Source organism: Rhinolophus ferrumequinum, chromosome 21 (genome assembly GCF_004115265.2).
Source record: "Rhinolophus ferrumequinum isolate MPI-CBG mRhiFer1 chromosome 21, mRhiFer1_v1.p, whole genome shotgun sequence".
Classification (NCBI taxonomy): domain Eukaryota; kingdom Metazoa; phylum Chordata; class Mammalia; order Chiroptera; family Rhinolophidae; genus Rhinolophus; species Rhinolophus ferrumequinum.
In genome coordinates this window covers 24283189-24353490 of record NC_046304.1, presented here as the reverse complement: position 1 = coordinate 24353490, position 70302 = coordinate 24283189, and the positions used below count along the sequence as shown (strand labels likewise).

The 70302-nt window shown below is 51.2% G+C and overlaps 2 protein-coding genes across 2 annotated transcripts; one reads left to right on the top strand and one right to left on the bottom strand.

Moving 5' to 3' along the window:
* Positions 1 to 38863: 38863 nt before the first annotated feature.
* Positions 38864 to 64262, bottom strand: LOC117012932 (uncharacterized). Its single transcript, XM_033089463.1, has 6 exons — positions 64040 to 64262; positions 63281 to 63489; positions 62717 to 63215; positions 54063 to 54169; positions 50648 to 50711; positions 38864 to 39377 (listed from the first exon to the last, which is right to left on the bottom strand). Exons 1-6 carry the CDS (start codon positions 64260 to 64262, stop codon positions 39271 to 39273), a joined length of 1209 nt encoding a protein of 402 aa, XP_032945354.1. The 3' UTR covers positions 38864 to 39270.
* Positions 62922 to 69687, top strand: LHX1 (LIM homeobox 1). Its single transcript, XM_033091395.1, has 6 exons — positions 62922 to 63480; positions 63781 to 64486; positions 66344 to 66570; positions 66667 to 66944; positions 68296 to 68461; positions 68835 to 69687. The coding sequence occupies exons 2-6, from the start codon at positions 64317 to 64319 to the stop codon at positions 69212 to 69214; spliced, it is 1221 nt and encodes a 406-aa protein (XP_032947286.1). The 5' UTR covers positions 62922 to 63480; positions 63781 to 64316; the 3' UTR covers positions 69215 to 69687.
* The last annotated feature ends 615 nt before the right edge of the window (positions 69688 to 70302 follow it).

Genomic DNA, 70302 nt, shown 5'->3' with positions numbered 1-70302 from the left:
GACCTTGGGCAAGTGACTTAACCTCTCTGTGCCTTGTTTTCCATCTGTCAATGGTAGAAAGTCTCTCAGAGGATTGTTGTGAGAAGTAAATAAAGTAATCTTATTTTGTGCCCTGTCGGGTAGGTGCTATTTGTTCTCCATTTTTCAGATGATGAAATTGAGGGTCACAGAGATGAAACCACTTGCCCAAGATCTCATGACCATGTGAGTGGAGGTCTGACAGCATTTTTAGCCACTGTGGCCTGATGTTCTATTCCCCCCCCCTTAAATGGGGCTCCTGGTCGCTGGCTGCCTGATGCTCTAAGGTGCAGTGCTCATACACACTCACACATGTATACACACCCACACACATATATGTTCCGTGTGTTTCTGGTAACTTTGTCCCACCTGACTCAGGCACCTCTTTCCCAAGAAAACTCCTCCATCCTGAAAACGCCTTTCACCCTGATCTCTAGGTCACGAATACTAGTGTGTGCCCCAGGTTGCAGGGGGCAATGTAGCATTTCCATATGGCCTTAAGTCAAATCTGCCTGAGATTGAATTCTGGTGGGCAAGTTGCCTAACCACTCTGAGCTCTCCTTCCCTCCTCTGCAGAATGTGGAGAAGGTATTTGAAAAGACAGCTGCCCTGAGGTGTCTTTCCCCAGACTCCTCTGGGAAGAGGCAGGGTGACGTGGGGTTGGGAGACTTCTCTGGAGCCAGCCAGCCACGTTTGAATGCAGGCTCTTCCCTTGGGAATGCAACTGCGTGCTCTTGGACAAGGAACTTCACCTCTCTGTGCCTCACTTTCCTTATCTACAAAATGGGGGGGATGACCATAGTACCTACCTCAGAGGGGTGTTGTGAGGGTCAACAAATGAGTGAATACCTGCGAGGTGCAGGAAATGACGTAGCACACGGGCGTTCCATGTACCTGGGTCGCCCAGTTACTCCTCCGCAGTGCAGTTGCTGTTATTGTGCTGGATTCATGGCCAGGGGCAGAGGCTTGGCCCTTCCCTGACACGAGGCAGGCACGCGGTGAATGCTTGTTGGCTCGTTGGCCAGGTGAGTGGCCTATGCTGGGGCCTGGCCTGCCACTGTGGACGTGTTGGACAGCGTGCCCAGCCCACGTTCTGAGGCCCTCGGCCTTGCTGGCTCATCGAGGACGGTGCCATTCGCAGTGCTGTAGGCAGCTCCGTCCTAGCCCTAATCTGGGGAGGGATTCTTCCACCCTGCAGCCTTAGGCTGGCTGTTCTGCATTTCCCTCCCCTCTACACAATTCCCACAGCCTCCTCCCGCAGTCTCCCCGCCTCTGACTGCTCCCCTACCCAATTCAGGCCTAATCTCCTGCAAGCAGGGCTCCAGTCCTGGCCTCCACCCGGAGCCTTTCCCCTGACTCCCTGGGGCTGCTCAGTGGAGTGTAAACACCCTCCCTGGCCTGTCAAGGCACTTGCCCATCAGGAGAGGGCCTTCTTAAAGCAGCTACATCCCATTGTACAGAAGAGAAAACAGAGGCCCCAGGAGGGGGAATGGTACCACTTCTCACAGTCCTGAGTGGAGGCAGCCAGGAGAGCCAGGGCTCAGGAATTCAAGAAGGAAGGAAGGAGGGGACACCATCAGTCTGGGCTTAGGACTGAATAAATGTGTTCCATCCCCAGCCAGGAATGTTCCCCAGGTTCTGTTCACCCTCATCCAATCTCAGGCATTAAATGGAGTGGGGGAAGGGAGAACGCATAGCCTGCCCTCCCAGAGCCTGATGCAGCCAGCTGTGGCAAGCAGCAGCTGGATACACACACCAGGATGCATGGTCCCACGCCCTCTGCCAGGGCTGGGCAGTTGGGGAGGGCCTGGGCCCGGGCAAGTGCCAGGGAGGACAATTCCGCAGCTATTGAAGTGGGTGGGGGGGTGGGAAGAAGCATGGGAGGGAGAAGGGAGGCCAGCCCCAGAGCCCCAGGTCTCCTCCAGGAGGCCATCTAGACTCAGGCAACCACATCCTGACTGGTGGGTGACTTTAGGGGATCTGGAGAGGCAGCTCCTATGGGGAGCCTCGTTCCCCCTCTCCATCTGAGGGGAGTGGGCTGTAATGTGGCCGCAGGAGGATGGTAGGTTTGCGCAGGATAGGACAGGTCCCAGGAATGGGTGGGGAAGAAAATATTAAGAACAATCCAGGTTATAATCACAAAAAAACTGGAAACAACAGAAGAACGAACACATACATTGTGACGTGGCCACAGAGTAAATACCATACATGCATTAAAAAAAAAATGCATCAACTAGGGTGATTCTCAATAGATAATGTGTAGTTTAAAAAGGAAAGGAAGTCACAAAAGAATTCATAACGTATGATTCCAGTTATATATAGTTCAATAATATATAAAATTAAATAATATATTATTTAGGAATTATCCATATGTGATAATACTGCAAAGAAAATAAGAACAAAATTAAGGAAATTGGTTACCTCCGGAGAGAAGGGGAAATGTGATATGAGAGGAGCTCACGCAAGCTTTGAATGTTTTGGGGAATATGCTATTCTTAAACTGGAACGTGAGTACAGGGCTACTTGTTTTATTATTATTATTCAAACAGTATATGTCTATTTACATGTCCTTTTGTACAAGTGATATATTTCATTTTTAAAAATAAAAGTTAAAGGTTGAAACTGTGTATAAAAAATATCACAAACATTTAAAAGCAAATGAGAAAGGAAAGAGAAAAGAACCACCCTGGGTGGGCTCCATGCTCTATTCTCTATTCCTAGAGCTCTCTGCTTAAGTCCGTTTGAGAAGTTGAAGGAATCCAGGAAGAGGAGATGTTGTCAAGCGCTTGCTCCTTCACAAACATTTCCTGAGAAAAGGCCTCAGTAAACAGGAACACAGGCCTTGCCTTCATGGAGCTTAGAGTCTAACGGAAGAGACAGACAAAAGGCAAGTTCACAGGCAAATTCCCAGTCCATATTTAAGGGCTAAACAGGTGTGAGCAAAAGCTTACGTGGACAAGTGGGCCCCGAACTTGGGAAGGGTCAGGGAAGGCTTCCTGGAGGAAGCAACACCAAACTGAGACCCGAAAGATAAGGGGGGCTCTCCACGAAAGGAATGGGCCATGGAGGAGTGTTCCTGACAGAGATCCATATGTGCAAAGGCCCAGGGCAGAATGAGGGGGGCATCCCGAGGAACCATTCCTGTGGCCAGGAAGGGTGGAGGGTAAGGCTGGAATGGTGGGCTAGCATGCTGGGCCCGAGCCAGATCCCAGAGGAGTTAAGACGTTTGAACTTCATTTTGAAGGCCTGGGAGGCCCTGGAGGGTTTAAAGAGAGGAGGGACAAGCTCAGGTTTGCATTTGAAGAAGAGCACTCTGCTTGCAAGGAGAGAGCAGACTGGAGGCAGGGAGGCCAGTTAGCAGGCTGATGCAGTCGTCTAGAATAGCAGCCCCGGGGCCCGATCTAAAAGAAGGGTAAGATGCAGAACTGACAGGACCTGGCAATGACTGGCTGGTGGGGGTGAGGGAATAGGAGGTGCCAAGAGGGAGACTCTGGAGTCTGCTTAGCCAAGTCACGGCTCTGGTGGCAGTCACCAAATATGGGACACCAGGGCACAAGCACAACGTTGGTCAGAGAGTAGGAGGTGCCCATTTCTCCTGCTGTCCCTGTCCCGTGTGGTTCTTCCGCACCCAGTGTTCTAGGCATTGGGCTGAAGTTTGAGCTTTCGCTCCCCACACCTCCTCAGCATGTCAGCAGGGTAGGAAAGACAGAAATATACAGCCACCTGGTTCTTGCCCTCTAGGCCCTTCCAGTCCGCAGGGGAGGTGGGCCACGTGCACAAATGGCAGCAACACGGGGTCTGATCTGTCCAAGTCAGAACTTTATTGCTTTTGACCAAGGCTGTTTGCAAGGGCAGTAAATGATTAAGGGCCATGTGAGTGGTACAGATGGTAATTGCCTCAGGGGGTCAGAGGAGAGGGAAAGCCCCTCCTTGTTAAGGGCCTTAGGGATTGAGGGGGGCAGGGCTGCTGGCAGATTTGGAGCCAGGGGACTGGGTTCAAAGTCCCAGCTGTGCCCTAAGGTGGGTGACCTTGGCCAAAGGTCTGTATCTCTCTGGGCCTCTGTCTCCTCACCTGTAAAATGGGAACCAGGATAAAGCTCAAGCTGCCTGTCCCTTAGGCCGGTGTGGGATCAACAGAGCAAATGGACCCAAATCATCTCTGACAATATTAAGAGTCACTTCTTTGCAAGGTGTTAAAGTCTATTCTGCCCAGGTTATAGGATGTGTTTGGAGGTCAGTGCTTTTGGAATCAGGCAGACCAGAGTTCAAATCCTGGTTCTGCCATTTTCCGGTCAGGCACCTTTAGACAAGTGACATAACCTGTCTACAAAACGGGATGGACACTTTTCTGCCTACAGAATGAAGGCGGTCACTGTCTCTACCTGGCAAGAGATCTGGCAGTGACACCCATTGCTGTAGGGGTGGCACCAAATCACTGGGACAAGGCCCCAGGGTCCTGGCCATTCTTAACCACAAATCTTACCAGCCACACAGGAGACCCTCATTGTCCTTCTCTCTCGCCATCCTGAAGCTGCCCAGTGGGGGAGGGGGCCCCAAGTCCCCAGCCTCTCTGGCCTAGATAACACACACACCAATAGGGACCCTGGCCTACGGAAACTTCCCAGATAAACGCTGCCTGTCCCAGATAGCTGTGGCCTATCAGCCTGTCATCTTGTTCTCCAAACCACATTGCTGGTGATAAAGGGATTGTGTGGGCCTGCATCTGCCTGGGCCCAGGTGGGAGCTTTTTGCAGGTTTGTTTGTGCGTGTGTGTGTGTGTGTGTGTGTGTGTGTGTGTGTGTGTTTTCCCTCTCACTCTTATTAACAACAAATGTTTGGCCCCTTCCGGGACAAACCAGTCCTCCGGCAGCCAGAGACTCCCAGTTCAGCTTCCCCTCCCTTTCTCTCTTGCAACTCTTTGCAAGAGGGCCATTTGTCCCCTCTGTTGGACTTCCACAGGAAGAAAGGAAGACATAGGAGATGGGATTAGGCAGTGACAGACAGGCAAGTTCTATTTAGAGGGTTCCGTATGGTTATAAAGGCTTGGGATGGGGTGCCCTTGCTCAAGGGACGCCTACAAAAATATTGAGTGCTTATTATATATTAGGTATAGTTTATTTGATCCGATGGGAGAGGCCTCTTGTCTCCGTTGTTTCCATCTCACAGATAAGGCAACTGAGGCTCAGAAGGTCCCAGACACAACCGGTATATAAAGCTGGAATTGAAAGCCAAGTCTAGAGGCTCCAGGTCCTGTGCTCTTGCCCTCTGTACCCTGTTCCCAAGGTTAGCCCCTGAATCTGGCCATTTCTGGGTCACGGAGAAGAAACAAGGGGCTGCTCTCCTAGGCACAAGCAGAAAAGTCTGAGCCACAGCTGGAAGCTGGCTTTGAGCCAGGGCTGGGGTACTGGGCCCGAGACCTGGGCTGAGGGAACATTGCCGGCCCCCAAGTCTACAGCCTTTGCATCCCAGGGCTGAAACAGCCTTGGAGGTCAGCTAGAACCAGGGTCTCAATGAATAGATGGGGAAACAGAGGCCAAGAGCAGCAAGGTGACATGCCCAGGGTCATCCAGCCAGTGAGGTCCCAACTCGCCAATTTTACATATGAGGAAACTGAGTCCCAGAGAGGGGGAATGACTTACAAAAGCCTACATAGGTAATTAAAGCAGAGCTGGGAATAGAATCGCTCTGCAGTGCAAGGCTGTGTCCACTCTTTCATATTACATGCATGCCAACCACCAGATGCAGACACTCATACAGCAACAGCCACAGAGCCTCATAGACTCAGAGCACACGCAAGGGGCCACCCAGGTGGGCACAAGACTGGCACACACTTCCAAGTGTACATGCTCATGCACCATGACACCGTGTGGGACCCACGTTCCACCTCTTCTGTCCCAGGACCTAGAGGTGACCCTGCTTGACTTGTTCTCACTGCCCTCTCCCCACCCTCCATCCCCACCCCACAGGCCCCTATCTCCAGAACAGCACCAAGCCAGGGAGCTTCACGCTGTGCTTAAAAAGGGCACTTAATTTTTCATTCTTAAATGCTGGGATGCTCTTGTCTTCCAGCTTCGCCCAAACCCCTTGGTAGAGATGGATGGGGGCGCGGAACACAGTCATCAGAAAGATTAAGCCAGGACTTGTCATTTTTTTATATCACGGAGCCGTCAGCCCTACGAGTGATGTCCTCCACTCCGCCAGGATGAGTCCAGAACCTTTAGTGCCAGTAGTAAAAAAGACTATAAAAAACACCATCGGAGAAAGGGTAATGATGAAATTTAACTGCTCCCGATCACACACCTGGGGTCTGCTTGCCGCGGAACCAGGGGGTTCGGCCACATCATCCTTTACTGCTGTGTCCTTGTCTCAGAGTTTAAGGTCCTTTCACTGAACCAGAACATTGTGTCCACTGCTGGGACCCTGGGGCCCACCTGCCCTGCCCCGCCCTGCCTTGCCAGGAGTGCAGAGAAGGAAGGAGCAGGACAGACTTGGTCCTGGAAGACCTTGGGCGTCCTGGCAGAGGGGTCCTGGGGCTGGCATCCCAGGAGTCCCGCTGAGCTGCAGGGTTACAGAGGAGCTCCATCCACAGCTGCTGTTGAAAACTGGCATGCGGCTAGACCATGGTTGGCTCAAACTTTGTTTCCTTCCTTTCTTCTCCCTCCCTCTCTCTCCCTCTCCATCTCACTTTTTTGTGCCAGGTACATTGTTATGTACATAATGCCTACCAAGGGTCTTCCATTGCTCTTACGACGCAGTGCTCTGCGTACCTCATTTCTAGCCCCTCCCAGCCCAGTCCCTCTTGCCCCACCCTCCCCTACCATCCTGCCCCTTTATCCCTCCTAATGCTCTATCCTAGCTGTACTGCAATCCTTCAAAATAATTTGCTCTCTCTGGCCTCTGAGCTTTCGCACATGCTGTTCCCTCTGCCTGGAATACTCCTTGTCTATATCTTACTCATCAGCAGGTCTCAGCTGTAATTTCCTCCAGGAAGCCCTCCCTGCCTTTCTCTGGGTCCATGTTAGGCTTCCTCTCCAAGAGCTCCCTCTGGCTCCCTGCATTTCCCCTTCAAGATATATATCATCACAGTGTATTGTCATGTCTAATTGTAAAGTCTGTGAGGGCCCTTGTTGAGGGCATCATTCTGGGCCTGGGGATTTAGTGGTGAACAAAAGAGACAAAATCCCTGGCCTTCCTGAAACTTACATTCTAGTGGAGGTGGACGGAACAGGATTGTCTGTGTTGTTCAACCTCCGTGGGCATGTCACTAAAGATGTGATTGAGTTTAAGCCTCAGGAGGCCCTGTGAGGTAGGTGGTATTATCCTGACTGTATGACCAAGAGCCCGAGGGTCACCCAGTTAGGGAAGAGTAGGATGGGGGTTCAAACCCAGGTCTGCTAGGCGCCAGGCTGCGGAATCTCCATTGCACAATCCTGCCCTCCTTGCTCACCCTGCTTGGGCCTCACTGGCCTCCTTGCTAGTCCTTAGCGTGCCAGGCGTGCCCTTGCCTCTGAGCCTTTGTACGTGCTGTTCCTTCTGCCTGGAATTCTCTTCCTGCCGATAACCTTAGGCTCACCCCCTCTCCTCCTTTAAATCTTTGCTCAAGTGTCATTTTCTTAATAGTCTTCCCTGACACAACTATACACACACTCAGACTCCTGTGTCCCCATGACCCTATATTTCACCCACTGCGACTCTCCTTACCTGAGTGTGAGTTCCCTGAGGGCAGGGATTTTGCCTATTCTGTTTGTTGTCGTATCTCCAGGGCCTGTAACAGGTGCTCAGTAAATGTTTGGTAAAGTGATGGATGGGTGGATGAATAGATGGACAAGAGACACAGAGAAGAATAAGGCTGGGTTCGAGGCCTTGAAAGGCCTCGAAGTCCAGCCAATGGAGAAGGACTTTGTCGTCTGCGTGAGAGGCCTGTTCTCTCACGAAGGTGACTACAGAGAAAGTGCAGCGCCCCCAACACTTGTCACCTCTTCACCTCAGGACATGGCCCTCTCCTGAGACGTGCCCTTTCTCTGAACACTCAGGCTGTCGGTCAGTGGGCAGAGAGTGCCCCGATTGGCCCCAGGAAGGGCCAGCTCCCGCTGTGTGAGCTGGACGGACGTGGCTCACCCTGGCACAGCCAGCATGTTTGTTTGTTTTTAACATATCATTCGTTTATTTCTTTTAAAATGAGATAGTTGTTATGTAGCCTGCTCAGGTTTTACCCTGGCACAGCCTCTCAGTTCTGGAGCACCACTTGGGGAGCTGGGGAGAGGAAGGGCAGCAAAAGCACAAGCTATGGAGCCCCCCGCCCCAGCCCTCTGATGGCGGCCACTCCTGTACCTATAGTGCCTGCAAAGGGCCATTCCCAGGACCCAGGAGGCTCAAATGCCAATCCAGGACCCCACCCCTGACCCACCAAGGGACCTGGAGCAAGTCACCTTCCCTCTCTGAGTCCCAGTGTTTTCTCTCCAATAAAATGAGGAGATTTGAGCACATGAATCCCTCCACACCTTTTCAAGTATGAGGATCCCCTTCAAACATTTTTAATTGAAGTATCACATACATACAGAAAAGTACACACATCCTATGCAATGATTTTCCACAAAATCAACATGGTCATGTGACCAGCACACTGATCAAGAAATAAAACCTTACCAGTTTCCCAAAAGCCCCCTTGGGGCCTTTCCCAGTTCCTCTCTCCCCCAAAGGTAAAGAGTCTCCTGAATTTTAACACTATAGGTTAAGTTTTGCCTGTTTTTTTGAAACTTGAGGATCCCTTTTTAACCTCTACAAAATGCTCTTTTGACTTTAGTATCTGTGTTAGCCAGCCTCCAAGATGACCTCCAATGATGCTGGCCTGCCGGTATTCACATCCTTGTGTAGTCCCCTCCCACACTGAATCAGGGTGGCCTTTGTGACCAGTAGAGTCTAGCAGAGGAGACGATATGGCTTCTGAAGCTAGGTCATGACATGAAAAGCATGGTGGCTTTTGCTTGCTCTATTGGATCACTAGCTCAGAGGGAGCTAGCTGCCACAGTATGAACCATGCTGTGGAGAGCTCCACATGCAGAGAGCTGAGGCCTCCCACCCAACAGCCAGCACCAACATACCAGTCATACGAGTGCGCCATCTTGGAAGCAGATCTTCCAGCCCCAGTTAAGCCTTCAGATGGCTGTAGCCCAGGCCAACATATAATTGTAACTTCATGGGAAAGAAGTTACAGAACTGCCTAAGCCAGAACTGCCAGCCTGTCCATTTCTGAATTCCTGACCCATGGAAACTGGGAAAGACAATAAATGTGTATTATTATTTTAAGCTACTAATTTAGGGGGTTGGGGGTAATGTGTTCACAGCAATAGATTAGTAATACAGTATTCATTGATTGAGCAAATATCCAATGAGTCAAACCCCCTAGGCCTTCAGTAACCCTTTCAAGGAATTCCTTTTTTAAAGTATCTTAATAGTATCTACTCATACTTGAAAAAAAGGACCTTCATTTTGGTGCATGTCAGAAACTTGGTTCAGGCTAAGGACTGCACTGGCTTCAAGGTCCCTCAAGGGTCTGAGGCCCCCAGGCCTGGGTCGGGGTGGCAAGCTACTGCTGACTCAAGGGATCTTCACAGCTCCTTTCCTACTAAAACTCTGGAATCGGAGACTTTCAGGAATCTGTCTTCCAGTCCTTACTCCCTCCATATTGTTGGAAGGTAGAATGTGATAATGAGGAATCCAAGCTTTGGGGACAAGCAGGTCTGTGTTGAAATCCTGACTGCTCCTTTTCCAAATCTGTGAGACTGAACAAGTAGCTGTACTTCTCTGAATCCCAGTTTCCTTAGAAAAATCGGAAAACAGATGCCTCATTCATAGGTTGTTGTATAAAGCGGAAATTACACGTGGCTGTACTTGAGACACTGGAAACACTCAAGGGGCACAGCAGCTATACTGACCATCAGACCCCAGACTGATGGGTGCTCCCAGGGGTGTCAGGGACTGTTGTTCCCCGGTCGCTGAAGCGAGTTGGGTCCTATTCGGCTGCCCCATGGGCTGCCGCACACCCACCCTCATCCGTGCTGACAGTGAGTTTGAAGAACCAGGTGAGCATATGGCCAGCCTCATACAGAACTTGGTCAGAGAAGGGTCGGCTTCCTCTCCCTCGTTAGTGTCGCCTGGGGGCCTGCGCCCTCCTTAGCAGAGGCCTGGATAACGAAGGCCACAGCCTATTAATTGCGATGACAGTGATAAAGGAAGGGGGGACGCTGCTATTTGTCTTGCCCGTAACCTCTCGCATCATTCCAAGATGAATGAAAACTCATTTTCTGCTTTGATTCGGTCTAATTTCTCTGGGCCCCCTGGGCCTTGTGGGGGGAAGGGATTCACAGCCCCTGCTGAGAAGGAATTGAGGGGAGGAGGAGGAGGGGTCAGAGGTCACAGAGGGAGGAGGACAGGCTCCACTAGAGAACCAAGAACTTGTGGGGGACAGTGACTAGTGCATTCACTCATTAAGCATGGGGCTTACACAGGTGCTAGCTGATTAGATTTTAAACTCATCCTGGGAAGGAAGGAGTCTGCTACCCATTTCACAGGTGGGACAGTGGTAGTGGCAGAGAGAATGTGGCTTGTATAAGGGCACACAGCTAGTGAGGGCCAAAGCCCGCCTTTAGCATGGAGGGTCTATCTAGGCCCATCACCAGCTCTTTCCTGTCACCCCCACACACACACACACATTGCCTCCCTGTGGACTGGAAGAAAGGTTCCTGAAAGTCTCATCAGCATGGAAACCCCTTAGAGGGGAAATGACTGTCCAGATGGGGGAGCTACCACCCCACCTGTTCATTCTCCCCCAGGGGTGCGGGTCAGGGAAGGGAAGGAAACGGATGGAGGAAGGGTGGACCTTTTTCTCCATCCAGGAACAAAGACTGACTGAGGGCCTTGTTGGAATAGCCATTTCCTCTTTTGTAAAATGGAGCCAGTAGTGGCTGCCTCCCAAGACCACAGGATGGCTAGAAAGGGAGTGATGTGAGCGAGTGAAGGTGCTTCACACCTGGCACTCCCTCTCTGTGGAAAGGGAGAGAGAAACAGTAACCTCCAGCCATTTGAGCTGCTTTATTCCAGGCTGATTAACCATCTATCCAGGGGTCACCTGCCTGTGAGTCCCTGTACCCGCCTTGCCTCGTCACTCACTGCATCAGGGTCCCCTCTGATGGTCTAAAGGTCCCATGAGGCCCAGAGAATAGGAGGGTCCTGGGCCCCATTACCTGTCTGCTAACGTGGCCTTGTGGCCCCAGAGTTGGACAGGCTGTGAAGAAGGTGGGAGATAACCCTGGGTCTGGTTCACAGTAGTAATTCAGCAAAGTATACTTAACATGCTTCGTCTACCATCCTTCCAGGGCTTTGGGGCAGAAGTTGGAGGGGTTGCAATTGGGAGGGAGTTTTAGGTGGTGTGATGCATGAGTAAGAGTGTGGGATCTGCAGTCAGGTGGCCTGATGTGAATGCCAGCTCTGCCACTGACTACTCTGTGACCTTGGGCAAGTTGTTTTGCCTCTCTGGACCTCCCCTCCCTTATCTGTAAAATGAGGTCATAATGGTATCTCTCTCTTATGACTATCAGTTAACTTATGAAAGCACTTAGAGCAGTGTTGGGTATAGGTCAGAGTCTGGGTGGTATTCTGAGGGGTGGTGGCCAGAAGGGGTTGGTCTAAGGTGGGAGATGTATGTAAGAAGTGGGGCAGCTGACTCTACCAGTGTCCCACCCCTCCCCCAAGGAAATCCTCCCATCTGCCCCAGATCTGAATTGCAAATGGCCTTCCCTTCCCTACCACTCTAGCTCTAGCTGGAGCTGAGGACAGACGAGTTCAGAGATGTGTTCTTGCGCCTGCCAGATGCCTGTAGCCTGGCTTTGTCTCCAAGGTTCTGCAGGTGGAGCCCTCAGACCAGGACCCCTTTGCAGCAGTCTGGGAAAGAGGAAGCAAGGCCTAGTTAGAACCCCCTAGCCTGGCATTCAAAGCCCTCACAGCCTGGTCTGTCTGCCCCTGTAAGAAACTTCTGCTCATACCTGCCCCCTTCGCTCTGTTCTATGCCAGTCTCAGCTGTGCCTCCCACTACCCTATGACTTGTGTACTGTTAATGGCCCCATTCTACAGATGGAAGGACTGAGACTCAGAGAGGTTCAAGCTAGCAGGTGGCAGATTTGGGATGCACAACCATAGTTTGCTCACTCCAGAGCCCAGCTCTTAACCGTTACCCTGGCTTACCACAAAGCAGACGCTGCTAAAATGTCTAGGAGAAACGAAGTCAGGGAGTCAGGAATTGTAATAAAGGCATAAAAGGAGCCTCAACAGGAGGTCATTCATTCACTGATTTGATATTTATCAAGCATCTACTAGGTGCTAGGCATCAGATAACAATAATGATGATGAGAATAGCATCAGTGATAATAGCAACATTGATAATAGCAACATGACAGTAATAATGTAAAAGCAATTACTGACGTTTACTGAGTTCCTACTGTGTGCTTGGCACTGAGCTAGGTGTTTTATATGCATAATCCTTATGGTAGCCCTGCCTGGCAGTTACTATTATTATTACCACAGTAGAGATGAGTCAACTGAGGCTCAAAGAGGCTAAGTGTCTAAGGTCATGCAGGTGCCATGCACCTGAGCGAGAATTTGAATCCTGGCCTGTCTTTGAAGAACAACAACGATGATGATAACTATCTAGCGTGTACTGGGTACTTTCTGTGTACCAGATGGTTTGCTAAGCACTCAAAATGACAACGTAAGCCTGAGGAGAAATGACAAGTTCTAGTCTCATTAAGCTGATTCATTCACCTGCTTCCAGGCTTCCTGGGAGCAGAAGGCCTGACCTCAGCCTCTTCCTAGATAATCACAGGCTACCTGCAGGGTTAGGCTGGCCTGGATTCAAATCCTGGTCCCATCACTACCCATGGGACTTGGACATATTGCTCATGCCCTCTGCTGTAAAATGGGAAAATAGCCCCCAGCTGACAGGATTGTTGTGAACATCCAGACCCTCCCTTATTGAGTAGGACTGACATTTTCTAACCTAAGAACAAGCCTCCCAGCCAGGGCCTGGGAACCAGGGCATCGCCGGTTCGCAGGGAATCAGGGTATCTGTCCTCCTCCCTCCTCATTCTCCAACTCCACCGCTGTGGGGCCCTCTGTCTCCCTGAGAATCTCAGCTGCTTCTGCAATAGGTTCATGCTGGATTTTTTTTTTCTTCCACCAAGTTGTGGGAGACGACAGAGCCCAGACACTTGGGGTTTCAGGTAAAGAGAGAATCTGAGACTTAGAGAAGCAGGGGAGAGGAAGAGGAGAGGAGGGGAGGGGAGGGGAAGGAAGGGAAAAAGAAGGAAAGGGAAGGGAGGGGCAGGGAGGAGAGGGGAGGGGAGTGAAAAAGAGAAACCAAAAAGGAAAGGAGATTGAGGTAAAATAGAAAGAAAAGAAAAAAACCAGAACCCAAAGACCAAAACACTAAGGGATACGACAGAGGTAGAAAAATGGAGACTAAACAGAGGAAGAACAAAAAAAGAGGGAAGTATTTGAAGCTGGAAAGATGCCGCAACAGAAAAAGTGGCTTGGAAGGGAAGGGTCCCTCCAGCAGCTGGGCAAGGACAGAGACAAAGCTGACCCCCCTTGGCCCCCAGCTGAGCTGGGCTTTCAGACGTCGTTCTGCTGCTGAGAAAGAAAAGCCTCTTCTCCCACATTCGAATGAATTTGATATTCAATCAATGAAGATTAACTCGCCCAAGGTAAGGGGGTTTTTACATCTTCCGTAAGGAAGTCAAATACGATTATGCAGATGAGAAAATTATCCTGAGATGAAGAGCGGCTCACATATGATAATTCTGTGGAAGGGTGGACTCCCACACTGATTTGCATATCTTCAAGACCAGACAAGATGGAGGAGGTGAGGACCCAGGGATGGACCTGTGGCGAAGTGCTGACCAGGGCTCCCACGCGGAGACGTTGGTCAGAGATGTCTGCTCCCTGATGGCCGTTTCTGGAAAGGAGTGTGGTCAGTGAAGACCTTAACGAGAGCCTTGATCATGCTGTGTCCATCAAAACTCCCTGGGCCTCAGCTTGTTCTTCTCTCAAGCGAGAGTGCCCCAGAGCAGGGCTTCTTGCTTTAAGAGAAGGACGAAGCACCTGAAGATCTTCCTGAGACGCGGGTTCTGATTCCGTGGGTCGTGGGGCAGAGAAGGATGGGAACGTGCATTTCTAACCAGCTCGCAGGTGTTGCTGAAGCTGCTGGTCCCCAAGGCCACACTTCCGAGGGCTCAGCTCAGTGTTCTATGATGATGCTCGTGTGTCGGCTGGGGACTCTGGCCTGAAGGATGCCTGGGATCTTGAAAAGTCCAGGAATCTATTCCAAGTCTCCAGATCCGAAGGTCCTGGGCAGGGGCCAAGGTGGGTGCCATAGAAGAAGCGGGGAGGTCCGGGAGATGGAGTGAATAACCCAAAGTGCGAATGAGCCTAGGACACTGCCCTGGGCCTGCTGGGAGCCTTGCTGGTTAAGTGCTAAAAACAGCCCTAGTGTATCAAATACCTACTCCATGTATATATGTATATATAAGCCCTACACATATAGTCTCTCCAGCCCTCAAGTGGAGACATTATCATTTCCATTTGACAGATAGGAAATCAGGCTCAGTGAGGCAAGGTGATTTCCTTAATGTTGTAGAGTCAGGATTCAAACCTAGCTTGGTCTGACCCCCCAAAGCCCAAGCCCTTTTCATTCTAGCCATTACCTCCTACCCCTGGGTGACCTTACCCCAGGAAGTTAATGGCTGGATCCTGGGCCCTAAGGCCTGACTGAGCTGGAAGTCCCTCCCTACCTGCCATGCCTAAATCAGGCTGACCTCACGCGGGGGATGGGTGTGAGTAGGAGCTTGGAAGTCAGGCAACCCTGGCTTCCGGTTCTGTCTTTTGTTAACTCTGACCTTGGGCAAGTCATTTACCTTCTCAGAGTGTCTCACTCCTCCTTGGTGTAACAGGGATGATAAGAGCAACTTCCAGGGTTGCTGAGAGAAAGAGATGAGCTCAGGTAGAACACGGATGGCATGGAGTGCAGAGAGGTTAGATTTTCCTCTTGCAAGGGGTTAGAGGCTGGCTGAAAGGCTCAAAGATTCTAGAACTCGTGACTCTTCACTGCCACCCTCAGAGGCCCAGAGCCTTGGCCGAGCGACCACAGGCTCCCCTTCCATTCTGTTGGTGCGGCACCAACACCATCCTTAACCCCGTGCCTCCTACGTGATGTGTCAGGGCCGACCCAGGCCTGTCTGAGTCGTGTCTGGGTTGCTAACCGGTATCCCCACCATACAATGGCTGGGACTGGACCCTTTGCCCCAGGATCCTACTTGGGCAGGTCTCCTCTGTCCTCCCCCAGAAAACTTGCGGTGCGGTCCGCAACACCTCTCCCTTAGCAGGTGCCCCATTACCTGTTGGTGAGCAGGGGTGGGGGAGCTCTGGCCTTTGAGTTCCCCTCTGTAAAGAGAGGTAGTAGGCCTGAGCCATCACCAAGGAACCTTCTAAAGCCAGGCAGCCTTCCTTTTGTCTTGCAGGCATTGCCTCAGAGAACTATTTTGTGGTCATGGCTGCTAAGTATGGTTATATCCTACATGAGGGGCCAAGTGGGGCTGAAATCCAGCCCCTGACCCACTCACCAACCTGTGCTTTTGCTAATTGTCACGAAAGCTCCTGTGTGCCATCAGGAAAGAACTTCGTCTGCAGGCCTCAGTCTTCTCTGTAAAGCAGAGGCAGTGGTGGTGCTCTGTGAAGGTTAAGTCCCTCCTACCTCCCTCCCCCTTTGTGTCCACACAAGCTCTCCTTGCTGCCGATCCCTCCCCAGCACCCCTTTATTCCCCAGTCACTCTAACAAACAGAAACCTGGAGCTGGGGCTTACTAGGCACCCAGAAGTGTGTGTGGGTAGAGGGTTGCCCTGGTCTTCACCCTATCTATGTTTCTATCTCCATATAACTCCCCAAGACCTCCCCTGCCCAGCCAAGGCAAGCAAGGATGAGTGTGAGGCGGGAAAGGGAAAGAAAGGAGAGGGGTCTGCAGTGGGGGAAGCTGGGAGCTGCCTGCTGCGTTCAGGCTCAGGCGTCCCTGTGAACGTGTTCCTCTTTCATGTGTCTGTGACTCTGTATTGTTCTCTCTCTGTCCACGTGTGGGTCAGTCAGGTCCTTGCCTGGGCTCCTGTGTGTGCCTGTAAGTGTGTCCCTGTGACTTTTTGCCTGTGCCTGTGATCAATGTCTGTGTGTCTGCTGCTCTGTGTGTGCCCGCCTGTCTCTGCACGCGATGTGTGTGTGGGTCTGGATATGTGTGTGTGAGTATAGGTGTGTCTGAATGGGGAGTGTATAGTATGTGATGTGTGTGTGTGTGTGTGTGTGTATGTTTGAATGGGTGTGTCAGTATGTGTTGGTGTGAGTGTCTGTGTGTGTCCACGTGGGCGCGTATCAATGTGGGTGGACTCTGAGTGTGCATCCAGGTGAGTGTGTGAGTGTGGAAGCTGTAACTGACTGGGGGTGAATAAGCATGTGTGTATGTGTATCTGTGTGGGTCTGTATCAGTGTGCATGGGCCTAAGTGTCTGTGTGTGCCTAAGCGGGCATGTATCCATGTGTGGAACGGTGTGAATATCTGGGCGTGTGTCTGGGCAGGACGTCAGTGTGTGGGGGATATACATCCTATGTGAGACTGGGTGAGTACATAGCAGTGTGTGGGCTGTGTGCATTTTGGGGTCTATCGGTGTGTGGAGTGTATGTACCCTTAAGTGTGTACGTATCTCTGTGTGGGTCTGAATAGGTGTGTTTTAGTGTGTGGGGAGTGTGTATCTCTGCATAAAACACTGTGAGTGTGTCTGTTTATCAGCACCTGGAAAGTAGGGTGTGTATGTATCCCGGTGCCTGAGTGGAGTGTACCAGTGTGTGTGAGGGTCTGTGTGTGTCTATATATCTGTGAATCTGTGTGGGTCTACGCCTCTCCAGCCTGGCTGGGCCCAGGCACTGTAAATCCATCAACTCCACATGATTTTGTCAATTCTGACAGCTAACTTCAACATGACGACAAATCTGGCCCCAGAGGATATTAAGCAAAGACACATGAGCCTATAATTTTCTGCTTCCACGTGTGAGATGCTATAATAATCAAAAGAAAATGAGTTTCTAACTACCCCTGCTCTTTGTGCTGTTGCCTTCATGCCGGCTGCACTAATTGAATCACCCGGCACCACTGTATCAATGGTAACTTGGGTATTGGGGGGTAATCAGGCGTGTGGGGGGGACCAGCTTGGAGAGGTACAGGGGCTTTTGTGAAGGTCCCATCTGCCTCGTGCACCAAAGCCGCCCGCCGCCCGCTTGCATTTGGCTGGACAAGTGAGCGACTAAAGGGCAGCCCCTCACCCAGGAGAGGGTCTGGGAGGGATTGCCTGGGGGAGGGAGCACCTGTACCCAGATGCTGTGGCTCAGGCCTCTTGCTCCCAAAAGAACCATGCAAAATAATCAAGATCTAGACTTTGGAGATGGGCCTACCTGGGTTCAATCCTGGCTGAGTATGTCATGTGCCCTCTGGGGCTTGGTTTCCTCGTGTAGGAAATGGGACAACGCATCTACTTCACAGGGGTATTGCCAAGATAAGTGAGAATACAGATTAAGCACTCCCAGTTGCCTTGCAGAGAGGAGCACTTGGAAATTTTCATTGTTTTTACATTACCAAATGTTTTATCATGCCTTAGCTGGTTGTCTCTTCACAGCGTGAGACAGGGCTCATTATTCCATTTTATAGCTGAAGAAACTGAGGCTCAGAGAGGTTAAGTAACTTGGCCACTTGAGACATAGCTCTCTCTATATACTATTGTAGGAGTTCAAAGGAGGGTGTGTGTGTGTGTGTGTGTGTGTGTGTGTGTGTGTGTGTGTTGTGTTTTCAAAGAGGGAGGAGAAACAGTTCCTGGTGGCCTCTGGAGGTCCCCCCACCCAACAGTCCTGTGACTCAATAAAAATAATAGTTATTCACCCTTGTATAGTACTTAGCATGGGGCATTTACTATGTATTAACTCGTGTAATCCTCGCACTTAGTTTATGAGGTAGAAATGCAATTATCCCTGGTTTACAGATGAGAAGACTTAAGCACAGAGAGACTAAGTAACTTGCCCAAGGTCACATGGCTGGTAGGTGGTGGAATTGGGCTTGAAGCCGAGGAAATCGGTCTCCACAGTCTTCATTTTTATGCACCACCTACTCTTCTTAAAGATCCAGCTGACCCAAACACCTGCCTTTTGCCTCTAAGAATCTTCTAAGCTGAATCCCTCATTTGTCTACAAGAAACATCCTCTCTGCCCATCCAGGTGACTATTCTTCCTGAAATGAGACCCCAGAGGGCGATGAAAAGTCCCCCGTCCCCAACCCCACTATTTACCCCCATATTCAAGGTGGGAGATCATCTGTGTCACTCTCTGGCTTGTGCCTCACCACGTCCAATCAGACAAGTTTTCACCAAGCAGCTGCGATGTACCTGGGATTGGGTAGGGAAATGGGGGTGGGGGAGTGACAAAGAAGAAATTATTATTTTAACTCCACATTTTTGTACAGAACTTTACTGTCCTCAAAACTTGGAGCAGTAGAAAGGGCAGAGGCTTTGGAGCCAGGAGGATCTGGGTTCTGATTTTGGAACTCACTGTCACTGACTAGCTGGGGGGCCCCTGGGATTGTTACTGAACATTTATGACTCGATTTTTCAACTATAAAATGGAGACAATTTTACCCCTAATATCGGGAACAAGGTAAGGATGTCTGCTGTTACCACTCCTAGTCCACACTGTACTAGAGATCCTGGCCAGTGCAATAAGACAAGAAGAAATAAAAGACATACAGATTAGAAAGGAAAAAAGAGAAACCGTCTTTATTCACAGACATGATCATCTTCACAGAAGACCGTAAGGAATCAATCCCTCAACAACAACAAAAAAAGCTACTAAAATTAATAAGTTTAGAAAAGTTGACGCATACAGGCTCAATACACAAAACTCAATTATATTTCTACATGCTAACAATAAACAGCTGGGAATTGAAATTAAAATAGGAATGTTAATCACACCTCACAAGATTGCTGGAAGGAATAAAATGAGGCAATATTTACATAGAAGTATCTAGCTCACCTATTTCCTGATAGCTTTCTCGAGAAGGGGAAAAAGAAAGAGGCTGGTAGCGAATCACACTCGATACCCATCCTCTCCTGACTACGCCACAACCACTGGGAGGGAGTGTTTCTGTGTCCTTAGTAGTTGTGCCAATTACAAATCTTAGGGCAAATTTCGGGGATTGGGAGGTAGGTCTTCAAAATTTGGGAGCTTTCTGGGAAACACGTTGCCATGAACGCGTGAACATTGTTCATCACGTGGGCTGCCAACTCTCTTCTCTTTTGCCTCCACTACATGCCAACTGGATCGATTCTATTCTGATCCAGCTTTTGCCACTGATAATTTTATACTCTTTCTTGGGTGGGAAGCTTCTTCAACTATACATCTGTCCCTATCCCCCTGATCAGCTCAGGTGTTGGAACATGAGGGGAGAAAAAATGCTGTAAATATTTATACCTTAATATTTTGGTTCCTGCTCATCAGAAGCCCTCAAGTCACTTCCAGCCTTGTAGAGGGAAGATGAGTGTGGATGGCTACACCAACCACTGTGACAAACACTCCTTGAGGCAGGTCCAAAGCACCATCGATGAAGAGAGGAGGCCTGATTCCTTGAGTGGGGGTGCTCAAAAGGGGGTGACATTGACCTAGGGCTTGAAGGACAGGTAGGCATTCATCTGATGGGAGGATGGAGAGAAAGGAGAAAGGAATGGGTAGTTATGCTGCATCTCCTGGCACTTTGCCCCCATTATCTTCTTTATTACCCACCCACACCCAAGAGACTTGTGAGGTGGCAGTGCATTAATATTTCCGTTTTACTGATTTGGAGGTTGAGGGCAAAGAGGAAAATGAACTTGCCAAGGTCACCCAGAGAGTAGGTGGCACAAGTTTGATTGAATTCTGGTTGGTATGACTTCAAAACCTTTATGGAAGGGAGAGGAGGAAAACTTCAACTCGCCCCTGTGTGTGGAGGGGTACGGGTGGAAAAGGAGACTGGTCACCGAGACGTAGTAAGTGGAAACACTGAGATGCAGGTCAGCGTGTACCGCGCGCCATTTGTGGAAAAGGCAGAAAAGACTCTACGGATTTGCTTATTTTTGTATAACAGATCTCTGGAAGGATACCCAAGAACTGGGAGTGTTAGTTTTCTTGGGATAGGAACTGAGAGGTAGGGGAGACTAGCGGGACTGATGCAAGGGTGGGAGGGAGACATTTCACCCTCCCATTTATGCTTTTTGAAATTTGAATCATATGAATGTGTCACCTATTGAAAAAATAAACTAAATTGTTCTTAGAAAATAAACAAATAAAAGAATAATCCTGCAGTAACATTAAAATTCAAAATAAAATGGTGCCCAGGCATTGACCGTGCACTTAAAAGAGCAAGTAGTGGGTCAGCTCTGGGTCCGGGCTGTGGCCCATACTGGGGACTTGGCCCTGGTGGAGAAGGGATTATGGGGGGCAGGGAAGAGAGCACCCCACCCCCTGAGTGTGAGTCAGCAGTAAGGCCCTCTCAGCTAGCGCTGGCCCTCTGGATGCTCCTTCTCCACTCTGATGGGTGAGGGGCTGTCAGACAGAGGGGTTGCTGCAGGAGAGACGTCCGAGATGAGACGGGACATTTGGGCAGTTGGGGCCGATTTGTCGCCATTTTCACGGGCAGACTTGGGAATTAAGTGGCATGAAATTGAGCACAGACCAGGTTTCCCCCAGAGACAGGGCAGCCCTCGCCCAGGAGGGGAGAATGCTGAGGGGGCGGGAGTGGGAGGGGTGGCCGGGTGCCACGCTTGGCTGCTTCTGGGTGCAGATGGAGGGAGAATGGAAGGGGGCTGGGCCAGCTCCTCCTCCCTGGCCCCTCCCCACCCTCCTCTCTCCTCAGACAAGCGAGGGTCTGCCAGACCCCAGCTACAGACTGAGCCTGGGCTGGCTCCCTTGTACCGAAGGACCACAGAGAATCAAGGTTGGGGGTGGTAGTCAGGCCCCATTCGGGGGCCCTTTTGCTGATCTCAGCATCTCACTGCTGCCATTTTGCTCAGTGCCCAGGAATGGGGGCTAATGGGAGGCAGAGGATCTACCCCTGTTTCTTGGTGGGGAAGAGGTGAATGAGACAGAGCATCTATTGGGGAGCTAACAGGAACCTGGGTTCCCATTCTAGTTCCCACAGTGTGACCTTGAATGAGTGATGAATATGGGATTTGCATCCTTCTCTGAAGCTCCATCTCCTTATCTGTAAAATAATAATAGCGTGCAGCATATATATGACGCTGACCATGGGCCCGGCACTGTTCTGAGTGTCTTGTGTATTTTGTGGTAATTCATTTGATCTCAAAAATACTGTATCAGGCAGTACTATTATCATCCCCATTGTACAGATGAGAAAACAGATGATCTGGCCAGTGAGTGATGAATATGGGATTTGCTGTTTAACATTCTGCTACCTCAGGGAGTCAAGTGGAAGATTTAAATGAGATAGTGAAAATTTGTAGTTTAACACGTGGTCCATATGCAACCCATGTTAGCTGCTGCCATCCTTGCTCTGTGTGTCCTTTAGTGGGAATAGGAAGCTCCAATGTAGAGCATCAGAACTGGAAGGAAGTGTTCAGATCACCTCATTTGCACTTTCCTGGGCTTGACAGATGGAAAACAGAAGCCCAGGGAAGGGAAGTGACTTGCAGAAGGTCACACATCAAGTTGGGGCCAGGCTAGGAATAAAGCATCAGTGACCCAAGCCCTTGCTCTTCAGGGTCCCAAGGACAGCCCCGGGGCTCTGAGGAGGATATCCAACTTTCCTTTCCCGTGAGGAGAGGCATTGGCTTGGAATTTCAATCCCTGTCAGCACTGTGGCCTCTGAGTCCTCCTTCCCCAGGCGGAGTAGGACCTAGCCCCAGCCCCAGTAGGGGTAAGGGGAGTAGACAGCCTCAGTCTGCCAACCTGGACACCTCCTCCTGGGTAGAGCTTTGCCCTACAATTAGGAAGGCTGTGTTTGCCTCAGCACCAGGCCCAACAAGCCCAGGAAAGCCGTGAGGAGCCCTGCAGGTGGCCTGGGGGGAGAGGGGGAGGACAGGCCCCATGGTGCTTAATAGGACCTAATCTCTGCCAGTGTTGTCGGAAATGAAAATGAAAAACAGCCTCGATTTTGTGGTTTAAAATTAGCATGTGTGCCTACATCGTAAGCCCCTGGTCTGCATTACCATACAGATTTATCCCTGGCCCAGCACGCGGCCAAAATATGTAATTACACACAGGCTCGGGTGGAAAAGTTGCTCTTCTCTTTGCTATCTACATAATATGGATTTTTTAAAAATGAGAGCTAGAGCTGGAATTTTTTGAGGGACCTACTTCATGAGGGACGCTGCGTATGGTGGATTTGGAGAGAGGGCAGGTCTCTGTTCCATCAGCAGTATGTGAGGAGGGCACATGGACGTGTCAGTGTAAGAGCCTCCGGGGCTAGTCGGAGAGAAGACAGGGGAGGGAAAGCCTTGCTTTAAGTACTGTGGTCTTCTATGCTCCATGCCCCATTCTGTCTCTTATATACATTTTCTCCTTTAATCTGAGCGGAAACCTGAAAAGTAGATATCCATATCCCCACTTGAAAGCTAAAGAAACTGAGGCTGGTTATTGGTGAACTCCAGGATTTAAACTCATGACTCCAGAGTCTATGCACTTTCCAATATGCTATACCTGACCCCCGACTTCATTGGGCTCTCTTTATCTGACTGATAACTGTAGAGCTTAGTTGAAGTCACGGGGGGAGGAAGAATAGGGTGATGGATGCAGGAGGATGGGTCAACATTCAACTATGAAGATTGAAGGGGAATCGGGGTCTTCACATGGGGAACAATGGTAGGAAGAGAAAGAAAAGCAGAGATCCCAACCATCAACACAAAAACTGACACCCAGTAGATGCAACAAATGAATGACTGATGGAATGAATGGACCAAAGCCCTAAAATAAAAACCAGTGTCTTTATTCAAGGTTGAATGGTGGATAATGTCCAGATACTGAGAGAGAAGAAGAAATCAACTTCCCAATGTGAGATCAATGTCTCAATCCAGAGTTGGACTGGAAAGGGAGTCAACGTTCCAATGTAGGGATCAATACCCCAATGAAGATGTGGTTGAGGTCACCAGCATCTCATGTGGCAATCAATGCCCCCAGTACAGAGTTGGTTGAGCGGAATCAAGTCCCCCCATAAGAGTGGGTACAGGAATCAACATCCCAATGTAGAGATCAATGCCCCCATTCAGACTTAGTTAAGGGGAATCAATGCCCCAATACCAGGATCAATGGCAGTTAATGATATACAGCGATGGGTGTGACAGTCAGTGTCCCACTGTGAGATCAGTGATGGCCAGCGTCCCATTATAAGAATGGATGGGGGTTCATGTCCCAATGTAGACACCATCCTGCCAACGTGAAGAATAATAGAGTACCTATCCGTGCCCTGTAGGCTTCCCTAGGCAGCTTTTCCCTCTCTTATTTGCTCTATAGGGACAGTTCCCAAGCTCCCTGGCCCTTCTGAACCCCTGGCTAAAAATTGGGGATAGGATCAGTGGTCTGCCTGCAACATGGCCCAGTCTGAATATCCACAGCAGTTCGCTTGGAGGACACCTATTCCCTAGCCTGTCTCCAGAGCTAGCTTTGCAAGTGCATCCAGAGAAGCCCACCAGCCGGGAAGAGGTTAGTTATTTTCCAGGGATTATTTGCCACAGGGAAACCAGGCCTTTGTCCTCCCCCAGGCTCAGCCCAAACCTATAGCTGGTGAAATACAGTCAAACCAGTCAGTTTGTGCCTTATCAGTCTTATATGTGCCTAAAAACCAGTTATCTGTGTTATTTAACGTTATATCTGTCATTTGAATGATTGCTTCCCCCCATTTTACTGATGAGAAAAGTGAGGCCAGAAGAGTGAACTAATTGGCCACAGAGAGGTGACAGAGATAGAACTAGAAGCCAGCTCAGCCCTTTTCTAGCTGTATTAAGCTGACCTGACAGAGTCCCCCCAGACCCTGCCAACACCACCACCCCTGCCATAAGTGGGTTCTAGGGGTTCATCACACAGTTTGGGCAAAGGGGTTGAAAGCATCTCTTCCCCAAATCTTCCTTTTCTCGCATCTTCCCCATCACCCCTCCAATTCCCTGGCATTTCAGGGTGGGGACGTGGGGGTTGGGGGTGCAGGATGACGGCTTCTGTTGCTTTCCAGGGTTAGAGATGGAGCTGGAAGGTGACATGGGTAAACCTCCCAGCCTCAGCCTCCACAGGGGCTTAGGGGGTGGGGTGTGATTTTTCTCTCTCTCAGACAAAGGCTGGGCCATGGCATCTGTCAACTGACTCTTGTGTCTTGCAGCTGCTCAACAGTCAGACCCAAGGCAGGTGCCAGTTTAGGGAGGGCGAGGACCATCGACACAGGCACTCACACTCCACTTTTTCTCTCACACACCCCCTCTGCACATCCAATGCTTCCTGTTGCCCATCCCATCCCAATACGCCCACCCCGTACCCCTAAGACCCAGAGCTTTGGGAACAGAGCCCCCATCCCACGTGGCTCCACTGACCTTCCCCCTTGTACTCGTCCTGCCGAGCCTGCTGCTAGTGCCCTTAGGTACCTTTGCCCAGCCAAGGAAGAGCTAGGAGGATGGGGTGTCTGGCAGGAGACGGGCAGCCTTGTGCCTGATGGGATGCCTCTCACTTAAGCTTCTCTTCCTGGGGCTAGGGGTGTCCTGGGGATCTCCTAAGAGGCTGGAGGCTCCAGGTGTTCAGACTAGGAAGTGGGGAGGTAAGGGACACAAGCTCACAGGAATGGGCTGACGCTGATGGTATGGGACAGAGGGAGACTATGGCGTATTGTCAGACTAAGTGAATAGAGAAAAGTGTGCATATGTGTGTGGCAGAGTTAAACAAGCGAGAACACAGCCAGACAACACACAGGCGTATTCACGCCCATTTTTGCACACATACAAGCACACATGTGCATGCGTGTGCACACACACACACACACGGAGCCATGTGACAAGTTGGAAAAGTGTTTCAAATGCCCAAACAGTAAGAACTCTGTGCTCTCCATCTTTTTAAAAATATTTATTTATATACTTATTTATTTAAATCACATTACTACCCCACTCCTCCTCTGACAAGAAAAATTTTAAGTCAGCTGAGACTCCTCTGTTCAGGCAACTAATTGTAAAATCTATTTTATTGTTCACATTTTATTTTTAATTCTATGAGCAGGGGAGAACGTGGTAAGGGCAGTGGGCGGGGGACGGGGGGAGGGTTGCCCTGTTAAGAAGATGATGCAGGAGGGAAAGAATATTTGCACGACAGCTTCTTGGAGGGGAAATAGAAATGTATATATACATTTTATACAGTGATGCTTCTGAGCCCTTCCTGGCTCTGCCCTCTTGACCTCTTCCTCCCCACTCCCAGCCACCTCCCTCTTCTCCTCCCTGCCTGCCCAGACCGCTCCTTCTTCTATCCCTCCCTCCCTCCTCACAGCCCCCACCCTTCCACAGGGCCCCCTCCTCAGATGCAATCCCCCTGCTGTAATTTCTGGGGGAATTGCTTCATCTCGGGTGCAGATATATTTGTGTCAAGGTGCAGCTGCACAGATAGCCTTCCTCTATGCATAGTAAGAGGGTTTCAGAGAGAGAGGTTGTGCCCAGAGCAAGGCCTTATCAGAGCAAGCTGCCTGCCATTTATCTGATTCCCCATCAAATAGGAAAACGGGCCTCAGGCTGCTGCTTCCACTTTCCTTGGGAAAGCCATGGGGGGAATAATAATTTACTCCAATCTTTTTGTTTCCAGCTCTCACCTTCAGCCTGACACAGACCAGGGTCTCTTTACCACCCCCTGCACCTGGCCACACCAGCCTGGGAGTAGAAGGTGGGGACCGGCCCCCAAGGGCCCATCCCGGGACACCCCCCAAAATGCCCTTGCTGGTTGAGTGGAGCTTCATAATGGATTGGCACGAGCTGGAGAAGATACCCTTTGGCATCAAGGCGTGTAGACATGGGGGAAGGGAGGCAGGGACCCAGCAGGGAGCAGGGGAGGCTTGGCCTGGCTGCAGGGGGCCTGGCTCCCTTCCCAGCCCCCACACATATGCAGCTCCCCCACGAACACTCACTCTGTGTGTGTGTGTGTGTGTGTGTGTGTGTACGTGCACATGCATTTGTCACACTTGACCATGAGGACCTATCAGTACCTTTATCTGTGTATGTCTGTCCATCTGTCTGTCTATCTGTGTCCGGGGCGGAGATGAATGGAGGACTGGGGGCAGTTTCTGTTCTATGTCACAGACTCTGACCTCCCATCTCAGTTCACAATCCCAACAGCCAAGAACAAGCCCAAGACGCGCTGACAGGGACGGTCTGAAAGGGGGAGAGCAGTGTGTGCGGGAGGGGTCCGTGCTGGGCCTGGCGGCGGTCATCTTGCCTCGCCCTCCCTGGCAGAGCTGCTCCAGGGAGCAGCAGGCAGCCCATCTGCTGTGGAAGCTGCGGGAGGTGGGCGGTGGGGAGGGGGCCGCTCCCCATAGGCCAGCCATAAATCACAGTTATGTGGCCAAGGGGCAGGGGGTGGGCAGGGGCCAGGGGGCAGTCTCAGCAGCACACACGGGACAGGGCAAAGAGGCCAGGGTCAGGTGCGGCTGTAAATCGTCCCCTAAATGCTTCCAAGGGAAGGCTAATCAGGGCGCAGTGACAGAACACACCCGGCCCCACCCGGCCCCAGCGGTCACACTCACGTCTGTGTAAGCACATACACACTCACAGAAACAAAAACATGCCTGGACATGTTTTGCATACAGAGCCGTGCATGCAAAGGTGTCACACCCATACCTGGATACACAAAGACACATGTGTACATCAAATGTGCTGCCAGGTGTGTATGTGTTCACAAACACACACACACACACACACAAACACACACACTCACTCACTCAGGTTCCTTCGGATCCAGTGACACAAAGAACTACCTAATATACCTCAGCATCTGTACGCCCGCATGCGCACAACTGGGCATGCAAATTGGTGGTGGGGGCCGGCCCGGTGGCTCAGGCGGTTAGAGCTCCGTGCTCCTAACTCCGAAGGCTGCCGGTTCGATTCCCACATGGGCCAGTGGGCTCTCAACCACAAGGTTGCCAGTTCAATTCCTCGACTCCCGCAAGGGATGGTGAGCTGTGCCCCCTGCAACTAGCAACGGCAACTGGACCTGGAGCTGAGCTGTGCCCTCCACAACTAAGACTGAAAGGACAACAACTTGAAGCTGAATGGCACCCTCCACAGCTAAGATTGAAAGGACAACAACTTGACTTGGAAAAAAGTCCTGGAAGTACACACTGTTCCCCAATAAAGTCCTATTCCCCTTCCCCAATAAAATCTTAAAAAAAAAAAAAAAAAAAAAAAAAAAAAAAAAAAAAAATTGGTGGTGGGCTGTACAGATAGACTGTACAGCTCCCAGAGCCAAGTATGGCTTGGAGAGCAAACCCCCTGCAGGGAAGACATGGGAGTGAAAAGAGGTAACAGGCTTAGTGGGACTGTGCCACCATAGCCCTGGAAACCCAGTGCCTGGGTTCTCTTCCCAACCTCTCCCCAGCTGGGCCTCCGTCCCCTTCAGCAACCCTTCTTCAGAAGTTCATTTCTTATCTGTCAAGAACACACACTGTTGTTTGATCTCTCCCTGCACCCATGCTGGAGTAAGACTCCATTCATTCATTCATTCATTCATTCATTCATTCATTCATTCAGCAGCATTTATTAAGCACCTAGCCTGCATTAGGCAGAGTCTCCTGTGCTAACCTCTGACAGTGGAGTGGGATCCCCGCCCTAAAACTTAAAACCTAGCAGAGAAGAGAGAGAAATGAGCAGACAGTGACAGCCCTCAGGGATTCTTGCTACAGGACAGGCTAGCCCAGGGCAGTGGAGGCACAAAGGAGGAGAAGCCAATTCAGTGCAGAGGGGCACAAGGACGGCTTTCTGGAGGAAGCTACGTCCCAGCCAAGGCCTGATGACACGCAGGATCCGACGAGGTGGAGAAGTGGAGTGGAAGAGAAGATGTGCCCATCCCGCCCGGAGAAGTTCAGTACAGTAGGGACATGCTGGAGTGGGCACAGTGGGCCCTTGACCATGTGGTGGTGTACCCCACGAGGCACCCATCTTGGTGCCTTGATACAGCAGTGAGACCTACTGCACTCCCTCACTTGGACCCCAGTGGGGACACCAACTTCACTTCCCAGGGTTTTCCTCGTGACCCTCGCATCTGTTCAGGGAGAAACCAGAGAGCTGCACCCAGCCTTTTCAGCAGGTGCCACTGTCACCTTGTATATGGGGTGAAGACGAGGGGCACAGAGGGCAGTGCCCAGGAAGCCTGTAGACAACACCAAGCCCTTCCCCTGCCCTCCTCACTCAGGCCTCCTGGTTCCATTCTAATTCATTTGCCACCCAGGAAGCTTGGAAAACCTGCGCAGTGTCACTCTGTGAATTCCATGGAGCCCGTCCTAGGACCGGGGTTCAGGGCGGTTGAAAAAGAGGACTCTGGAGTCCCCCAGAGTCAATCCAGCCATTTATCCTATTAGACTTCCAAACAGGACCTCCTTTGAACAAAGGACTCCATGTGTGAAAACCATTAATCCATAGGACAAAGTCCAAAGTCAGCTTGGCCTGCAGAACCCTCCCCAACCTCTCCCTACTCCTCTCATCCCCACCACCCCTTCCAGGTACAACAGCTCCATTCTCCCTCCTTCCCCACCTTATCCTGACTCTCCCCTTCAGCTCCAGCTCGAACTCCTCATTATTATTTTTAAACATTTCTGAGTGCCTACAACATAGCAGTAGACACATTATCTTGTTTAATCTCCTTTATAAAACTCTGGGAGGCATAGCCTCATTTTACAAGTGAGGAAACTGAGGCCCAGGAAGCTTAAATGATCTGCTCAAGGTCACTGTCATCTTGGGAAAGTTAAGGGAAAGGTCGTTCTAAAGTCCAACCTGAGTCTCCAGGCATAGGATCCATCTCCCCCCCACCTCCTCCCCTCCCACCCAGAAAGACAGTGGAGGAGGGGCCTTCCCCCTCATTCTTGCACCAAAGCGAGAGCAGAAGGAGTGGATTTCTGGCAGTTAGTGGACAGAAGGACAGGAAGAGGAAGAGGAGGACATAGGCATCCTTGGAAGCAGAGAGTTAGAGGCAGGGAGTCCTGGCTGAAGCCTGGAGAGCCCCAGGGCCGTCACTGGGGGGAGGAGGTGCTTATGGGTCACGTGTTCATAAATGTAGGCCATGCTGGCCACTGTGGCCCTTTACATCTTCAGGTGTAGGTGTCTTGTCTACCTTGATGGGGCAGCTCCCTGAGGTCAGACATTGGTGCCTTAGGGAGGCAGAACAGGAGAGAAGAGAGCAGAAGGTCTGGGCTCTTGGAGCCTCAGTTTTCCCATCTCCTAAATGGGGATAAGAATAGTATCATCCCAGGATTGTTGAGAGAATTTAGTGTGACTGTACCAGGAGCCTGCACATAGTAGATCCTCCACACGTGCCAGCCGCTTCTGGCTGCCCTGAAAGCATGGGGGTGGGCTGCATGCTTCTCTATTGATGGAAATGGCTGGAGTGGGGGTATCACGTCTTGGGGTTGCTGGGACTGTAAAGGGCCTCTGCTCTGGGCCTGGCTTGCACGTGACATAGTGGGGTGGTGGAGGGGGTGAAATAGCTCATTTTTCCTCTCCCTTCCCCACTGGCTGTCCTCTCGTGTTCCAGGAAAGGACCAGCCCTCCCAGAGTTTAAGTATATAAACAAGATCAAGAACATAGAGGCAGCCCTTTCCACCAGAACTCGGCTGGTTACTTGTCTGTCTCCCTATGCTAGACTGTTCCTCTGCCCATCACAGGGGCTTCTGATCCCCCTCATGGATTGCCAAGAGTGAGGCCAGAGCTCCCCATCACCAACACAGGCAATGGCCAGATACAAATCGGCAGGCAGAGGAAGGAGCAGTCGATATGGATTAGAATGGGGCCCCCACTGGTCAGCTTTTTCACCAAAGAAGCCAGCGTGGCTAGCAGCTAGTGGGCACCCAAGTGGGGGCCACAGCCTCAGTCCACCGCCTCACCCTGCCACAGAGCCTTAAAGAGCTGCGGGCATCCATATGGGCCGTGGAGAAAGGGGCAGGAAAGCAAGAAAGAGTGAAGGTGCAGGGAGGAAGCAGCTCAGCCTCAGGTCCGCTAGCTTCACACCCCCTACCCAAGCGAGTTTTCTTGGTGTTGAAAAAATGGTCAGCAGCTTGTCACAGTCCACTGGCTCCAAACAGCCCTCTGGAAATGTTGTTGAATTTAAATCCAAACGCAGAGATACCCACATGCGCTCCTTTCGCTCCTTCTACCCCTTCCTTAAACACGGACGTAGTTATCTCATGGCGACATACACACCATGTGATTCAGTTCAGTCCAAAAGTATTTATTGAATACCTACCTGTGCCAGGCACTGCAACTATAAACAGCTTCATGCTTAAAGGAACATACATTCTAAGAAGAGAGACAAACATGGGAAGAGGTTATTAGAGGGCAGGGGACAAGTATAATTCCAGGAGTACAAGCCATGCCTGGAGAAAAGAACAACTCATTCTAGGGTCGGGGGGCACTTCCCAGAGGAGGTGATCCAGAAGGGTTTTTGAGAATGAATAGGAGTTTGCCAAGTGGACAAAGTGGCAAAGGGATCGTTATTATTTCCTGCCTCCTGCTGACATTTCTGGCCACACATAGCACTCCTTCCTCTCCCTTTTGCTGACTAGGCCCTTTTCGTTATGAGTTTCTTTTACCCTTAACACTCTCTATGCTGTTCCAATTGCCTGATAGGTTCTTCCCTTCCTTTCCTTGACCATTCCCTATTCAACCTGCCAGGCTTGCCTTAAAGAACTCGCTCTTCCTTAGACAGTGCCTCAGCCCCCATCTAGATGCTGCCGTAGCGTCCTGAGTCTCCCCTTTCCTAACTCGCAACACATGTGTTCACTTGTTTTTTTCCATGAAGGCAAGGACTGTGTGGTACCTACAGCATCTGGGGCAGTGCCTGCCACATGTCAGGAGCTTGTTGGATGGGTTGGTGGATGGGTGGTTTGTTCGAGGAGCTACACGGAAATGGGAATTTAGAACGGCAGAGGTGTATAGAGTACAAGGGTGTGGGAGGAGGGGAATTGTGAGAGATGAAAGTGAAGAGGCTGGCAGGGTGGGCGTGTGGTAGGCCCTGTGACCCACGGCTTGCACACATTGGCGTACAGAATGAGTTCTAGAATATTGGCAGTGCAAGACCCCTTTGAGATAATGCAGTGTTAACCTTCATTTCACAAAGAAGGAAGCTGAGGTCGAGAGAGGCAGGGCTTGCTCCGAATCACCCAGGGGGCTAATCAGTGGTTCTGCTGGAATTACACCCCCAGGCTTGACCTGCTGGTCCGGGGCACAGTTAGCCTCCTCCACGCCTGAAGGAATTAGGAGGCGATACGATCACCCTCAGTCTCCTGGATTGGGCCTGATCCTGTGGGTACACTGCTAAAGGACATGTACTGAGTCCACACACACACGTACCCTGCACCTGTACCCATCAGAGCAAGTGACTGAATCTAGCTCAACCCAAAAGGACAGATTATTGGCCTGTGTGACTGGAAAGGGTACATGAGGCTGCCTTGGGGTGCAGCTGGATTCAGGCACTCCAGCGGTGTCGCCAGATCTCTCTCCTCTTCTTCTCGATGTGCTGGCCACACTCTCCCCTCCCCCTGATGGGCTTCCTCCACATTGGATCAGGGGAGGTGGGTGGGAAGGTATGGGGCGTGGCCCATGGAGCTGGAAAGGGAGAGAGGGGAGACACTTGCCTCTCTCAGAGTGGATAAGTAAAATCCCAGCTCAATATTCTGCTGGTTCCAGCTCAGGTCCAATCCTAGTGGTCAGAAGGAAGGTACTGTGATTGAGCAAGTCTGGATCTCATATCCACACCAGAGGCCGTGAGAGGACATGGAACAGGAACTGACAGCACATCAAGTGATGTGGAAAGGAGACGGCAGTGCTGCAAAGGAAAGGGGGACTGCTACCAGAAGAACAGGGAAGGGATGCTGAACAGTCAAAAATGGCAGATGGCTTTAGAAATAATGATAACAACGATAGCTTTTGGAGCATGCCATGCAAGTACTCCGCATGCACTGTCTCATTGAAACCTAGAGTGAGGAGACCCAGGTTTGAGTCCCAGCTCTGCCATTTACTAGACCCTTGACCTGTCCCTGAGTCCTTCTGAACCTGTTTCCCCCTCTCTGAAACAGGCAGAACATAGCCCACCTTCCAGGAGCTCTCGGGGGGTTTCTCTGTAAACTGTGAACAATGTGTGCGATGTTAGGTATAGGAGAGCTTCACAGTAAAGCTTGTGCACTGATTCCAGGTGGACACAAGGAATAGGGAGGTGCTTTTAGCGAACCAGAAGGTTTTCAGGCCCAAGAAGCAGCAGGCTGGCTTCCAGTCGGACCTACACTGGGCACAGGAAGCCCTGCTCTGGGACCCCCCTGGCCTGGCCACTCTCCGCCCGGATGAAGGGCGTGAACAGAGGAGTTAATGGATTACAGGGCCGGGCAGGAAAAATAGAGGATTTTTCATTTTAAAATGTTCTGAAATAATTCATATTTGCTTTGCAGGGCGGCGTTGTGCGCTGTCAGCTCTGTAATAACTTCGAGGCCTTTATTTATTGTTTTGCCTTAATGATTTCATGTTGCTCTGGTGTGGAGAATTCACAGTGTCTTGTAACACATAACAGCAGAGAAGGTCCAGGCCATGGCAGGTCCCAGGGGGAAGGGGTCACGCTCCCCCACAGACCCTACCTATCCCCCTGGAGATGGCAAGCTCTGGGTAAGGTGCTTTATCCGTGAGGGCCAATTCTCACAACACCCTACAAAGCTGGTACCATTTTACAGAAGTGAAAACTGAGGCTTGGAGAGATTATAAGATTTACTACCTGACTTTGGGTGACCAAGCTAAGATTCAAACACAGGACTGTTGTATTCTAGCCTTCTGTATACTGGTGGGTCTTCAACTTCAGTATGTGTCAGAATCACCTGGGGAGAATCTTTAAAATATGGGATCCTAGGGCCCAACTCTGGATATTGGGCTTTAGTAGGTCTAAGATGGCACTTGAGGCTATGTGTTTAACAAGCTGCCAAGATGACTCACTGTCCCATTTGGGGACTCAACTGGTGGTTGAGACCACACTAGTCAAACACTTGGACCCTGTTCCTCAAGAGTTGTGGTCCAACAATAGGCCATCTCTCCATTGCCCACCTCTCTCACAAATGTCCCATCAGATGCGCCAGTCCCCCTGTCATTCTCTATCCTGTATCCCTGAATGCTCAGACTCCCCACCAGACCTCTAGCCCCTTCAGTGAAGCCAGGAGAGGAAAGGGATGGGAGGGAGGAGAGGCTTTCTTGGTTGCCATGGTGATTCTCCACCTCCCAGTCTGTGGGGGGAGGCAGTTTCTTTGTGAGCCTCCAGCCAAGGCCTGGAGGGAAGCAAGCTGTCCTGGGCAGGGAGGAGGCAGAGGGGTGAGAGGACTCTAGTCACTGGGGAGAGGGGAAGAAGGAGCGGGGGACAGGGTGGGAGACCGTGGGCCCAGGGCAGTCAGAACAGAGAGCCAGCCCTTCCAGGTGCTGGGGCTGCCAGGCTTCAGCCAGGGAGCTGAGGTTGACAGGGCCTGATGCTCCCTGAGCCTAAAGCTGGCAGGAGACCCCGGGCAGGTGGTTGCAGAGATGTAGGCACGGACAAGACAGCCAGAGGCTGGCACAGGATGGAGTCAGAGCCTCAGGGCTGGGAAAGACCAAGGCTTTGAAAGCAAAGAGGGAGGAGATATAGAAAAATAAAACAAAGCAGCAGAACCCTTCACAGACCGGGGACTGCAGCCCACTCCCACCCCTAGCTGGGCTGGGGCTGGCAGGGCCTGGGATCCCAGCCTGCTGGGTTGGGCTGGGCTGGGCTGGCAAGCCGGATGGCACAGGCTGCGGCAGAGGCAGATGGAGCTAGGAGGGGGCCTGACCCCCAGCCCACCAGGGAATGGCTGGGATTGTCTGTTCGTTGGAGCCCTCCCACTGCCCCCCCCACACAAACCTCCCGCCTCTGGGAGCATGGCTGGGGAAACGGGTGAGGGGGGCAACATTTCAGAGCCAGTTCTCCACCTCCTCCTGCTCCCTTTGGCTTTCTTTCCCTGCCAATGGCACACACTGCCTGCTCCCAGCCTGGCTCTGGCAAAGACCAGGATGTTGGGGGGGGGGGGCGGGGGGAGTGAGGGAGCATGATGTGAGAGAGAGGGAGGAGGGAGGGGAAGAAGCTGGGAGGCAACATCCTAGAGAGGAGTAAAAGGAAGATGAGGAAGGAGGCCTAATGGGAGATTAGTCTCTCCCAACACCATTTTTGTTGAGCAAGCACTTACTTTGTACCAGGACCCACTGAGCTCTTTAAATGTATTAACTCAGTTAATCCTCACAACAGTCCTAATCAGCAGGTGCTATTACTCTGATCCCCATTTTAAAGATGAGAAACTGAGGCAGAGAGAGGTTGAGTGACCTGCCCAAGGTCACAAGCTAGAAATTGACAGAGGAAGGGTTCAAATATAGAAATTCAAAGTTCATGCTCTTAGCCCTCACACTCTATTATCTTTCACCCCACACATACACATTTAGTCTATAAATTTCTTTTTCCTTTTTTGCTCCATCTTTCCGCAGCATTTCTCTAATCAGCCTTTATTCCTGCAGGTAGTGTGTTCCAGTCTATCCACTCACCATGCTGGCACTATTGCATGAATGGCCATATGCAAACACATACACATATGGACACATGGACCCTCACATGCGTGACCATTGAGGAATCCAGATCCATGTGAACGTATTTGCACACCTCTGCATGAGAAGCACCCACATCCACATGTCTATGGATATGCACACAGGTTCATTTACACGTGTACCCACCATACATACCTCACCCTGGGTAGGTCTTACATGTTCTCACCAACAGAGCATTAACTGTGGCAAGATAATCCCAAACAATGGTGGAGCCAAAAAAATCTGTTTGGCTTTGCAATAAAGTATTGCTTGGCATATGGGGTTTTTGGCAATACATTTACCTTTCTAGGTTTAGCTCAGGCTGATGTGGTTTCCTGCATATCTGCAGCTTGGCAGCCCCGGGTTCTGGGGTAATCAGCCCCTGAGAACCTGCCAGATGCCAGGTTCTCGGCAAGACACCCCCCAGACATTCTTTCCAATCCTCACAGCTGCACATGGGGCAGGTCTCGCTGGCCCTATTTGATAGGTGAGGACCCTGAGATTCAGCGAGTTGCCATTTGCACAGTCACACAGGGAGAGTGAAGATTCGAACCTCAGGTCAGCCTGAGGGTCTGCAAAGCTTGAGTGCCTTCAGGTGGATTGGTGAGCCAGACATGTGACTTCCCAGGCGTGCCTCATCCGTCTGGAATGTGGCTGCCTCACCGTCTGGTCACGTCTGGGTCCCTCTTCTACAGCCAGGCTGGTGGGCGTGGATGGGCTGCAGTGGTTCATGCTGAGCTCCTCTACAGAAGGCCCCACACAGGCTGAGTGCAAGGAGGTATGCAAAAGGCTTTCCCCAGTGACAATGAAGACCGTAATGATGGCTCAGATGGTACAAAGACCAGACAGACTTATCGCCCACCCCCTAGATGTAGGCATATCCATTCCTTCAGCAGTTCTGGAATACCTACTGTGTGCCTGGCATGTTATTGGACCCTGAGAACAATACAAACAGGAATCAAACTTGAACTCTGCCTTCCTTCAGATAGCTTATGAGAACAGTTTTCAGTTACAGAAAAAGCTTTAGTATAAGGTGAAAGGAAACCTAAATGTTGTAAGAGAGATACAGATAAAAAGTGAGAGACCACTTTCAGCTTGAGACCTGAAGGAAGCCCTCTTGGGAAAGAGGCTTCCCAGCCTCTGTGCGATGGGCCTTGAAGAGTGGGGTGACTTGATGTGGCAAAGGAGAAGGGGTTCTTGACTTGCGAAGGGGCACCATCCAAGGCGCAGGTGGGATATTAGCAGGTGGGCATGGAGAGAGCAAGTAGCTCCATGTTCCTGTGGCAAAGGCTGTGTGAAAGAAATGGTGGGAGGTGGGCTGGGATCAGATGGCAGAAGATCCCAAGACCCAGGACAAGGTATTTGGACCTTATCAACAATAGGGAGCCATCAAAGATTGTTGAGCAGGGGAAGGCCTCGGGAACTGTGTTTCCTTTAGGAAGACTAACCCACAGTTGGGAGCAAAGTAAATTGGAAATGTACATGTATGCACACATGTACACCCTCAGAAAGGTAAAGATAGACATATATACAAATACACAAGCCCAAAAGCGTAAGGTTAATTCCTGAGCCCAGCTCTTTTTAAATTTTGAATTGCATTTGTTTATTTGAATAGGTGATACAGTCACATGACCTCAAATTAAAAGGGAATCTAAGAGAATACACTGAAAAATAAAGCTACCCCCCATTCCATGCTCCAGGCCCCCAGTTCCTTTACCTAGAAGCAAGCACAGTGGCCATGTTGGAAACTTCCTTCCAGAGATGTTCTGTGCATACTCAGGCAAATATCCAGGTGCATTTTTATTATACATGAATTTCTGTACCTTGCTTTTCTCATTTAATAACATCTCTTAGAGAGCCTTACACATCAGCACTTGAAGAGCTGCCTTGATCTTTTTAATAGCAGTATACTATTTCATTGTTATAGTTGGACACGTACATTATGTCTGGTCTTTGGCTCTTACCAAAAACTTTGTGATGAATCACCTTGAACCTGTGTCATTTTACATATTCATTCATTCATTCATTCATTCATTCATTCAACAGACATTTGTTGAACACCGACTATGTGCTGGACAGCAATCCAGATGCCAGAGATAGGGCAGTGAACAAAACGGGCAAAAGTCCTTGCCCTCGTTGAGCACACCTTCTGATGTGTCTGAGTAGACCTGCAGGATGCATTCCTAGAGGTAAAATCACTGAATCAAAGTGTCAGTACATTTTAAAATTCTAGTAGATAAAGTCACATTTCCCCCCAGAGAGGTTGTACCAATTTACCCTTGCAGTGTAAAAGAATTTCCTCACCCTTTACCAACAAAATCTTATCAAACTTTTTGATCTTTGCCAATGTGACAGATGAAAAATGATTGTAGTGCTACTTTGCATTTTTCTTGTGATGAACGAGGTTACACATGTTTTCATATATTTAAGAACACTACTCAGATCCTTTTGTGTCAATTATCTGCTGTCCTTCGTTCATGTTTCTATTAGGTGATGGATCTTTTTCATGTTGATTTGTGGATTCTCTTTATTGAGGAAATAAACCCTTTGCCTGTGGTATGAGTTACAAATAATTTTTCTCTAGCTTGTCATTTATACTTGAACTTTGTTTATGGTTGTTGTTTTTTTTAATGCAGCCTTTTAAAGTATGAAATACAATTTAAGGAGAATTCTGCTCATTCCCAGCTTTGCCTCCCATGGTGAAATACTTGGTAGGGTTGAAAGAGATATATCGGTCACAGAAACCTTGCCTTGGGTTCCAACCTGGCTTCTTAAGAGAAGCACGGGTTCTAGGTCAAGGAAGGTGATAGTCCTACCCTGTTCTGATGCCCCATCTCAAGAGGTCTTTGGACAAAGGGAAGCCAGCTCAGAGGAGGGTAACCAAGACGGTGAATAGGCTTGAAATCAAGTCACATGAGGGATGGTGATGGAACTTTGTCTTGGAGCCTGGAGCAGAACATTGTCTGTGAATGTCACGTTGGGCAGTAGGACTGGCCACATGGTGCAAAGGCAGGGCCTGTGATGGAAGCTCTGGGAAGCCGTCAGAGAAGGGGGCTCTTTTTAAGGCAGAGCTGTGTAAAAATAGAATGGCCTGCTTTGTGAGGAAATGAGCTTCTCGTCATTAGAGATGTACAAACCAGAACTGCATGACCACCTACTGGAGATGCCAGGAGTCAGACCAGGTGCCTTTCAAAACTTCTAATCCTGAGAGCCCATAATTCTATGAGACCAAAAGGAATCTTAAAATTCCTCATTTTATAGATGAAAAAAGGAAGGTGAGAAACTAATATGCATTGAGCACCTACTTTGTCCCAGGCACTTTGACACATATGATCTGATTTAAAAGGATAAGAACCAGAGATGTTGAGTGATTCACTTAAGGCTGCACAGCAATTTAGTGGCAGAGTTAGAACTGTAACCCAGGTCCCCAGAATCCAAATCTAGAGCTCTCTCCCCTGAACCATCTGTTCCTGTTCAATAATTAAATGCATGTTTATTGCATGTCTATTGAGTACCTACTCTGAATGGACATTAACGTGGCCAATGAGAGCATATTATAGGCAGGCTATTAGCAAAGTCACAGGATCTTTGCTCTGCAGAGGTCACTGCCTGGTGGGCAGGTACAGGTAGTTCCAATGGTGCTCTCCGGAGGTGTGCAACGTGGTAGCTCTAGGAAGACCTATAATGAAATATGAGGAAATTTGGTAAGTGCTGTAATGAAAATTTGTTCCAAGTGCTGTGGGAACACAGAAGGCATGAATAACTCTACCAGGGAAGGGAAGGGAAGGGAATCCAGAAAAGCCGCCCAGAGGAGGTGACATCTGAGCAGGGCCTTGAAGAATACATAAAAGAACAAAGAGCAAAAGAGAATAATTTCTGTATTCATTCCACAGACATTTATTGAGCAGCTTCAGGTTGGCAGGAAGAAATGAGTAATTCACAGTCCAGTAGTGGGGGCAGATAAGTCACCGATAAATTGCCATAGAGTGTAAATACAATGTGGAAACCTGCTCACTGTACAAAATCGAAGTAATTCCTGGAATAAAATTGGGGGTGAGGGTGCCTGGGAAGGCTCTTGGAGAAGTGAAGACAGATTTGGGGAAGGGAAATAGAAAATTCCCAAGCTGATAATAAGGGAGTTAGGAGAGAGGGAAAGGCATTCCAAGCAAAGAGAAAGGCATGTGCAAAGTTTCTGAGCCTTGAAAGCTCATCTTGTCTTCAGAGACCCAAAGCAGATCTGAAAGGCTCGAGTGTAACATGCTGGGGTGTGGGCAGCCAGGCAGGAGGTGGAATTGACGTACAGGCTTTTAAGCAGGACCTGCCAGGTTTCCGGATGAATGGGGAAGCAGCGTTGGTGTGTACGGATTTAGCAGGCTTAGCAACCTTCCTTCAAAGCCGTGCCCCAGATTGAGAGCTGGAAGAGAAAAGTGTGAGCCATAAATCCCCAGCTCCTCCTGCTGTGCCCAGCACTGCAGAGCCAGGGAGTCGGAGAGACTCGCAACTCTCCAGTCCAACCACTGCGACCCCGGCTAATCCAGCCTCCTGGCCCATCTGACACTTACTTCCACTTAACATTTTGTTAGCGACTCTATAAACGAGCTCTCCCTGACCTTCAATCCCTGGCTAATTGCTGGTTTCATGTACAAGACTAGCTTAATTTTACGTGATAATTACCTGAGAGTGGCAATACATATGGCATTGCATGTTCGAAATGTCAGGCCTGGAAAACTACCAAGTGTCCATAGTCAGGGGCAAAAGGAGGAGGCAGCAGAATGGTGGGGGCCTGACAGAGGCAGCCAGGGTAGGAGGCCACGAGAGAAGAGGGAAAATGCCCAGTGCAGACAGAGCTCTGGAGAACTGGGGCCCCAGCCTGCATTAGGGCCCAGAATCCTCTGCTGCACCCAGGGACACAGGACAGAAAAGCACACACATTTCAGTCACGCATTCACACACATACACATATCATGGAGCAACACGGACCAGGTCAGAGGCATAGCTCATACACACTCTCAGTCACCCACTCAACAAGTGCTCACAGAGCACCTAGTATGTGCCAGCCAGTGTGTGGGCACTTGCACTGGTTTCAAATCCCCACCCCACTCAGAGAGGTTGGAAACATGTGGAGGGCATGTTTGGGTTGTCACAATTATTTGCGGAGATGCTGTCGGTACTGAATAAGCAAGCCCCCCAGGAATGCTAAATGGCTTGCAATTCTCAGCACAGTCTCATTCCATAAAGAATTGCCCACCCCAAACCCAGCCGAGAACCCTAAGCTAAGCCAGGGCCACAGCCATGAAGAAGCCTAGTGGCCCCTGCCCTCTTGGAGATGACAGTCAGGAAGGATGATGATGGCAAGGGATTACCATGTGGGAAATGGGTGTCATGAAAGAGGACTCAGGACATTTGCAGGCGAACTAAGAAAGCACAGGGTTCAGAAAAGACCTCACTTAAAAAATGCCCTTTGTTCCCCCGGCATCTCCAGTGTATGCCTAGAACAGTGCTTGGCACAAAGATGGACGGGTACCAAATGGTGTCTGTGTGTGTCTATGCCACCTGCCACACACCTGGGTGCACACATGGTCTACAGAAGGATGGCTTGGGTTCACTTTTTTCTCATCATTCCAGGGTGCAGGGTAAAGCAGGTGAGGTTTAGGGTCCTGGGTTGGTGGGCAGGGGCGTATAGGCCAAGAAGGAGAAAGGGTGCCCCTGACCAGCTGGGCGGGGGCCCTTCCACAGGAGGCACATGGGGACACCCACTCAGATACACACAGGCCACAGCACAAAGTAGCACAATCCTCAGATTAAGGAGAGTCCCCTTTAGCCTCCTCACCCATAGAATTGTGGACTCCTGAGCTGTGTTGGAGTAAATTACTTGCTTAATGAGATTTCAATTAACAAAAACAAATTAAAATCACTTTGGTAATTAAGCTGCTGTGAACCTCACCAGCAGACCTCAGATTTCCATGGAGAGGGATCTGGGATGTCATGCTGCTGAGGCCTGGGCAGGGCCAGGAGCTCCCTGCCTTGGGGACTCCACCCCAGGAGCCACAGCTCCCTGGAGCCATTCGATAGGCTTTGAAAATGTGCGTAGGACGGCAGGGGCTGCACATAGCAGCTAAACTAAAATTCAAATTGTAGCCCTGCCACTTGGCTGTGTGAGCTAGAGCACATTAATTGACCTCTCTGAGCCTCAGTTTCCTCATCTGTGAAATGGGGATTAATAATAGACTACATCATTAGGCTGTGCGAGGATTAAGTGAATGAATGCATGTAAAATATTTAAAAGAGCGCCTGTCCCACAGCAAAGACTTTTAATCTACTTTCCCCTGTGTGGGGTCAAGGCTTTCACAGGGTGTTCTTTCCAACCTTGCAATTTGCATTTACCTGAACCCCAAACCCTCCAGGGCAGTCCTGTTGTTCTGAGTTGGGTAAATATGGATCTACCACAGAGGGCCCCTTGGAGGTGAGGTTTCTGCCAGGTTCTATCTCACTTGGGCCCCCATTTCTTTCCATCTGAGCCAGTAGCTCAGATCTGAGAGCTATAAACCTTTTTCTTCTCAAATGATCTGGAGAATACGCCTTTCTTTGGGTTATAAAATCCACATCCTCCCACCTGAGAGACCTGGATAGTCAAGGAGTGCAGGTATCACTGGCCCCATTCCACAGGTGAGAAAATTGGCTAATGACTTCCCCAGTGGTTGAAAGAGAAGAAAATTCTCAGTGCTGGCAGGAATACACGTTTGGTCTTGTGAAGTTTTAATAATAAAATTTTAGTTTTAATTTTTGAATCACTGTTTGCTACCTTCATCCAGAGGGACTGAAACAGAAACTTAAAATTAAAAATTCATTATTCAAAGTGATTTGTAAAAAAAAAAAAAAATTCACTATTCAAAATTCAGAAAATGAAATAAGTGTATAGTAAATCTAAATAAAATTGTAAATGATGTCTTTGTTTTTTAAAGTTTGTAGCACTTATACTTTTGAAGTTATTAAAGCAAAAACTGCACTAAGCCTTTGGAATAGATATTTGTGTTAAATATACAATATATTTTATTTACATATAAACATAATACACACACACACACACACCCCAAATATTGTTTTCTCTATGGTAGATACAATTACAGATGGTTTTGTTTGATGTGTTCATTCATTCAACAATTTTGTTACCATCCTACATACTGTTTAACTCAATAGCAGCTTTTCAGTGCCTATGAAGTGCCACAACAAACAAGCCAGACTTGAACCCTACTTCCAGGGAACTTAGCACTTGCCGAAGATCAACCTTGGACATGAAACAATGAAGTGAACATTGCAGAAAAGGAAAGGCAGGGCCTCGGAAGCCTATTACAGAAAGGGCAATCCTGGGGATGGTGGTGGGGTGTCTGTAATAAGCATTTATTTCTTTTGTAATTGGACTAAAATAAAACAATGTATACATTTTTTAAATGAATCCCAAGAGTCCCATAGCTAGTTAGTAATAGAACTGAATGTAGACCTAACAGCTTTCTGGTTCTCAGGCAAATGATTTTTTTAGTCTGACACCAATACCCTGGATAGTTTGAACAGCATCCCAATTCGGAGTACAAAACATCCGAGACGGGCAAAGGAGATGTCTGACGGTGGTGGTCCCACCACCTATGCACCTGTCAGACCAAGGAGGTTTCCCCATTTACACCTCCATGTCAGATAGAGGGGTCAGCATCCACATACCTTAGTCAGATGAAGGAGGGGTATGTGTGTGGGTGCGTACCAAACAGAACTCCAGTCGATGGGTATCTCACCCTCCGTCATCTGTGAAGGAGGAGTCCAAACATTGCTTGGTCTCAGACCCTCCCTGCCAGGCTGATCTCAGTGCCCCTTCAGCACCCTGGGAGCCAGGCCAAGGGGAGGACATCCCAATGCCCAGAACCTCCCACAGCCTGTTCCCTCCTACTCCCAGACAACTGCTAATCTCGCAGCCCCTTCCCTGCAGGCCCCTCGGCCCTTGGGAGGGAGAAGGCATGGTGCCATCCTCTAAGCACCCAGCTCAGTGAGGGCTGCGGCCATGATGACCCCCACCCGGAGATGCAGCCAAAAGGATGGTCCTCTCTGTGCCCAGACTTCATGTATCATATTTTGTGCTGACTTCAGGCAACCAAGGGAGGAGGACACAGAGTTGTACTTTCCAAGTAGCTGGAAAGCCTTAATCAATGTTAATTGGCACTAATTAGCATATGTTAATTAATGATATTTACTACAAATTAAAGGTATGAGTGCTCCCAGAGGGTTTCCTGTTCATCCAATTAGTGCCAATTAGTTGCAATTAACACGTGTAAATGAGATTCCATTGAACCCAAAAACAAACAGCACAGAATCCCTCAGATTCCCTCTTGAACCTTTTCAGTCAGCCAGGGAGCTGGGGGTGGAGGGTGGGAAGTGAGGGGGGAGTGGAGAGAGGGGGAGAGAGAGAGTGAGAGAGAGAGAGAGAGAGAGAGAGAGAGAGAGAGAGAGAGAGAGAGAGACCAACCCTTGGGCTGACCTCCTGGAGCAGGATACTGACTCTCCATGTGCCAGGGAGGAGGGAGGGAAGAGCCAAGTTGGGCTAAGGTGCTGGACAAGCCCAAGAGGGTGGCCTCCTGAGGCGTGACCATGCTCCTGAGGCCATGGGCCATCCCTTGGGCATCTCTGTACCTGCCTCGGTGTCGTGCAGGGCGTCCTGTAGGGTCTCTGCTCCCGCCCCCCACATAAGAACGCAGGACATGGTGAGGCCAAAAAGGAACACCCTCGGAGCCATAGATAGGGGAGTCATACCACTATAGTCTCGCTGGCGGCTGGGTTGGAGAAACAGGAAACAAGAGCCACATGATCCACAACTCTCACTCCACCACTTGCTGGCAGTTATATTAGTGGCCAGCAGTTACATTAGTGGCCAATGGCTCACTGGTTACAGCTGACGGCCAACTAGCCACAGCTGATGGCCATCCAATCACAGTGGATGGCCATTTACTACCTGAGCCAGCACCTTTCTATGTGAGGCCGAGAGCCTGGAAACTGCTCTCTGGGGCTCTGTCCCCACACACGGCCTAACCCAGGACATGGCATACGTATAATAGGTGATTAGTAAAAATTGGCTGAATGAAAAGTTGGTTCTTTTGCATCAAGGACCAATTTTTTTAGATATAAAATTATAGGATGCATTGTGCTCACTTTGGCAGCACATATACTAAAATTATAGGATGCATTGATTAGGAAAACGGGCACTGTTCTTTTCCCCTCACGGTCTTCCCAACGACTCTACCAAAAAGCGTATTTGCCCCTAGGATGTCATTTTAATATCATCTGTGAATGTCTGTGGAGATTTCACTTTACTGCCAATGTTGCCATTTCCTAATTTTATGTCCTTTTCACTTAACTCCTACCTGAGGCCCAAACCTTGGTCTTGGTGGTAACTGGAGATACAAACAGCCAGACAGAGGCTACCTGGAACAATGCAATACTACCCCAATTCTCCACCACACAGAACCTTCTATGAAACTGTGATGTAAGGCATAGTTCCCAATAAGTTGTTTATTCCTAACTCAATTTTGCTATCCCAAACCTTCCATTAGACTTGATAGTCATTATTTTAAAAATACTTGTTGGTCACTGTGTACCAGGGGCTGGGGATACAGCAGTGAATAAATCCTTACCCCATGTGGAGTTCACCTTCCACTGTGTGTTTATTTTTACCTCCCAGTTGGGATTGTGATGTATTTAGAGTCAGACTTGGGTTCATATCCAAATTCTCCCTCTCAGAAGCTGAGGAGGGGCAGGGTATTTCACCTGCCTGGGCCTCAGTTTATTTATCTGTAACATGGTTATAATAATACCTACGAGTATCTACCTATCTTACAGTCAGGTTATTGGGACGATGAACCTTCCTCCCTTGTCCCCTTCCTTGGCAGGGCAGAATTTGGAGTTAAGCCACAAGGGAGGTAGAAGAGAGGGAGACAAAACTCAATCTGAGCCCACAAATAAAAGTCTGATTAAGTCCTCTTTATATCTGGATTTCTACGCCCAGGCTGGCCACAACAGTGCCCCCCACCTGCACAGCACTTCACAGTTTACAAAGCTGTGGCACAATCAGCCTCCCACAAGCCAATCCTCTTCATGCCGTGTTAAGTAAATGGGACAGGGAGGAACCGGTTCAGAAAGGGGAAGTACTTCCTGAGTCAAGTAGCTGCTGAGATGAGTCCAGACCTCAGGCTCCTCTGAGTACGTCCTCCTTCATCCGTGGCCTTTCTGAGTGATGGGAGATGTGAGTGGGGTCCAGAAAGGTCACTCCAGCTGGCCAGGAGCAGGGATCAGCCCACCCGTCCTAGGATGAACCTTGGCCTATGGTGGACCTTTGCATATCCAGGACTCCTTCAGCTGGGCCAAGCCTCTCCCAGGTCAGAGACCACAGCACCTGCAGCTTTTGTGTCTCCTCCCTCACCATCTCAACTCTGTCCCTGTGGGGCCTCAGGCAGGGTGTTTGATCATTTCGAATTGCCTCAGTGTCCCCTTTATAAAGCTAGAGAGAGTCTGCCTCGGTGGTCTTTAAAGCCTTTTCAGACTTGGTGTTCTAGGACTTTGGATATCCTCTGAAGAGGATAGGTCCCGTATATGTGCTAACATGCAGGGGCAACTAAATGGTTGATGGGCAATCAAAAATAGCCTTGATTTCCCTCTTTCTTTGGGCATCCATCCCACCTGTGATGGCCTAATGGGTCCCACCGCTCCCCAGTCCTTTCCCTTCAGTCTTACATTACCCTCCACTCCCACTCCCACCCCGACCTTCTCCAGGATAGTGATGAACCACCAGACGTGGTCCCCAAGATGACACCAGGCCTCAGAAACAGTTCTCCCATACTCTGATCAAATTCAAAGTCAATCTGGAGGCTAGAGGGAGGAAAGATAGTGTTTAATTAAAATTGCTCAGCTGTGTTATCTTCCGGGAGGGGCATGCGGCTATGGAATGGATGTCTGCACTGGGCCTTCTTGGGACTTGGTATTTTTTTCCCACCACTGCACCCCACCCCATGGCCAGCGGGACATGTTGGGGGAAGTGTCTGGAAGCAAGTGATAAAGACTCTTTCTCTGGCTGCCCTTCCTTCCAGCAAAAATAAAACCACCACTATTGGATGCCCGCCATGTACCAGGCACAGTGCTAGGCCATTTACTTGCATTATTTCCATTTAGAGGGGATGACATGTGCTCCATTTTCACCTCCAAGTGCCATGGGCATCTTGGGTTGAGTCTAGCTAGCTTTGGGACAGGTAATCAGCCAAATTTGGCCTTCAGAGGTAGAGCAGGAAGGTTGCAGTGAAAGATGAAAACAGTCCTACCGGCTTTGTCCCCACAGCCAGTGTGCACACCCATGTGTGTACACGCACACAGACACACACACACACACACACACACACACACGTCCCCTCCTCTCTCTTGGCCAGGGAGATGCTGGCTCCACCAGTTGGCTGAGGCTAGACTGAGGGCAAGGAAGCTGCCACTAAGAAAGTTGAGTGCCAGAAGCCAGGGACACAATGGGGTGAATTCTCAGCTTTCAAGGACAAGAACGTTGCCTCCAAACCAGGAGTTCTGGGAGCCCTGGAAACCCTAGGATGGAGAAAATGAACATAGACGACGTGTCTGCTTTTTATCCCACTAATGCCTCTTGAGAAGTGATATCTCTCTAAAGCCAAAGTTCCTGTGATGAGGCTTAACATGGCCACTTTGGAAAAAAACCTCAGCTCCAGGAATGTAACAACAGAAAATAATTAAGGTCTAATAAGGTCAGTGTTCCACCTTAACACCTTTTCAGTTCCAGTTAAAACCTCTACTAATTTGCCAAGAAAAACCAGCCTCACTTGGGTCTTATTATTTGAATCACGTCCTGTCTCTTAATTTAAACGAGAGACTCACATAAGGATTTTTTTTTTTTTAAATTACAATGCCGACTTTCTTCCAGTTGATTACGGTATATGACTCTCTGCTGGAAGGCCATTATTTTTTGCTATGATTTACAAAGCATTTAAAGCGAAATCAATGTAATAAATATTGAAGTATTGTAATAGATAATTCCATATATTTAACCGGAGACACCACACAGCCCTGGTTTGGGCAGCCAGGAGAGGAGCAGGGAAAGGATGGGGTGCTAGAATGACCTGGTATTTGCTTGAAAGGTGATGTCTCCTCTTTTCTCCTGGATTCATTCAGCCAGGATTCACTGAGTTCTCCCTAAGGTTTGCACACTGTGCAAGGACTTGAGAGTGTGGGGATTGTAGGGTGCCCAAAACTTGTCCTCCAGGTGCTGTAGACTCTTCAGAGAAATTTCCCTGCACTGGAAGACCAGTAATGGAGGCCACAAGGTACCCAAGGAGCCTTGTGATGGGGAAAGGGTTCAGAAGAGGGAAAGGCCCCCCAGGGAGGGAGGCACACAGGGGGCACCAGCCGATGGGTTGGCCCCATAACACACATCTAGTGCAGGCAACATGCTCTGTCTACAGAGCCATTTGGATGCCGTGGGGATCTTCATAAAGATTTTGTCGACTGTACACTGTAGGCTTGTGATGGAACTTGGGTACTGTATGCACACACACACACACACACACACACACTCGCATACATCCTCACACATACACAAGCACACCCACATTTAGCAGATCTTGGAGGAGGAAGATGTATTATCCCTTGCCTTCCCACCCCAAGCCTGAACCCAAGCCCCAAGTCCCTAGCTCTGAACATTTTCCACCATAAATCCCAGGAGGGGGCACACAGAGGGAAAGGGAGCAGAGAGAGATTTACAGCAAACTTGCTTCCTGACACCTCTTGGCCCATCCCATAAAATAACAATATCACCAGATAAATCACACTGAGTCTCAGGGGATCGTACCCTCGTCCTTGTGGGGTCTTTGGTGGAAGTCAGTGGGACATGGTCAAAGGATTCCACCCAGCTGGGTTCTCCATGACAACATCAATCTTGTACAGCATGAGGTGGGGGTTGTGTCTCAGACCTAATCTCTGGAGTATGAGGGGTGGGGTAGGTGGAGAGAGCATTAAGCTATCATCACCCAAGAGAGAGAGCATGGCATAAGGAATTCAGCATGGGCTCTGAGCAAATCCAGCTCAAATTCCTAGCTGTGTGACTTTGGGCAAGTTACTTAACCTTTCTGGGCCTTGGTTTACTTCTCTTTAAATGCAGGACATAGAATATCCACTTAACAGGATATGTGTGAAGATTTGTTGAGAATAATGTATGCCAAAGTGCCTGGCGTATAGTAGGTACTCAGAAATAGGTCTGATTCAGGGGAACTGAAGTGGCACAACCTTAAAGGAGTGAGTATGTGTGTGGGGGGCTGGGGGCTGGGAAGGGGGCACGCTCTGGCCTGAGCACCCCTAGTATCTCCAGCCGCAGGAGGATCAGGAGTTCACCCGCAGGGCAGCTGTCAGCAGCTCAGTGGATGGATGAGTGAAAGTGTAAGGGGTGGGAGGCAAAGGTGCTGAGGAGGGAGCCATCTCTTCAAATAAAAATGAAAGGAGCATGGTGGATGAAATAACGGAGCTGTTTAATAATGAGCCCCGCCCAAGGCACCTCTGCCCACTGCCAGCCCTCCTGCCCACTTCCTTGCAGTGCCGTGCCCCTGTCCTGGTTTCTGAAGTTTCCCTCAATGTAAAGGCCCATTCGTGTCCCTGATTCTTTGGGGCCGCCAGAGAGCAGGAGAACCCCTTCCCAAGTCCCTGGGCCCCTGCCCCCTCCCGGCCTTTCACATCTCCCACTGAGGGGTGATTGGGATTCGGACGCTGGGGTACCTGCTCCCAGAGTGATGTCTGGGCAGATTAGCACCCTAAAGCTGGCAGGCCTATTAGGAGGCCTTTGTGGGGGAAGGGGCTGGGGGGGGGAGAAGGGGTTTTTCTATTCTCTGAGCAACTGGATTACACAGTCAGGGGATTAGGGAAGAACTCGCTGCTTAAACTGCCTCTTCACAGCCCAGCCTCTGCCCTGGCTCTCAGCCTCCTCCATTCTCAGTGGGGAATCATAGGGAGCCTTGTCTTGCCTTTGAGGTGGGTTTTTGTTGTTGTTGTTTGCATCCTTGAGGGCAAAACCAAGTCTTTTCTTCCCCCATCCCCCAAAGTTATGACACCAAAGAGGGACTCAAAAGAGATCAGCTTGCCATCACCTCCACTAACCACCTTCCACGAGGACCTCAGCTCTGAAAATGTATCTGGAAGGTGTGGCTCAGAGAGGTGAAGTGACTTGCTCTGAATCACACAGCAAATACAGGGCAACCAAGATGGTTTCCTGACTGTGGCTGGATTGATGGGAACATGTTCTCTGCAGAGTGAGCCAGGTCTATACCAGGGACTGGAAAGAGCCCAAGACTGTACTATTCTCCCTTACTAGAAGGAGTTATCTTCCTGAGCTTTCCTCAGAGCCAATATGAGTTTTAGAGGGAGGGGAGCCCTGCTCCCATTGGGTCTACAGTAGACCAGACCATAGCAGGAGGGGGAAGGGAGGGGAGGAGGGGAGGTAGGAAGGAGATTAGGTTTAAAGACTTTAAAGTCTTAAGGTCTAGTCCCAGCACTACTACTTAACTTGCTGTGTGACCTTGGGCAAACCAACTCCCTTCTCTGACCTCAGTTTGTCTTATCTGCAAAACAGAGATAACATCTCTTTCAGAATTTTGAAGGCACTGGAAGAGCATCAAGTATAGCACTTGGTAGGTACTAGCTGCTCAAAATAATGGTGGAGGCAGAATTGGAGGTGATTTCATATCCTTAACCCACAGCTGTGCCCATTCCCCGGAACGAGAGACTTGACTGCACATTCAAGCAACTGGTTCTTCCCACTAGGAGGGCAAATCCATCATGTTCAGCAACTGTTGGCCTCCCCCACCTGGTGTAAGGTTATTGGGGGGTCATGCCCCCCACACCTTGTGTTCACTTTCTAGAAAGAGGCCAAAGCCGCCCACTCGAGCCTCCTGTGGCCCCTCGAGCCCTTTCGCTGACAAAGTGGTCATCTCTGACCTTCCTAATGACCTGTGTTCCTTCCAGCCAGAAAAGTCACAGATTCTGTGACCCCTAAAGGCCCTGCCCTACTAATGGTTTTATGATCTTCCCGAGGAATCCTCTCTTTGCCCTCCCTAACCCCCATCCCCTTTCAGTAGGTCCTAGTCAAAATAAACAACGTTTATGACCAGAGTAGGATTCAAGGTCCGCCTTGCAAACAAATGCGGAGCTCTTTGAAGGTGCCTGGGGAATCCATCACATCCTGGGGTGTGATGCTGCCCAGGCCCAAGAGGAGGTGGGCCCTGGGAAGGCATGCAGGCGTGGGAAGCTGGCCTCTGGACCCAGAGTTAGAATCTGAGGATACTGTGCTGTGTGTCTGGGGCTCCCTCCTCAGCTCCAAGCCTGCCCTCCCTGCAAGGGAAGTGAGGGGAGAGGAGGAAAAGGACTGGGCACAGCCTGACGTGTCCACCATGATCAGCAAACTTCCCCATCCTGTGTGTGCAGACCCCCTAGCTGGCCATGACGTGGCCTGGCATGTCATCAGGGGAAAAAGGGACAAAATAGAAGAGTGGGGGGAAAATAAAGAGGCGAATGGAGAAATTGTAAGCATGCATGGATGAGAGGGTTAGAGCCGAAACCACACAGGTCTCAGGCCCTATCACTACTTCCAGTGCCCACCTGGATGATGGAGTAACTGTAGCCACCTTGGGACAACTTTCCTAAAGAAAACGAATCCAACCACCTTCAGCAGAAAATCAGCCAGCGGAGGTAAAGAGAGAGAGCGGGAGAGAATTCAGGAAAGAAAAATAACGCGGCTCCATTCTGAGTTTCTCTGGGAGGCCCGAAACATCAAATTTAGTGAGAATACTGAGGGCGAGGTGGAAGCCCTCCATCCAGAATGAACCCCTCCCCCCCACACACACCCTCTTCAGTATCTTCAATGGGAGAAAGGGGCCCACGGGCAGCAGCCCATGTTGTCTCTGCCTTCTGCTTGCCACGTGGATGAGACATCTCATCCAGGCTCAGCCTCCTCTGGCAGGTGCAGCTGCAAGTAGATTTGTTTTCAAGAGGGACTGGCTCCGCCTGGGGTACAGTTGTTGGAGAATATTATGGTAGGGTTCCCAAAGGCCCAAGTCTGAGAGCAGCTTTCTAGGACATGCAGCCGAAGCTCTCATCAGTCACCGCACCAGTCTCCAGAACTGGGGCGTGGGCCTAGGGGCTGGTGTTCTCTGACTCACGCCTGTGCCTATGCCTTATCACTTACCCTACTAAAAATACTGTGCTACCCGACAGGTTAGGTGAGGAGCTAGACAGGAAATATGTGCAGGTAGCAAGGTATCTATCACAGTATCAGGTTACCGCTTATAGCATTTGCATCTAAGGCATTATAATTAAAGTTTGGCGAGTGAGGCTCAGGGAGAAGGAAGATTGGAACAAAGATGGAAAGGAACAAAGAGACAGCTAGAAAGGTAGGTATGAGTTTTCCCAGGATAAATATAGTTTGTTCAAAAATTATCCTCTTCCTAAACTGAAAGAATAATTTTACTAACTTTTCATGACCTTATGAGTTTAGAACTTTTCAGCAGAATGCCCTTGTGCCCAGCACCGTGCTTTGTATATAAAAGGTCCAAGGCATAGAGTTTTAGGGATAGAAGGGCTGTGGAGAAGCATCTAGGCCAGTAGGTCTCAGTGTTGGTTGAATATAGAATCACCTGGGGTGCTTTTAAAAAATGAGCTGCTGAGCACCTATCTCCAGAGATTCTGATCTAATTGTTTGGGGTGGAGCCCAGATGCCTGTATTTTTTTCAAAGCTCCCCAGATGATTCTACTGTGCAGCCAGGGTTGAGAACCACTGGTGTGGGCCGGCATTTCACCTTACAGAGAGCAGGTTACCTAGGCTCACACAGATAACTGGCAGTAGAACCAGGACCAGAGAAGCCACTCAGGTAGCCTGACTCCTTTGTTAAGTGAGCAAATAGAAGATGAATCCTTTTTTGGAGGCATCTCTGTCTGCAGAGACCAGCTCCCCAACCCCTCCCCCCACCTGCACATTTTCATCAGAGGCCAGGCAGGCTGGCATTTTGACACTGTTCCTCCCAGCCTCCCATCCTGAAAGCTTCAGGGCTCATACAGGGCAAACACCCAGTTCAGATCTTGTCTGCGAGGTATGGAGTCCCCGAAAGTAACAGGGCAGCTGTTGCACCTAGCCCTTGGAGTGTCAGTGTATGCCCGAGCAGGGGTGCCGGAGTGTGTGTGTGCAAATGTGCACACACACATAAATGCACGCTTATGTAGGAGCCTGTGCAGAGGATTCTCCTGCATGAGGGTACTGTTCTTCCAGGCACTTACAGTGAGAGCACTTACACGTGTACGTATAAATAGCCACATGTGGGATAGTAGTATTTGTGTTCACGTCAGCACCCATCTACACAGCAGTGTAGGTGTGTAAAAAAAATATGTACGAGTGCACCAAAGATTCTAAAATGCTAGTATAGTCGATGTGTCTGTGATTGTGTACAGGTGCAAAAAGCTGGATCTATTTTTACAGAATCTACACTTACATTTACCAGTGGAGACATATACACGGCAATACGTATGGGCCTGGCTGGCCATGTGAATGTGTGTGACTGGCAGTTTGTGTGTGCAGGGAGAGATGTGGAGAGAGAAAAAAGGTTTCTGCTGTTTCCATCACATTTTTCCTAAGTAATCACTGGGAACTATACATGTTGGAAAACTGTATCTTTCATGCTTAAATATATCTCGGCATATATAAATGAAACATGATTATTGTGCCAACTGAGATGCTACACATTAACATTGTTTATCATTGATAGAATTAAATAACCCATGCAAGGTCCTGGTAGCATTTCTTACAATTTTATTTAACACTGTTTTGGCCAAGCAGCGTTTGGCAAACACTACACAGACACTGTAGATTACTGCAACAAATGCATAATTTGTAAGATATATAACAGAGGAGTGTCATCTAAAAATTCCAACTGTCCCCTTCTTTTTTCGGGCTCCACTTATTCCCCATCCCTCCCCAAACCTGATTAAAACCCATCCCTTCACACTTCCCTAGGAGGTCCCTGCATTTGTATTTAACAGAGATAAAATGGAGGGTGAGGATTTGGGGTGGGGGAAGAGATAACACTCTAAGACCTGGTCTCTGGAATGTTTCTGCTCCTCCCCAGTCTGCCAGAGGCAGGCCCGAGCCCCAGCAAGTGTTAAAATAGAGAGAGCAAAGGAAGCATTTTTATAGGTTCTGCAGACCCTCGGGTTGACTGACAAAGTTATTCATTCAGAATGAGTAAAACGAGCATTGAACTTATCAAATTAGTAGTAAATCCTTCATTAAAAGATTCATAGTGGTGGTTCCCTGCTTCTCTTTTTTAAGGGGAAGTTGTATCCTCTCTAGAGCCCAAACGAGAAGAACTTTACACATTGTTACAGGCCTGCCAGCTCACCTTTCAAATTGTGTGCTGGCCAAGGACCTAGAATGTGGACTAAATTATGAGTGACCTGACAGAAAAGAAAAACTCAAGCGCTGGGAAGGCTGGGATCTTCATCTATAAGTCCAAACTAGAACCCGAACAAGAAAATGGTAGACCCACAAATGAGGGTCATACAAGCTGAAAATGCTTCCTTACCAGCCACTGGGCCATTAAAGTGGTTGTATTTACTTCTCAAAGATTAGGAATAAATACCACCTGTAGGTTTTCCCAAAATTTACAAAGGACTTCTTAATATCCCGGGAGCCAGGGCCAAGATCCCATATAAAATGGTCAAAGCCCAGCTCTTTGGGATCTGTTGTTACCACCACTGGACTTCATTTTGGCATGGCAGTATCCAGATGAAGACAAGGGACTCCCTACACCTGCTTTCCTACGTTCTAAGTTTCTCTAACATCTTTACTATTGAGACCCTGGAGGCCTCTGAGAGGGAAAGACTAACCGTGGCCAAGGATAAATTGAACAATGATCGGACCCACCCCCACTCCCCAAATCCTCTGCCGCCTGCAATGAAGCAGTCATCAGAACTGTCTTCCCAGGCAGGCCCTGGCTCTTCTCCGCCAGCGGGACTATCAGCCGACCTGCTTGGGGGACAGCGGGAGTGCCCCCACCAGTAAGTATTGTATCATCTTCATATCGCTCACGTCAGGAAGTTGGCTCTCCAGAACTTGGTGCCATGTGCTGTCTCCTGAGTGAATACAGAAAAAAAGAAAAAAGAAAGAAAGAAAAAGAAAGTTTCCTAATATTTGGATTAGAAGAAAGAATGGTAACAAGCACCCATCAATGTGTGTGTCCCTGCCCAAAACACTTGCGCACGCACACGCGCGCACACACACACACACACACGCCCACACATCCTATCCATGCAGACAAATCATGAATCATCTCCGTGGCTGAACATTTTAGTGTTCAGTAATATTCTCAGAGGCCCAAGGTTTTCAGGCAAATCCCAGGTCTGTGCACAAGGACACTGCATAAATCCCTCCCCTTATGAAAGGCCAGTCTGAGCAGATGGGACCACTCTTAAGTAAACTGCTGAGCCCTCCCTTGTCCATCTCAGGAGGAGCGGCAGGGGGCTGGCTCTACCAGCCCTGCGAGCAGAGAGCAGCAAAAGCTGCTAATTCTGAGGCTAATGTTCACATCCCCAACTTATCTCTCTGAGGGAGGTGTGCACAATCCTCCCTCCCCTCCCCCAAAGGGAAATCAGATCTTAAAGTCAAACTGGAGGAGGCCGCTGCAGACCAAGTGGTGGCCAGAGTTGGGAAAGCAAATAAGAGCACTGGAGAGCTGGCTGGGGCTAGGAGGAGGTGAGAGGTGAGAGGGCCCCTCAAACCGTTTCTTTCCATGCTAAGTCTGGGGAAATAACCGCACAACAGCTCCACTTTCTGATAACTTGCCTCATTATGTTTATGAATAAAAGATTTAAAAAAAAAAAACACAGAAGGAAGGACCAGATAATTAAATACTCAGCTTCCTCCAGCCCATTCTGTCTGGCCCCCCACCTGCAGCCTAGGCCAAATATATACACTGCACCATCTACCACCCCTGCCCTTACTTATCTCCCCAGGTGTGTCAGGAAGACATAAGGCAGGTGGATGAAGAGAGACAGACCCGGGCACCCCAGGTGCTCACCAGGAAATGCATGGACTGTGAAATTACACTAGGGCTGGACAACTTACCACCACGCTGGAACCCTTGGGGTACTGAAATAATTAACTTGCTAATCAGCTACACCTTGCTTTTCCCTTTCTTCCTGGAAAAAACAATTGCAGATCACGTTCACGTCAGGTTCCTATGTCAGTCACTTAGAGACAAGCACTGCTTTGGAAGAAATATACTCTCTGCCTACATGTAGTCTGAAATGGGTTGGACTAACTTAGGCCTTCTCCACTTCCCCACCTCTTCCCACCAGGCCTGGGGGCCACACAGAGACAGAACGTTTCAGGAGATGCAGGGTTTTTTATGTCCACGCCACAGAGCTTTTCCATCTCCGCTAAGCTTTCTCGCTTTCGGCCCTCTTTAGCCTGCTTGCTGGTGCTAAACAGCCTGAGATCCACGTGGAGAAAAGAGGATTGATTAGAATCGTAATAATAATCCCCGGCGTCCGGCTTTAGTGTTCACAAAGTGTTTCCACGCATTATCTCATTCAGCCAGAGGACGGTGGAGCTGGAGGGACCTTAGCAACCATTTAGCCCAATCCCCTTGTGTTACAGATGGGGAAACTGAGGCCTAGAACGTTTAAATGTCTTCTCCAAAGGCCGTAGCTAAGGACAGTGTGGCCAGGTCCCCATGTTCATTGTCCACAGATCCTGCGTCACCTCTGATCTTCTGAAAAGAGGGAAAGAGCATGGTCACTGTTTTGCTCTACAGCTGATATGAACCAAAAAATCAAAAAATTAAAAGAGTAGGTCCTGAGAATGAATAAAAACAACTCTTGTAAGAAATTGTTTTTGGGGTTGGGAGTGGGAGACATTAGTCTTAAGTCCTGAATGGAACATGTTTATCAATCACTTATTTCTGTCTCTTTGTCCCCTCATCTCCTCCCTTCTCTCCAGGTTTAAACATATGAACATTAGTGCAGTTTCAGATCTAAAGCTTAATTTGTCCGTAGGTGGGCGGTGTGGCATTTTTCTTGGATTCAAATCTGGCACCTATGCCTCTAGGATTCGCAGCAGAATGGGCTCGTGTGTGCATGTGTGTGGCCACTCACAACACTGGATTTCGTGGAGAGAAACAGGCATCTTGATCCTTTCACAGATCAGATGATTTGCAAATTAATAGCTCTTTCCCCTTGAGGCTCTGAGGAGGTGAAAAAGATTTCTGGTGACGGGTGGGGGAGGAAGGCAGAAAAATATCAAATGGGGAAAGGAAGTAAAATGACATTGCATTCCGTAAGAAAATACTTCCCTGTGAATGGCACGTGTGTTTGGGTGTGGGTCTGTGCATCTCCTCAGGGCCGCCTTGCCCCGGTTGCCCGAGCCTCTTGGAAGGTAAGCGGTTCCTTTGTGTGTTCGTTTATTACTAAGCCCAACTCTTTTCCCTCTAAAACTCCTTCTTCTCCCTGGTGAGCTGACCATGCTTCTGGATTTATGAAGAGAGATGTTTTAGCAGAAATCCCCCAGAGTGTCCCATCAGCCCTAAATCCCAGGCCCGCTCACCCCCCCAAGACCCCATGACACACAGCATGCCAACACGGCTTCTTCTTGCCTATGCATTAGCCATCCATTGTGGCAACCTGACATCTCTCACACATAAAACCGTAAGAGAGAAATAAAATATCTGTCTCTTGGCGAAAATAAAGCTTTGCCTCCCTCCTGATGTATAGGATATAAAATAAAGCCGCGGCTCCAATAGTGGCTTTTCCTTATGCCGGAGTTGCCTTTGCACACACGGAGACAATGAAGACGGATGGTTTGGGACGAGGCCCAGCCTCCTGGGGCCGCCTTCACCCTTTTTTATTATCGATTCTCCCCCCCCCCACTCGCCTGTTTCTTTCTTCTTCACTTTCTTTCCTTTCTGGTTTGGATTTGCCTTTTATATGCCCTTCTTTTTCTTTCCTCTGGAACTTTATTCCTCTGGCTCACTTTCTTTCTAAAGCATGAGAGACAGGGAGAGAAGAGCCAAGTTTCTCACCTTCTCAGACATACCCACCACCTCTCCTGTCTCCCTCTTCTTCAGACCCCCAACTCTCTCGGGACTACCAGTCCCTATGACTAATTTTGCTGTTACTACTTGGGGATTTGCTTTGGTCAAAGGCACAAATGTTCCCAAGGGACAATTAAGAATGTGTTTAGTGGGGTGGGGGAAGTGGGTTTTTTTTTTCCTGGGGAGCTGCCCTTCCCCCCTCCTTCCTCTCCCTAGGCTGGGTGGTTTATGGATCTCAGCAGTTATTTATTTAGCCTCTGAGAAGGCCAACAGAGCAAAGCTGCCACCTCCAAGAGGTGAGGGTTGACATTCACCTTACAAACCCAAGCCTCAAAGTCGTGTCATCAGACAGCCTTTGGGCTTTGGGTCCCAGCCAATTTAGCTACCAAGGGTCTAGCCAAGTCCAACACTTTCTCCCCTGCTTCTTTCTCCATCCTGAAAACTGGGGGTGCTGGGGAGGAATAAGATAAGCCCCTCCCCGTGCTCACACCTATAGATAGAACTGTCCCCCTGAGCCAGTCACAGGTACACTCACCTTCCTGCCTTCCCATATGGTGATGTGCCTACCTTTTTTCTCCTCTGTCCTGAGGCCTCACTCTTGCTAGGTGTGCATTGAGATCCACTGTGCTTCTGTGTCTCTCTACTCATGTCTGGGTGGGTTTATCTCTAGAAGCCTCTTCCCATCTTTGCCCTGACCTCAACCTTCCTGCTGCTCTCTGCATCTACCTAAGGCTACTTCCCAACCCATTCAAAACCTCACCTACTCTCCTCAGGGCTGCAGGACAAATCCCAGCTCCTGGGAAAACTAAATAGTGACTAAAAGAAGGGGGACAGGGTCTGGGATCCTTGGGGAACAACAGGGGAGGGGAGCTTTGTTGTTGCCTAGAGGTAGAAAATGTCCAGCAGAGGGGCAGTGGGTGGCTTTCAGCGTCTGAGATTGATGAAGGGCCTCATTGTGTGTGCGGAGGGCTCCTGGTCACTCCTAATCGGAGATCTTTATTAATGCAAACATGGAGGGGCTGATGAGGCAGCAACATCTGTTGAATTCTGTCCCCCAAAAGAGGGGAGGGGGACTTAGAGCTGCCAGGTCCAGAAAGAACTCAATCCCAGTCCCAAAAGTGCTTATCTTTGGGGGTCTCTCGCTCTCTCCACTTGATATCTCTCCAGATATCGGCAGTGACCACCTCCATTAGGTAAGGGGAGAGAGTCAATTAGTGAGAGGATTAATTACTCGAAGGCACGAGCCCCGTTTGTCTTCTTTACTGGGTGTGAGTGTGTGTGTTCAGAGAGAGGAACACGGGCACGCACCCAAATACACATTGTTGTCACGCCGTCTTAGACGTTTTATTTATTTATTGGATTTGTGCCCAGAGCCGCTCACACGCTTTTCCACCAGCGCTGTCTCCCACCAAACACGCTGCCTCCTTTTCTCCCGCCTACGAATGTGCCTGTCACACACCCGCACACCCTGGACTCCTGCCTGCTGCCTGCAGGGTCCTTGGCTCTGCGTCTCTCCCCACCACCTTTTTTTTTTTTAGTCACTGGGTGTCTTTCTGGGTCTTTTTCCCCCTTTCTTTTCCTTTACATCTCCATGCAGTTCCCCCCAGCACATCTTTGCTCCTTTTAACGCCGCTTGCTTTTCCACGTTCCTCTCTTCTTTTCTCTGGTTTTCTGCCCTTATTCGTGGTGCCCATCCCTTTCCTTCACTTCTTTCTCTGCCCTGCCAACTCTGGCTTGCTCATTCCCTTCTCAGACGTCCCCGTCCTATCTTGGCTCTGGCCGCGCAGTGCTGACTTGCATCTGAGCTCACACGGTCCACCCCACTCCGCTCTCCATGCCCAGGGGCCCTCCAGCCCTCATGGGAAGCCCCAGTGCACACCATGGAGTCCTAGCCGGATGCTGTCCTTTCCTGGCCTGTGGGTTCCCTCCACCCTACCCTCCACTCCGCCTGGGAATACATGGCTGGGCAAAGTACACATGGGGCACGGTGACCAGCGCCCACCCCAATCTTCTCTCTTTCAATAGTGCACTGACAGAGGGGTCTCAAGCAAACCCTCTAACTTGGGGTTCTTCCCAAGGAGATAGTACGGATCCTTTCTCTTACTATGTGGTTCAGGGGAAATAGTGCTATCAACTGTAAAGTGCTGCACACCAATAGCATTTCCAGGACAGCGAGGTGGGGTGAGATTAAGAACCTGAGGCAGGAGACGAGAGAGGGAAAGGAGAGCAGAGAGGTCGGATCAGGTCTGAGGGACCCTGGCCAGTTTCCTGTTGCGTGTGTGGTATCCTCACTGAGTCCGTTGGGAGTTTGCATGGCCTCCGGGACCCGCAGGCTCTCTCCCTCCTCCCTCTTCCTGGCCCCGTGTGGCTGGTTGCACTCCATTCCTGTGGCCAGGTGCAGGTAACTGCTTAGAGTCCGCTCTGCCCCAGGCGCCTTCTTTCGAGACCTCACTGCCTGTTTTGGGGGGTTGTGGGCTGGACAGGAGCGGCGCAGTGGGCGAGAGGGAAGCGGCCACAGGCTGGCCGGCGGAGCAGGCTTTGGTTCTTGTGCAGAAGGAGCCACTTGGGAACCTACAGGATTGAGGCAAGATAGGGCTTGGAACCAAGGAGGCAGGTGAAGGAAGGGGGTGCAGGAGAGGGTGCCTTCAGCCCCGGAAAGTGCAGGTGGCTGGGGAGGGCTGGTAGAATCCCCTCTGTGCCCAGTTCCCCTGAAGGGTCCCTCCTCTGGGGCTGATCTTCAAAGCACTTCTCAGGAGAGAAACCTATAATGTGAAAGCCCTTTCCTGAGCCCTCTGGGGCCTTTTCCAGGAGTGCCTGGGGATGAGGTGGAGGGATTCCGCAGCCACTGAGGATCTTCACGGCATCCTGTCCAGAATTTATATGACCTGGGGCGATGTACATGGTTATGGGTCAGGGTGACTTGGAGGGTGTTGGGTAGGAAAGCTCTGGTGCACTTCATTCAGGGCACAGGCAGCTGTGGGCTGTGAGGATGAGATGGGAAGGTTGATGCTCTTCACCGAGCAGACATTGGTTTAAATGCAGAACTGAGCTGAGAGGCTTCGGAGATCGTGAATTTGGAAAGCTGAGTCAGTTTTCTCTCCATGTCTCTGCGACCAATTACATTTAAAAATAAAAACTCAGTGGAAACGAAGAAAACATTAATCTAGCGTGCTGTCACCGTGAAGGCGTTAAATCTGGACTTTAAACCTAGACTCAGGAGCCAAGAGGCAGGCCGGCCTAGAGTTGTGCTCCCCGACCTCCTGGTAGACACTGGGGTTGGTTCTGTAGACCTGGAGCCATCTGGACACAGGACAAGCAGAGCTGGATGCCCTAGAGCACATGTCCTCGCCCTCAACACCTCTACCACTCTGTTTCGCCGGCAGTGACGGGGCCTCTTTCCCCCATGTCAGGATCCCAAGGTCCCTGCACCCCCAAACTGGTGCAGCAACCTTCTCCTGCCCACCCAAAAGAAGGCAGCGGGCCGTGGGCTCAGGAAGGGCAGGCAGCCGGGTCCAGCTGTCACCCCACAAGTCCCCCGCCAACCGCCCCCCACCCCCATGGCTCCTCTGCTTTGCATGAGAAGGAGCCCAGCTGGGGCGGGGGCGGAGGCAAGCCACTCGGGACAGGGTCCGCTATAGATACCAGAAAGGGGCGGTTGGGTCGAGGGCGATAGTTGCAAGACAGCTGGGGGAGGGAGGAGCGTGGAGACCGCTGGACTGGACCAGCTCCTCCCGCCAGACCTCACCCAGCGCAGCGGGCTGGGGAGGCGCCTCGGGTCCGGTGGAAGAGGCGAGGACCCCTCCCTCGCCACGCAGCTCTTAGTGCCTCTCCGGGTCCTGGAGTACTGGTACCAGTACGGGTGGGCTTGCTCCTGGAAGTGTCCGGTCCGCAGGTGGAGCACAAAGCCAAGTCTGAGCCCGCGAAGCCGGCCTGCTGGGTTGGAAAACCGCCCTCCCAGAGCCGCAGCCTGGGAGAGACCCGCGGAGGGGGCTGATTTGAGAGAGATAAGCAACCCCAACACCGTCGGGGGGAGAGGGAGAAAGAGAGAGCGAGAGAGAGAAAGAGAGAGACAAGGGGGTGCGGCGAAGGCGTTAGAGGCTCGCGCCGGGACTAGATTTCGGCTTCCAATGAAAAGGTGACGCGGGCAGCAAGGCAGGGGCTGTTCGGCAAACCTCGGGGTTGCAGGGCAGTACTAGGGGAGGCTTAGAGGCAGACAAGGAACGTTGGCAGAACCCTAAAACTGCAGTCCCACGAAGCGCAAACCAAATTCGCTGTACGGGATTCCCGGTTCGTCCGAAAAGGGTATTCCATTTGCAGAGGGCTGGATTCCCTGCCCACCCGTACTCAATGCAATGGCGTTTCACTGCGCATTTCCCGCAAGTTAGCCTCGGGCCCTGTGTGGGATGTCTCAGCCCCGCACGTCGAGTGGGGGCAAAAGGCCAATCCCAAAATACCGGCTAGACCTGACTGGCTGCACACCCCTATTTCCTTCCACTCTAGGGCCGAATGCGCTTTCCTAACACCCCCTTTCCCACAAAACAGAAACAAGGAGCAAAAGCTCAGAACTGCCCAGCCCTGCCACTTTCAAACTTAGGGAGAAATCCTGGTTAAGCATAGAAATGGTGCTGTGTGGAAACGGAATTTGGTATTTGACTGGCCTGGGCTAGGGAACTGGAGTGACTCCTCAAGGCTAAGGCTTTCAGGACCCCGACGCGACCCCCATATCCGGGATAATCTGCCCCCGTAGGAAGTGGTCCCGAGTTTATACTCAGAGCGGAATTAGGGAGGCCTGGGCTTCCTGAAAGTGAACTACCTAGTATGTGCAAAGTCGGCAGTTGTCTGGGGAAGTTGGTGCCAACCAGAGGCCTGGAAAAGGGGAGGACAGAAATCCGGGCCCACTCTGCCCGTGTGCTGTACACCCCAAGCCACTGCAGCCGCTCTGTGGAACCCCCGAGATATTCCCGGTCCCACCGCCACTACCATCACTCCACCCCACCCCCAGCCGCCGCTGGACCCCCGCGGTTTCCCGCCTGGTCGCTTGTTTTTGTATGTAAAAGGATCACAGTATCCTCACAATTTCTCGCCCAGGTTGTAACTCCTCACCCGAGGCGCTTCCCCACCCACTCCTTCCCCCTCCCAGGCGCGGCGCCTCCGGTCTCCCCCGCCCCCACCAGGAAATCGCCGGAATCAACTTTCCAAGACCGCGCTGCGGGAAACAGACACCCAGATCTCTCAGAGACGCGGACCCTGTGGACTTTGGGTGGATTGGGGGAGGGGGCACAGAAGGAAGGCCCAGAGGAGGGAAATTCTGCTGCCAAGTGCCCTCCCTCCACCACTTCCCCAAAGACGCGCGGGGCAAACTTCTAGGCCAAGAAAGCAAGAAGAAGGGGGGTGCGGGGGGGGAGCCAACATCCAATGAATTGCAAAGCCAAACTGTGCACCGGTGCCGCTGGGGCTCCCGGACCCAGCTGCACCCCAACCTTCAAAAAGGCTTGATCTTGGATTATTCCCACCCTCCAGGACTATGCCTTCCGCCTGCGCCTGAACTCGCGTGTTCTCTCAGTCCCTCCCACCAAACCCGACGCCTTACCGGAGCAGGAGGGAGCCGGGGCACCTCGCTGCCCGCCGCCCGCACCACGCGGGGCCGCGATTGCGGCCGCCACTGATCCTCTAAACGCGGTCTCCCCGCACTCTCCCGGCCGGGGGGATGCAGAATGGTTTACAGAGGGACCGCGAGCCGCTGATTGGTCGCAGGCCGCCGTGACGTCGGCGGGCGCTGCATTAAGGCGAGGGGGCTTCCAGAGCTCAGCCAACAGCCGGGAGCAGTGACCGAGCCGCCGGAGCTGGGGAGAGACGCGCTGGGGCGGCGGACTGGGCCAGGAGACCAGGGACAGAGGGACGCTTGTCCAGGGAGAGCCAGCAACGAACCGCGGCCTGGGCGGCGACAGCTGCGGCCGGTGCCGAGCTGTTCCCGCGGCGCAGAACTCTAGCCGCTGCACCAGGACGTTTTTAAAAGCTCTCCAAGCTACTCCCCCTCCTCCCGACTCCTCCCGCTGCAAAAGGAAAAAAAAAGGAAGGAAGGAAAGAGGCTAGAAAGGAAACCCAGATTTGCCACTACAACGAAAAAACAGGGGAAAAGAAAAAGTCGAGCGACTGTAGGGTTGGACGCAGGCAGCCGGAGCGTGGGCCAGCGATGCGGGGCTGCGCGCCCAGGCGGCCGCGAATGGTGACTGGAGCCACGATGCGCGGCCAGGCGCGGTGAGGAGCCAGCCCGTCTCATCTCCTCGAAGGAGTCCAGGCGCAGGGAGGGCGGTCCCGAGAACACGGAGGCCGCCAGGCAGGCCACCGGTCGAGGTGACGGGGCTGGGGCGGTGGGAAGCGAGCGAGCGCGTCTGGCTGCGTCCGCCCGGAGTTGTCCCTCTCCGTTCTCGATTGACACAAACACTTCTCCAAAAGGGGGGGAAATCTAAGCAAGAACTACAGTCAACAACGAGATCTTCCTTCTGCCCTCCCCTCCCTCCCACCCCCTTCGGCCTGCCCCGCCCCCTCCCCCGGCCCACCGCGGGCGCCCAACGCGTCCCGACCCGCTGCGCGATGCCGGCAGTTTAGGATCCAAAGCTTCTCTACTCATTTGTTCTTTTCTTTTATAAAAAGAGGAGGGGAAATCCCGGTGGCTGAAAGCCGGGCACACACACACCCGTCCTCATATCCCGACAAAAGCAGATGCACTTTGACTTCTGACAGCTCTACCTCAAGCCCGAGAGAACTCAGCGGCGCTTTCCCTGCAACCCGAGCTCGCCGCGTCGTCTTCTTCCTTCTCGTCTCCGTCTTATTTATTTATTTACGTCCCCGTCACTGTTCTCGGTGACCTTCACTCTTTCGCGGGCTCTGGGCAGAAGAGTCGCTTTCGCACCCGCCTGAGACTCTCTTCCTGGCCACAGGAGCTGCGGCGGCGCTTCTGTGCCCCGGGGCCCTGGGACTACCGGGCTGCACACCACTGAGGTGCCTCCCGGCCCCCATTGGCCTCGTTTCCCCCTCTTTTGATTTCCTGGTGCGGGTTTTGGCCTGCACCGCCGAGTGTGTCTCCTCTTTTTGGAGGGCCTGGAGAGTTCTTGCCAGTCGTCTTCGGGAGTCATCTCGGCCCTACCTGCTCTTCTCTCTCCGGGCCTCACCCGACCAAACCAAAGACCATGGTGCACTGTGCCGGCTGCAAAAGGCCCATCCTGGACCGCTTCCTCTTGAACGTGCTGGACAGGGCCTGGCACGTCAAGTGCGTCCAGTGCTGTGAATGTAAGTGCAACCTGACCGAGAAGTGCTTCTCCCGGGATGGCAAGCTCTACTGCAAGAACGACTTCTTCCGGTGAGTACTTCCCTCAAGCGCCTCTGCTGCTCCCTCCCCGTGGGCCCTTTCTGGCCAGCTACGGATCAGAGGTCAGCGTGGCCTCGGCGGCCGCGTTAGGAACTACCTTCGGAGAGGGCAGCCAAGTCCCACCGGCGCCCGCCTCTTCGCCAGCTGGCACGCTGGGCGCTTGGGACGCGGCCCTGCTTGTGTCCTGGAAATTGTGGGTCCGGGCTTGGCTGCACGTGCCCGGGAAGAAAAGGTCTGAGCCTGCCTCGGCCCAGAAGTCCCTCCAAGCTTGGAGGGAGGCAGCCCAGCCTCGGGTGTCAGTAGCCTCGGCTCCTGTCTTTCTCAGTGCGCGGAGCTCTCCAGCAACTGCATTCTTGGGTCCTCCTGGGTTGCTCGCCCTCCAGGCTGAGCTTAGAAGCCGAGGCTAGCTCCATGCCACTGCCTTTTCCGTCTCCGAGAGGTTTGGGCATGAACCGCCGAGCCTTTTGCAATGGAGTGTCCGAGTCGCCTGCCTTGGCAGCGACAGGGAAGAGCTCAGCCCTGGTGCCTATCCTGCACATCCGGGTGTTCCCCAAACCCCAGCTGGCATCCAAGAACCGGCCTGGGTAAACTGCGGCAAGGTGCCAGTGAAATGCCCCGAGGCTTCAGCCTCCACGAAGACCTTTTCCCCTGTTTCCTCCCTGCTACCCGGGGTTAGGTCTCCGCCCAACGCGGACCTCGGCTCTGAGGTGAGGGCTCCACTCGGAGCTCTCCCAGGCACTGCCCCACGCCCCTCCAGCCACCTTTTTCCGAAAACCTGGGGAGAAGTCGAGATTTCTCCCGTCGCCCCTCCTCCCTTTAGCATTTTAATTGTATTCCCTTAAACTCATTATCTTGCCACCAAATCTATACAAACACACAAGTCAACAGAGAAGAACAGAAGCAAATGCGAATTGTAATCCCCCCTGTGTGGGTTTGAAATCTCGCAGTTTACTGGGCTAACTTGGTCTCTTTTCTGAGTTTATGGTTACAGATCAAACTGGGGGAGGGGGGTTGAGCGTTCAAAGCCACCTGTCCCCAGTGCTGCCCCAGGACGCGTGGCTCCACGGAGCAAAGCGTTGTGCAGGCTGGTATTGCGGGGAAGAAACGCAGGCTAAGCCTCTGAGCCTCCGCAGGCCGTGCCAGGTTTCCCCGGTACTGGCTGGAACTGAGCCGGAGAGCGACGAACCGTGCCGGCTGCCAGTGGGCCCCAGAGGCCTTGCTCCGGTAAAGCGCGGCCAGGAACCTAGCGCCAAGCCTTTGCTCTAGCTTGCGTCAACCTGCCGGGCTTTGGGCTTGAACGTGGCAGCAGTCCAGCTGCGGCCGTCTGGGCTCTCCGCGGCTGTTTGTTTACCGGCGGCGGGACTGGACCTTGCCAACTCCCAGCCTGTGCGCGGGTCCTTTTGCGGTGAAGGAGAGGCGACAGTGGGAGAGATAAGCAGCGCTCCGGACGCGTTTATATGGAGCTCTAGTTCGAATTTGATTACTTTTCTGAATCTAAATTGCCTCCCTCCCCTTTCCCATTGCTGCCTTGCCGCCTTCTTCTGTAGCTTTTCCCCCCTCTAGGACAACGCTAGGCGTGAGGCTAGGGGTGGGGGCAGCTTAGGCCCATAGCTCTCTCACTCTAACCCTGTGTATATTCTCCCCGATTTTTCATGATGACCCCGCTCTCTCTTCCTGATTTCTTGGCTGCTTGATCGGCATTTCGCCTCTCTCTCGCTTTCTCTCTTCCTCTTCCTTTTCCGTTTCCTTTCCTCCTTCCACTTCCTATTTCGTTCTTTCTCTTTCGTCTTTTTCCCTGCCTCTGTCTTCCCCTGCCCCTCATCGACCCGCCACCCTCCTCCCCCGCAGGTGTTTCGGTACCAAATGCGCGGGCTGCGCGCAGGGCATCTCCCCTAGCGACCTGGTGCGGAGAGCACGCAGCAAAGTGTTTCACCTGAACTGCTTCACCTGCATGATGTGTAACAAGCAGCTCTCTACTGGAGAGGAGCTCTACATCATCGACGAGAACAAGTTCGTCTGCAAAGAGGATTACCTAAGCAACAGCAGTGTCGCCAAAGAGAACAGCCTCCATTCGGGTGAGGCCCCAATTCCCGACTTGCTATGGGCGGGCGGGTCCTGGGGGAGGAAGGCCCGCCAAAGCAGCTGCTCACCTGTCCCTTCCTTCTCCCCAGCCACCACGGGCAGTGACCCCAGTTTGTCTCCGGACTCCCAAGACCCATCGCAGGACGACGCCAAGGACTCGGAGAGCGCCAATGTATCGGACAAGGAAGGGGGCAGCAACGAGAATGACGACCAGAACCTGGGCGCCAAGCGGCGGGGGCCGCGCACCACCATCAAAGCCAAGCAGCTGGAGACGCTGAAGGCCGCCTTCGCCGCGACGCCCAAGCCCACCCGCCATATCCGCGAGCAGCTGGCTCAGGAGACTGGCCTCAACATGCGCGTCATCCAGGTCAGGGCCCCGGCGTGCCACTCAGTTCCCCTGAGACTCACATGGCTCCTCCAGGCCAGCGTCTAGGAGTGGAGCGAATTCGTGGAGGCTGGCGGAGGGGGAGGGGAGAGGCACAGATACGTCCCTACCGCGCGACCTTTGAAGTGCCGCCTGGTGCGTAGAGCATCTGGAAATCCCTAGGTCTCCTCCTTTTTCTTGTCCAACTCAGGTGATAGTGGTGGCAGAGGGACGGGGAGCTCAGCAGGAGGCTGGAGGAGGGGCCATTGTCAGACGTTTCGTCTTGAGTTGGGACACTTTTTTCTGTAGCACTCACCCCTGTTCAGAAGGAGCAGAGAGGTCGCTGTGCACGCCGGAGTTAAACGGGTCCTCTGGTTCTGCACCATGTGATCTTCTTCTGCATCCCCAACCCCAACTTTTTGGGTTTCTTGCCCGTTAGACAATCTGCAGGACAGACTTTACCTCCGGAGAGAGGAGAGGCGTCCGGGGTTGAAAGTGAGGTGGTCGGGATGGGAGCCAGCCCTATTTCGGCAGTCCCGAGTGGGATGCGGAGGGGAGGCGGCCATCTGGGCAGCTGTGCGGTGATGTGAGCATTAGAGAATGCGTGTGATTCGGGTTTGATTCTTGGGCCCAAGGTTAGGTGTCCAATTCACCGTGCCTGGAGGCTCTATGAAGGTATGGGTGGATATCCCTGCGAGGTCGAATGTGCATGGGTACACATGCAGGCTGCCCTCCCTAGGAGGCCCTGCGGCCTCTGGGAGGCTGTGCCAACGTGTGCATATGTGAATGGGAGGTTGCATGTCTGTGTCACTCTGAGTGAGAGGCTGTGGCTAAGTATCTGGCACTGGGAGATTGTGCGTGGGTGTGAAAAGGATATTGTGCGTTTTGGTGTCACTATCATTGGGAGACTGAGTGTCAACAGGAGGCTGTTTAGTTCTCTGTCACTATCATGCGGGGGAGGGGGCTGCCAGGGACCGTGAAAGAGAAGTTGTGTGTGTCTGACAGTACTTGTGGGGGTTGAGTGTTTCTGTGTACAACCCCGGAGAAGCTGTAACTGACAGTGTGACTGTTAGAAACAAACTCCAACTGCCGCACTTCGGGCAGGGCGGTTTGCCCAGAACCCCCAGGCAGGAATCCTGTTCACCATTGTCTTAGTGGCCGCCCTGCGCGCTCCTACTCAGAGGGCCCCACCGACCCCCCCCCCCGCCCCTATCACCACCATCACCTTACACCACACACACACACAGGATGCCTGAAAGCTAGGCGGGGGATGGTGAGGGGCCCGGCGCGGCCGCGTAACCCGAAGTGTGTGGTGGGATCTTTGTGGCCTCACCTCGCGGCGTGTATGCTTCAGGTCTGGTTCCAGAACCGACGCTCCAAGGAACGGAGGATGAAGCAGCTGAGCGCGCTGGGCGCCCGGCGCCACGCCTTCTTCCGCAGTCCTCGCCGGATGCGGCCGCTTGTGGACCGCCTGGAGCCGGGCGAGCTCATCCCCAACGGGCCCTTCTCCTTCTACGGAGGTGGGTGCACTGCCCCGCGCAGGGCGCGGCCAGGACGGGGTTGGCTTCGTTGGAAGCGGGTGGCAGCGCGGGAGGCGCTTCTCGCTTTCTATAGAGAAGTGGAAAGATGGTGATGGCTGGGGAGCAGGTCAAGGGGGAGGTAGTGAGACCGAGGGCCGAATTCCCGACCGTGAATGAGGCGGCTGGTTAGGTAGGGAACGGCTCCGGTGTTTGCACCCAGCCTCCTCCCTGCTTCCAGCCCTGCGGGGGAGCCCCAGCGACGGCGAGTGCCAGCGTTGCCCTCCCCAGCCGCAGGCGAGCTCGCCTCCCCGCCCTTTCTACCCCGCCCCACCCAGGGCCCCGCCCTGATATCCTCCTCCTGGTCGCTCCGCAGATTACCAGAGCGAGTACTACGGGCCTGGGGGCAACTACGACTTCTTCCCGCAAGGTCCCCCGTCCTCGCAGGCTCAGACGCCAGTGGACCTGCCCTTCGTGCCATCGTCCGGACCGTCCGGGACGCCTCTGGGCGGCCTAGAGCACCCGCTGCCGGGCCACCACCCGTCGAGCGAGGCGCAGCGATTCACCGACATCCTGGCGCATCCCCCGGGGGACTCCCCTAGCCCCGAGCCCAGCCTGCCCGGGCCTCTCCATTCAATGTCTGCTGAGGTCTTCGGGCCCAGTCCGCCCTTCTCGTCGCTGTCGGTCAACGGCGGGGCGAGCTATGGGAACCATCTGTCTCATCCCCCCGAAATGAACGAGGCGGCCGTGTGGTAGCGGAGTCTCGCACGGTCCGCGGAGTTCGTGGTTGTACAGAAATGAACTTTTATTTAAGAAAAATAGAAAAAAGAAAAAAAACAAAAAGCAAGTCACTTCCCCACACCTTCCTCCAGCCTCGGGGACCATTTTCCATCTGGGGAGACCAGATAGGAAAGGGGGACACGAAATAGGATCCAAATCTGCCTGGAGGTAGGGCTGGGATCCGCGCTGGCTGGCAAGGTGCAGGACCCGGGCTCCCGAAGGGAAATGTAGACCTCTCCCCACTTCCCACCTGGACCCGGATCCGTGGAGAGACGGCGCGAGCATGCACTTCCGGCGGGCGGTGCAGAAACACCCACGGCGGCCGCAGGGGCGCACAGCCAGAGGTGACGCCAGGAGCCGCAGGGAGGGAGGTTGCAGCGGGGTGAGGGAGGTGAAGCGGCCCGGGGCGCTCCTGGGCCAGCCAGGAGAGTTCTGGCTCTGGGAAATCTATGAGTTCAACAGCGACAACAAACTCTTACAACTTCGGAAACGCCCGACCTGCTGTACATCAGGTGGGACTATATATATATATATTTGTTTTTGGGTGGTTTTTTTTGGTCTCTCTGGGTTTTTTGTTTTTGCCAAAATTGCAAAATTCTAAATGTAAAGCCCTCAGTATCAACTCTTCTACCTTCACAAAGCTCCACACACACACACACACACACAAACACACACACACACACACACACACACACACACACACACACACACACAGGATAGGATGGTCTCCAGCCAGACCTCTCAGTAAAATGACTTGAACATCAGCTGTACAAGAAAAGTATTCTACCTTCACACACACAAACACACACACACACAAAGTTAAAAAAAAAAAGACTATTGAACTAAAAGCAGTCAACTGTTTACGTATAATGTTAAATTCAGGAGTTCAGTGTTTTACTAATATATCCTGTTTTGAAACCTCTTGTTCAAAAACAAAATGTTTTGAGCAATCAACCAAAATTGTTCATTTTCTTTTCCTGTAGATGTTCTGACAGATTTGCAGGGCTCACAGCTCACTGTGCTAGTATGTAAAAAGGTGTTTACACAAGGCAAAGAGAAAACAC

Bases quoted from the DNA above. Each gene is read 5' to 3' on its own strand.
- LOC117012932 (XM_033089463.1), bottom strand. From the start codon at position 64,262: ATGACTCCCGAAGACGACTGGCAAGAACTCTCCAGGCCCTCCAAAAAG. The intron at 63,216-63,280 runs GTCGCTCGACTT...TTTCCTTTCTAG, and splicing joins TGCCTGCGTCCAACCCTACA to CCTCTTTCCTTCCTTCCTTT. The intron at 50,712-54,062 runs GTCGGCTGATAG...TTTCTGCTGAAG, and splicing joins TCCCGCTGTCCCCCAAGCAG to GTGGTTGGATTCGTTTTCTT.
- LHX1 (XM_033091395.1), top strand. From the start codon at position 64,317: ATGGTGCACTGTGCCGGCTGCAAAAGGCCCATCCTGGACCGCTTCCTC. The intron at 64,487-66,343 runs GTGAGTACTTCC...CCTCCCCCGCAG, and splicing joins TGCAAGAACGACTTCTTCCG to GTGTTTCGGTACCAAATGCG. The intron at 66,945-68,295 runs GTCAGGGCCCCG...TGTATGCTTCAG, and splicing joins TCAACATGCGCGTCATCCAG to GTCTGGTTCCAGAACCGACG.